Source organism: Neltuma alba, unplaced genomic scaffold (genome assembly GCF_004799145.2).
Source record: "Neltuma alba isolate B1F8T4 unplaced genomic scaffold, ASM479914v2 tig00012697_pilon, whole genome shotgun sequence".
NCBI classification, from domain to species: Eukaryota; Viridiplantae; Streptophyta; class Magnoliopsida; order Fabales; family Fabaceae; genus Neltuma; species Neltuma alba.
This window is the reverse complement of record NW_021637124.1, coordinates 117551-187247: the sequence shown is the minus strand read 5'-3', so window position 1 is coordinate 187247 and position 69697 is coordinate 117551. Positions and strand designations below refer to the sequence as shown.

Below are 69697 nucleotides of genomic sequence, written 5' to 3'. Positions count from 1 at the left end.
TTTTAATAAACAATAAATGACAAGTCCACAATAGCGCATGACAAATTAAGTATATAAAATGACAAGTTCCCATCACGTTTTCATACAAATGTAAATTTCTCTACTGAAATAACAATGTTCAGATTTCTGACAGCAACCACTTCTGATTAACATCTTTCATCATCAACTTCACCTCTCATTTCCTCCTAATGTATAAAACTATAGCACCAGAACTCTCATAAGCCCCTCACGAAGCATGCTCATATCAACACCAGTGGCAAATGCACTACGATGATCATATCCACTCACAAGTGCATCCTCAACCATGAAATCCCAAATATAAATTGCCATATCATATGAACAAGAAACCATCAAATTCTACATATAAAGCGAGAACTTTATTCGTTTAGCATTGTATTTAGGGCTCGTTTGTTCCTCACATGCCACACCTTGATCTATTTTTCCACCGAAATACAATCATCATACTTGATTTTCACAATTTAGAGCTTGTTTGCAATTATCAGAAGTGGGTGCTGTCAGACATGTGCAAATTGTAATTTTAGCAGAAAAAGTATTAAAATGTATGAAAACATTGTGGGAACTTGTCATTTGCTATACTTAACTTGTCATTTTTCATTCTGAACTTGTCATTTCGTATTTATCAGAAGTTGTTGCTGTCAGAAATGTGCAAATTGTAATTCCAGCAAAAAAAAGCATAAAGATCTTATGAAAACTTGTCATTTTCTATTATAAACCTGTCATTTGATAAATCAATGTGGAAATCCAGTCATTTTAACAGGAAAAAGTATGAAAACCTACTGGGAACCTGTCATTTTAACACAGAAACTCAAATTTCTATGAATTGCTTATCAGAAGTTGTCATTCGCCTTACTAAACTTGTCATTCGCCTTACTGAACTTGTCATGAATTGTGTATCAGAACTTGTCATCTGCTAAAGAAATCTGAAAATGCTGTCATTTTAACAGAGAAACTCGAATTTCTATGAATTGCTTATCAGAAGTTGTTATTTGCCTTGCTAAACTTGTTATTCGCATTACTGAACTTGTCGTGAACTGAGTATCAGAACTTGTCAATTTGTTATTTTCAACAACTTATCAAACTCGTTATTTTCAATTACGAACACAAGCTGAAAATCAAAATAGAAATGAAGAATAAAAATCCAGATTTATTGGGCATTGTCTCAGCACCAAGCAATCACCACACACATTGCAAACAAACATTACAAGCATTACAAATGACTGTCACTCTCCCTCAAACTCCCGACTCTCCTCTCCTTCCACAGCAACAGAGAGAATGATGGAAGAGGCTTCATTGTTGACGAAAGAGCAGGTAAGCAAGATAAAAAGAAGGTGACGGGGATGACAATGAGGAGAGGACCACCGAAAGACATTGGGAGTTCCATATACTCTGGGAAAAGAGTGAGGAGAGGGAAGGAAACTTGGAGAGGAAAGAGAGAACGAAGAGAGAGAGGAAAATGAGGAGCAAGGTCGGGAAGAAGATGATCTGGAGAGGAAGAAAGAGAGAAAAACAGAGGGCATTTTGGACATTCTACCATCATTTCATAATTGCAAATTGGGACCGGGTCCTTGTGAGCAATTTCTCAAATTCAGGGTCCCTGATTGCTATTTTATATATTGAGGGGTCTTTATTTGCAATTTTCCCTAATTTTTTTAAAAAACAAATAATTTCTCATATTTATTGTATTAAATTTTTCAATAATCATATATCTTATTTTTAAAATATTTCTATTTAATTATAAGATCATGTTAAAAAATACTCCTCTTGTCCTATTTATAAGGCATTTCCAGCATGTTTCACACAGACCAAGGAAAACCTTAAACTTTATTAACTCTCATTTAAAATTTAATAACTTTTCAAATTTATCCCTGTTTAATTTGCATTATACCTCATATAAACAAAGTCAACACAATAATAAAAATGAGAGGTAAAATTGTACATCCATACAAAAAATTTCTTTTAGTGTCCTATAAAGAAGACAAAAAAATATCTTCTCTCTCTACCCTATAAATAGGACCAGAGGAGTATAAGTTATATGTACAATCATTTATAATTGGAGAACTTGACATGATGGATATAAGAAATTTTATCTAAATAACATTAATGGAATTTAATATGGTAGCAGAAAACATTTAATACTGTAACAGAAAGCACTAGACCAATAAATGACCAATCCCCACAATATATAAGTTGAAATGTGCATACAACCAGCAAAGAAACTCATTGAGAGAAACAAGAATGAAGTTAATTGCTGTTGGCATTTCGCCCTCTAAGTTTCTTATTCATCTTGCTCATGGTGTTTGAATCCTCGAATGGTTCAAACATCATTAGAGACTCTTGTAAAAAAGCTCCAGAATCCGACCTTTCACCCGCCCCCTACGATTTCTGCGTCGAGAGCCTGGAAGCTGTGTGCAAGAAGCCACCGAGCAGCATGGAGGAACTTGTGCTCATTTCAATGAACTTGTGAAAAACCAACACAACCAACGTGATTTCTACCATTTCCAATCTCTTGATCGATCCCAATTTGGGTGAGGATATGAAGATTTCTTTGAAGAGTTGCTTTGATTTGTACTCAAAAGGTCTTTCATATGTGGATAAGGCTTTATTTGCTTTCAGTAAGTCCAAGGATAAATTGATAGCAGAAGAAAATATAGGGTGATCCTCAGATATCCCAGATTTCTGTGATGAGGAGTTTGAGAGCAATGTCAAGTCTCCTTTAACTGACATAAATGACCAAAGCACTTATCTCAACAACATGTGTTACTGTTTCCTCGTCGTGTTTCATTAACTGGAATGCTCTTCAAAATATAGGCTTCAATATCTAATCGGCTGAAGCTGTCTCAGTTAACTTTTAACTTTGGCTTTTGACTCACTTCTGACTAAATCTCTTATTTTTTTTCAATTTTTGTATTATATTATTGTTGTCAAGTATGACTCAACTCTTTTGTGGCAAAAATCTTTCAAAACTGGAGTGTGTGTGTATATATATATATACTCCTCTGATCTTGTTTATAATACACTTGCAGCATATTTTATATAGACTAAGAGTAATTTTAAACTGTATTAATTCTCTATTAAAATATCGTAACTTTCTAACTTTATCCCTCTTTAATATATACACATTTAAAAAAATAGGATAAATGGGTAAATTTACTCATTATAATATTAAAAAGGAGCACTAAGCACTATAATAAAATATTAGAAGCAAAAATACTCGCGAATTTTTTAAAACGGGACAAAAATATCAAGGCCCTGTTTGGATGACACTAGAAACCATGGTTTGGAAGGCCAAACCATGGTTTGCACAAAATGTCATCCAAACAGGCAGACATTTTGCATAAACTGTGGTCCTGCTTGAAGCCATGGTTTCCACCGGTGAAACCATGGTTTCATCAGAAGCAAGAAATTCTCGCTTCTGGCTGAATAATTGAAGGCAACGCATTTGACCCAAAAATACCACTACTAGAAAAAAGACTTTTAACGTCGCAAACTAACGGCGGTTCAGCAGAAAAACGAAGTGGAAAAAAACGCGGTGGCGTTTTTGTAAATAAGTTGAAAGGGTATGACTTTCCACGGCAGTTTTCAATAAAACCGTCGTGGAAAGTATTTTTAACGGCGGTTCTTTAAAGAACCGCCGTTAAAAACTCTTTCCACGGCGGTTTTATTGAAAACTGCCATGGAAAGTGTGTCTTCTAACCCCCTCCGCCGCTCGACTCTCCTCACTTTCTTTCTCATTTCTTCAGTGCGCCGTGGTCCCCCTCTGCCCCACCACCGTAAAACTGCCATTACCGGCCATTCCCGCCACTATCCCACCGTTTAAACTCCTCCATTGAGCTCTTGGAGCCTTGCCGCCGTGCGCCGCACTCTGCCGTGGTCGACCGCGCCTCCCATTTCCGTCGGTTCTTCCTCAGCCGTGGTCCACCACCGAAAACCGGTCCTACCCTCCACTATCTAACCGAAAACCGGTGCGTTGCCGCCGTCTGCCGCCGCCTCACTTCGCATTTGAAGCTTCTCTGCTCTGTGAGTATCCTCTTCTTTCATTTTTTTCAATTTTTCTTGGTTTGTTGAATGTTTTAGCCATGAAAATCTGTTATATATGAAATGGGGTTGTTAGTTTTACATTGTGGTTGGCTTCTATTGTTCATTTTGCATTTTTATGTGGTTGAACCGTTGATTGGTGTTAATTGGTAGGCATTAGATGTGAGAAAACCTTAATTTCTTTTTACATATTGTATTAGAAATATGTTTAAATGTTTGGAGTTGATTAGTTGTGAAGCTTTTAAATTTTTTTATAATTTTTTGATATTTATTTCGAATTTTTGATAATTTTTTGTAATAAATATAAGAATTTAGTGATAAATAATCTGTTAGTTATTTTATGTTTTTTCCTTCGTTATGAATTTTGATTGATAGTAAAGTATTGTTTAAATAATCTGTAGAACAATGGATCGTAGTTGGATGAAAGCTAGGAGAATTAGCAAGGAATATGAGGATGGGGTTGAAAAATTTCTCGAGTTTGCTCAAAGAAATGCCCCTAGTAAAGGAGATGGATTGTACTATTGTCCTTGTGTCAAATGTTTAAACAATAGTCGACGGAGTATTTCTGAGATAAAAGAGCATCTTATCTGTGATGGGATAAATTTGAGGTATACAAATTGGATATGGCATGGAGAAATTAGAAAGACTACACTGTCTGCAAATGAGAAGGTTGTGAATGAAGACTTTGGTGATAGAATTTCGGATATGTTTCGTGATATAAGGTCTGAATCCTCTACACAGTTTTCTTCCACCTTTGAAACTTTGTGTAGTGATGCAGAGACACCTTTATACCCGGGGTGCAAAGATGATTACACAAGATTGACAACCGTATTGAAACTGATGAATTTGAAGGCAAGAAATGGTTGGACCGATGCTAGTTTTACGGAATTGCTTGAATTGCTGAGTGATATTCTTCCCAAAGGGAATTCACTTCCGAAACGAATGTATGAGGCAAAAAAGATTTTGTGTCCGATGGGTTTGGAATATGAGAAGATACATGCGTGTCCTAATGACTGCATATTATTCAGAAATGATTATGAAGAGTTGAATAAGTGCCCTAATGTGGGACTTCAAGATACAAAATGAAGAAAGATGATGGTGATTATAATGAGATGACAAAGGTTCTCCTTTAAAGGTTCTGTGGTATCTTCCAATAATACCACAATTTAAGCGTCTATTTGCTAATGCCACAGATGCAAAGAACTTGAGATGGCATTTTGATGAGAAAATATGTGATGGAAAGCTTCGTCACCCAACAGATTCTCCTCAATGGAAAACAATAGATCAAAAATTTCCTCAATTTGGTGGCGAGCCAAGAAACCTTCGGCTAGGGCTTTGTACGGATGGAATTAACCCATATGGTAATCTTAGTAGCACACACAGTGCTTGGCCAGTGCTCCTCGTAATTTACAACTTGCCTCCTTGGTTATGTATGAAAAGAAAGTATATCATGCTATCTTTGATGATCTCAGGGCCAAAACAACCGGGAAACGATATTGATGTGTATTTGGCACCTTTGATTGAGGATCTGAAGAAATTATGGGAGGAAGGTGTTGATGTGTTTGATGCATATAAACAAGAGACCTTCAATTTACGTGCCATGATCTTCACCACGATAAATGACTTTCCAGCATATGGAAATTTGTCTGGATACAGTGTTAAGGGGCATAAAGCATGCCCGATATGTGAAGAAGGCACCCACTATATGCAACTTAAACATGGCAGGAAGACAGTATATCTTGGTCACAGAAGGTTTCTTAGTCGGTATCACCCTTACCGTAGATTGAAAAAGGCATTTAATGGCTCACAAGAATATGAAATGGCTCCAAGACCATTAACTGGAGAAGAAGTTTATCAGCGGGTGGAGGGAATTAATGTGGTCTTCGGTAAGAAGAAGAAGAAGAAGACTGCCAGTGAGAGAAATATATGGAAAAAAAGATCTGTCTTTTTTGATCTTCCATATTGGCGAAGTCTTGATGTGAGGCATAGTCTAGACGTGATGCATGTGGAGAAGAATGTATGTGAGAGTCTTGTTGGTACACTTTTGCATATAAGTGGAAAGACTAAAGATGGAATCAATACAAGACGAGACTTAGTCGAAATTGGAATAAGAAATGTCCTTCACCCACAAGAAAGAGATGGTAAGAGGGCTTATTTACATCCAGCTGCGCACACATTATCAAAAGAAGAGAAAAGAAGTTTCTGTGGTTTTGTCAATACTATTAAGGTGCCACAAGGTTATTCTTCTAATTTAAGCAAACTTGTTTCAATGCAAGATTTGAAGATAACGGGAATGAAGTCTCATGATTGTCATGTGTTGATGCAACAATTACTTCCACTTGCTATTGAGGCATTATGAAAACCGATGTGAGAAATACTATTACAAGACTTTGTATGTTTTTTAGTGCCATTTGCAGTAAAGTCATTGATCCTGCTGAGTTGGATGAATTAGAAAATGAAGGTTATGTGATCCTCTCTCAATTGGAAATGCATTTTCCTCCATCATTTTTTGATATTATGGTCCACTTGATAGCTCATCTTGTACGAGAGATAAGACTTTGTGGCCCTGTGTGTTTAAGATGGATGTACCCTTTTGAGAGATACATGAAAATCCTAAAAGGGTACTCTAAGAATCCTTATCGGCCTGAGGCATCAATTGTTGAGAGATATGTAGCTGAGGAGGCAGTTGAGTTTTGTAACGCATATCTTGACAGGGTAAAGGCAGTTGGTCTTCCTCAATCTCGACATGATCAAGGGAGAAGAAGCAAAGGAACACGGGGTGTCATAGTGAGGTCTATGTCAAGAGAAGTTGTAATGCAGGCACATCTATACATTTTAAACAACACGGATGAAGTTTTGCCGTACTTAAATGCTCACAAGAATATGCTGAGGAACTTGAATCCAAGAAAGAGTGACATGCAACTAGCTAATGAACATAATAAGTCATTTGCAGAGTGGTTCAAGCGAGAAGTGTTAAAAGATGGCAATCCTTCTGAGACAATACAGAGGCTAGCTGCAGGGCCTTCTTTTGAGGTTTTGTGTTGGGGTGGATATGATATAAATGGTTATTCTTTTTACACAAAAACCCAAGACGATAAGAGTACTATGCAGAATAGTGGGGTGATGGTAGTAGCGGAAGCCATGCATTTTGCTAGTTCTAAAGACAGAAACCCAATGTTGGCGGCAATGTCCTATTATGGAATAATAGAAGAGATATGGGAGGTTAGTTATACCAAGTTTAAAGTTCCCGTCTTCAAATGTAAGTGGGTTAATAGTAATGCTGTGCAAGTGGATGAAGAATTTGGATTTGTTTCGGTCGATCTTGAGAGGTTTGGATACGGAGACGAGCCATTTATTTTGGCAAGTCAAGCAAAACAAGTGTTCTTCGTTCCCGATCTAGCAAAAAAGAAATTGTCTATCGTGCTTCAAGGTAAAAGGCAAGGAGTTGGTGGAGATGATGGTGACTTAGAGCTTAATCTTGATGAAACCCCGCCTTTCACAGCTACTCGACCTAAAGCAGTTGAATTAGATTTGGTAGATGATGACTATGCTGTTAGAGATGATCATTGTGAAGGAATTTGGGAGGATAATCGTTGTAAGCCTCAAATGAATTTTTTGATAATATTTTTGCTAAATATACTTAATAATATAGTGTTTTATATTAACTTGATATTTTTTATTCTTACATTTATTAATTCCTTGTTCTTTAAACAGGAAATGGACGGATCCGGTCAACAGGGTTCTGGTGATGACAACTCTTTTACTAGTCGAGAGAAAGGGTAGAGGGCCAACCCATATGAGGCATTTAGCTTTACGTGATGAGAGCACACAGCCTATGAGGATTACAGTGGAGTTTGATGATGATCTGAAGCCTATAGGAAAGGATGGGGCTCAATTTACTAGTTATGTGGGTTATCTTGCACGCAGTGAAATTAGCATTGACATTCCTAACTGGAAGAAGGTGGACAAAGATTTGAAGAAAAACCTTTGGGAGGATATATTGGTATATTGTGCATTGTTTTCTCTACTTGTTTCAATTATAGTTGTTTATTTACTTTATAACTCTATGCTATTATTGTATTGCATGCAGCTGACATTTGATATTCCTGCCACTAAACAAATGAGAGACCGTCTGTTGAAGCAAATTGCTGAACGGTGGAGGGATTTTAAGTCCATGCTTACAACACATTATATTAATGGAAAAAGAAAGGGTGTGCATCCTAAGGAACGATACCAGTTTATTAGCGACGAGGCATGGGAGAATTTTGTGAAGCAACGTGAAGACCCCGCATTTCAGGTTTGGTTTCTTCAAACTTATTTTTAATCAGGTCATATTTATTTAACTAAACTAATTTTGTCGATTTGGTTTCATTGTCATAGGCATTGAGTCAGAAGAACAAACAAATATCTGAGCAGAATGTATACCCACATACCATGTCTCGTGCAGGGTATGGTGGGTTGGAAAGAAGTATGATGGAGGAACGACTGAAGAATGCACAGATGGCTGCTGCTTCAGATCCTACTGGCTACATGCCATCTATTGAGCGTCCTTCTCGCCAAGAAAAATGGAAGGCGGCGAGGATTAAAAAGGGTCAATACATTACTCCACAGTCTGCTGCTGTTGCTGAGAGGATTGTAAGTAATATTTAAGAATTATGCTTCATTAATTGTTTTTTTAATTATCTTAAATTGAATTTGTTGTTTTAATGATATAGGATACACTTGAGGAGCAACTATCTCAAGGTACATTCATCCCTCAAGGACGGATGGATATCTTGGCCACTGCTATTGGAAAGGCTGACCATCCCGGAAGAGTCCGAGGGGCCCCTAAAGGGATTGGTATTAAAGAATTTTTGGCTCTGCTTCACGAAGAAGCACCAGATCATCCTCCGCTAACATGGTATCTAAAGAGGAGCTCGACCAACGACTACAAGAAGAAACAGAGAGAGTTCGAGCTGAACTAAGTCAACAACACATGGCAGAGATGCAAAAGATACGTGATGAATTCGATGCCAAGTTTCAACAGACTTTGATGATGATGGGTACGAGCGGATTCCAGATGCCCCGAGTATCTGAACCTTCCCAGGTAATAATCACACATCTTTTTAAATCTTCTAAAGATTCATTTGATCCATTTAAACTTATTTAATGTTTCTTAACTAATTTCATATTATGTTTCAGGGTTCACCTGTGATAAAAGCGGAAAGGGCAGTAATAATCAGACACAGCCACTGACAGTGTCTGACCCTGACCCTAGCCCTGACCCTGTCGAAGACAATGGGATGCCGTGTTCTCTCTATGTGGATTATGAAAATTCACCTGTTCATGTTGCTAATGGTCGAGCATTCATGGGCACAACGATTCACGGCAACAAAATTCCGAGCAATCAAGCAAGGGTGACAGTGGAGAGGATTGTTCGTGGTCAGGGGGTACACCAGTGCCTAATCCTACTGATGAGGTTCGACTCTTGGCCCAAGCTAAAGGACATTTCATTTTGTGCCAAAGAGACTTATTACAAAGCCAATAGTGAAGAAGGCGGCAGCAAAGAAGGCCACAACGAGCGCATCATCTGATCCTGTACTCTTGCCTCTTCCTAGTGATGTTGCGCTTATGTATTCCAGTTTGGAGGTTCTTCATTCCATAGTGCCAAACATGGATAAGCCTGTGACTTTCAAGATGCCGTTGGGGGTTGTGGGTTCAGATATAACATACGACTTCACCATTGACAAGAGGGACCTCGTTCAGTTCCTCAACTTTGAGGAGCTTGATATAGCCTTCATGCAGCTTGCTATTTTGTAAGTTACAATATCATTTTCTTATTACATATTATACTTCATGCATGTCCTAATGTTTTTTACTTGAACAACAGGCATTTTAATCAAATCTGTCGAAACGGAGGACTTGAAAGAACATATGGCTTTATGTGTCCTCAAAGGGTGCAGAAAGAATTTAATACTGTGGAAGCAAGGTCAATCTACATTATGACCGCAATGAGTCAGACCAAAAAGCTAATATATTTTGCACCTTACGTGGAAGGGTAAGTGTATTATTGTATTTGAGATATACAAGTTGTATGTGTCGGGTTATAATTAACATGGTTTGCCTTTTGCAGTTATCATTGGACTCTAATTGTTTGTGCCCCTTTTGACAACAAAGTTTACTGGTTCGATTCACTCTGTGGAAGTCCATCCAAAGAAATCAAAGATGTCATCGACACGTTAGTTTTTATTTATATATTTATTACTTGTGATGTTTATACAAGCATGCTCTAATATCATTTTCTCTTATAATGTTGATAGGGCTTTTCATAGTTTTAATGTCGTGGCGATTAAACAAAATAGACAAGCACCAACATGGATTCTTCCACAGGTATATGTTGTTTTGAACTAACTTTTAAACATTTTTGATGAATTAAAGTTAATGTTTATAATCAATAATGTCTAATATTCAATTTTATATCTTATTTTTTTAGTACCGTTGTCAACAAGGACATGTTGAGTGTGGATATTATGTCATCCGCTACATGAATGACATAATTGAGACAGGAACGACTGAGAAATTAGACGAGGTAAAGATGAGTTATGTTGCATGAGGTTCTTCAATTTATTTCACATTTTTGACTAAGTTTACTATGTTATTTTTGATTAACAGATATTTCAAAATACTGCGCCATATCTCATGGATGACATCAACTTGATGAGGGACACTTTGTCAACAACATTGGTAGAAAAAATTGAAATTTAGCTTTCAAATAGATAGGTTATTTCTCAAAAAATTCATTGTTAGATGCTTTCTCTCGGTTCCCTCTTATATTGTTCATGATTTCCATTGTACAGAGAAGTAGTTACTTCTATTTAGAATTGTTGGACCTAGCCAATACGTGTTCTTTGGTAACCACTTAGTTCTATTATATTGGCCGGTTTCCCTATTTTCGAATTGTGTAAAAAAAAATTCATTGCTGTATATTAACTAGCTAATTGATCTTGTTCTGCGTGATCTGCACTGCCTACATTTGTTTGGAGCTATAAACTGCAGGGTGGTAAACACGAAAATAAAGCAGAATTAAAATAAAAACATTTTTAATGGCGTTTATACATATAACCGCCGTTAAACCCTTTTCCACGGCGGTTTATATATTAACCGCCGTGAAAAGTGGACTTTCCACGGCGGTTTAAATATAAAACCGTCGTGGAAGTCCACTTTACGGCGGTTAAATATAAAACTGCGTGTGGAAGTCCACTTTTCACGGCGGTTTAAAAACCGCCGTGTTTTCTTAAATTTCAACGTCGCCTTTAAAAAACTACCTTCAAAACCGCCGTTAAAAGCCACTTTAACCGCCGTTAAAAGCCTTTTTTCTGGTAGTGTACCCTTGAAATCTGTAGATGGCCGACACCCAATAATTGAAGGCAACGGCGTTTCACTACTCTGCTCGAGCATTCTCTTCGCTCTGCTGTGCTCGCGATTCTCTCGCTCTGCTCTACTCACGTCGCGATCACTCTTCTGCTCTCTTTGCTCTGCTCTGCTCGCTTTCCGCTGTCTTCGCTCTTTGCTCTACTCGGGCATTCACTCTTAGGAAGCTCGCCTTCTCTGCTCACCGCTTCGCTCTTCAGGTCTGAAATTCTTCCCATCGAAGTATGTGCTTCTTTCGAGTTTCTTGTGAAACCCCACTTGTCGCACGTTCTTTTCTTTCGAGTTTTTGTAGCCGGGAGCTGATTTGTGACTGGTCGGGATCTGGGTTGAGTTCTTGAGTCTTTGACTTTCTTTGTGTTTCCTGGCTTCCCTTTTGTTTCGAGGATTGGGTATTGTTGATCAGGAGAACTTTTGGTCTGTTTTTGCCTGAAACTTGTTCTCTTTTTGTCAGAGTGTCAAGATTTCTTGTTAGAGGTCTTGCATTTGTTAAAATCTGTGATGTTTGGGTTTGATCCGTGCGTAAACCGAAAGCACAAGTCTTTACGATTGGCTTCCATATTGCCCTTTTTTCTGTTTCAGGAGTCAAGGTCGCTCTTCACTTCGCCGTTGATGCTCGCCTCGTAGTTCTGCTCGCCTCTTCGCTCTTGACTTCGCCGTCGCTGCTCTGAATTGCGCCGTGTAGAGCTTGGTTGGTCAGATTTTCGAGTCAAGTAAGATAAAAATTTTGTTTTGGCTTCAGTATTTTCACTGTCATACGTTGATTTTGGAATGATTTGGTTGTAGTATCCTGAAAATTATTGCTTGCTTTGGTTTCCTAAAACGAAATTGAAAAACGATCTGTTGATATTGTAGTAGTCTGATTTTATGAAAAGAAATGTGGTTTTGAAAGCAGAGGATATATCTGGTGATATTATTTTGGAGACGAGAAAGCTTGCAAATTGAATTCTACTGGGTATATAAAATGCAAATTCTTTTTGCTCTGGTTGCTTGGCGTGGGATCCCTTTTTCCTGTCCAGATTCCCCCCGAGAAGAAGCCTGTGAAGTCGAACGTATATTGGGACTTTGTATTTTTTTTGGATAGTATTTTAGGTTTGTGATTTATTAAATTAATTAATATTATTTGTTAAGAGTCGATCTGATTTGGAATGTGTTGTCCTGTATTGTTGTATTAAGAACTTTGATAAATTTATGGCCAACTTTTGAGAGTGAGGACAAATGGAATCACAACTCAAATCCATGTATATATTGAAAGAAGTGATTTGTATTTTGATCAGAAGTTTATATTGCTAGTTTTTTCTATTTTATTTGACAAATTTGATAACTCTATATAATATTATTGCGTTCATCATGAACATTTGTATTAATTACACACATGAACGAATTTTTTTCAAATATATTCATAATACACAGTTATTCAAAGGTTAAGTACAATATGATTTATAGTGCATGATAGTTCAAATATGGTTATTGTTATTATTTTGGCCTCCAATCGTCTTTCTACAATAGTTAAGAAAAAAAAGTACATATAATTATTTAGTTATTTTGGACGTTTTAAAAGTTTTAGTATTTTGAAGCAAAAACAGATAATGAAGTATACAAAGGAGGGGGTGTATTTTTTCCGGCCATGTAAAATTAGAATTTTCTTGTGTTTATTAATTTTTGTCGCGCTTGGTTTGGTAGGAAGGAATTGAGATTTAAGATGTGGTTAACTTTTTCACCTATTGTAGTAGACAATATGATTTTGTTATTTCATATGATTTTGGGTTGATTAGCTTGGTTTATCTGATTTCGGTTTACTTCCTCTTCTAGTCATGAAAGGAATGGGAACATTGTTTCATTTATGTTGGATTACAAAAATTAATTACATGTTATAAAAACATAGAATGAATTTCTTTTTGTTTTAAATAAAAATGAAGGAAAGAAAAATGTTAATATGGTATTCATAATTGATTTGGGTAACAATGACACTAGTTATTTCAATTGATTTTGAGTTGATTAACCTGTGATGATTGAAGAGCTGTAATTGTGTTATAGCATAATGGGTAAGAATACGGTGTGAAAGCTTCCTGGGACCAACGAACCACAAAAGTGTTTTTGACCTGTGCATTGAACTTGTGCAACAAGGGGAAAGAAAAGGTACTAGCTTTACAAAGAAAGCTTGGGATATTCTTAGTGATAAATTTACCGCTAAAACTGGGAGAGTTATGAAAAATCTCAATTTAAGAATAAATATGATTCCCTATGAAAGGAGTGGCAGACATGGGATAGGCTGCTTCGTGAGACAGGATTGGGATGGGATACTGAAAGGAATACTGTCAGTGCAATAGATGATTGGTGGGAGAGGAAAATAATGGTAATTATTGTACCTTTTGATCTTACATTTTCTCTGCTTGTTAATGTTTTTGGTATATTTACTGTTTTTTGAATATTTTATGACATTATTGGTGTCTAATGTGCAGGAAGTTCCGAACTATGAAAAATTCAGAGAAAGAGGACTTCAATTTAGGGATCAATTAACTCAACTGTTCGGGAGTGTGGCTGCAACTAGACCACAAGCCTGGGCACCTTCTTCCATGACACTTCCAACTGAAGGAACACCCAATGAAGATTTGGAAGAAGGGTCTGGAGATAGTGATGAAATTTTAGGTGTACCAACTAGTATAAGTGGGGAATTTAACTCAGTGAACTTCAATGACAATAGTGGAGGTAGTGGGGGCAACACTTAATTGAGGCAGGATAACAGTGGTGGGGGGTACAAGCAGAGGTGGGAGTCGACCTAGTAGCTCACTAGGGGTCAGAAGGAAGAGTGAAATAATGAAGAAACGCACATCTCCTTCTATGAAAATAGCAGATGTACTTAGCCTGATTGCTCAAACAAATATTTCTGAGGCTAAGTGTGGAAATGAGGTCATTTCACGAGTAGAAGCTAGAAGGTTGGAAGAAGAAGCGTGTGCTTATGAGATTTCAATTAGGGGAGTCCTGTCTCACCTGAAAACAGTTCCTGAAGTTGTCAGTGATCCTGATTTCTTTAAACGGTGCACACGACTCCTTATGGAATGGCCGGAAGCACGAGAAATGTATGCAGCTCTGAAGAATCAGAAGGAACAACTTCTGCCTATTTTGGAGTATTACACTAGGGATTTATGACTTGTTTATTATATTAGACAGTTCCATATGTGTATCGTTTTTATGTGACTTGGGGGTTGTTATATGAATCAGACAAGTATTCTAAACTTTTATAAACATTTTGTAATTTCTACGTAAATATTCTAAACTTTATGTGTATGTGCACAGGATAAAACGAATATGGATGATGAAATTAAACGTGTGGAAGAGCATGCTAAGGGACGAAAAAAACGGGTTAACAAAGTTGCAGCATTGGTCGGTGCATACGCTACTTTGAACTTGTGTAAAGAGCCTCGACATACAAGTGCTTATACATGCAGCTTATGGGTAAGGACGTTTTAGATGGCAACCCCAGTCGTTGTTATAATATGTTTAGGATGGAACGGGGTGTGTTCTTAAGTCTGGTGGAACAATTGCAACAACATGGTCTAAAAGAAACTAAAAATATAGGGATACATGAATCAGTTGCAATGTTTTTACATACCATTGGCCATGCATTGAGTAGCAGAATGCAACAAGAAAGATTTCAACATTCAGGGGAGACAATTAGCAGACATTTTCATAATGTCTTAATGGCATGCTGTAGACTTGCAATGTCTAATATCAAACCGAAAGATCCAACATTCCGGCATTTTCATACAAAAATTCAGTTTGGTAAATACTGGCCTTTTTTTAAACATGCTATTGGAGCAATTGATGGCACACATGTTTCCTGCATTGTCAGTGCAACAGATCAAACTAAATTTATTTCTAGAAAAGGAACAGTGTCGCAAAATGTCATGGCAGTTTGTGATTGGGACATGTGTTTTACTTTTGTCTTGGCCGATGGGAAGGTAGTGCACATGATGCTCGGATATTTGATCATGCCCTCACAACTCCTTCAATGAACTTTCCCCATCCACCTGAAGGTAATTTTTTATTTCTTACATTTTATTTATATTTACCTTAACAATAGAAACATAATTTACAATAATTTCATTTTTGATAGGAAAATATTATTGGTGGATGCTGGATACCACACACCAAATGGATATCTTGGCCCATACAGACGGGAGCGTTACCATCTGCCCGATTTTCGAAGGACATCTGCGTTTCAAAATGACAATGAGGTCTTTAATTATTTCCATTCAAGTTTAAGGAGTACAGTAGAAAGAACTTTCGGAGTTTGGAAAAATAAGTTCGCAATCTTAGGAAACATGCCATCCTATGACTATGAAACACAAGTTAAACTCGTTTGTGCAACGATGGCTATACATAATTTTATTAGAATGACATCTATTACTGATCCTGGATTCGTTTAGTTGGAAGAAGAAGGTACTTATGCAGAAGAAGATGATGATGGGATTGGATTTTCACATATACATTCATCAATTCAATCTTCATCTTACATGGCTCAGGTTCGTGACAGCATAAGAGACGAACTTGTTAATTCATTACAAAGACAAAGATCGTAGTCATGTCTTATTTATTTTCTTTTATCATAGATTGTAATATGTAGTTAAAAAAAACCTATTACAAATGCTCTATATCGATACATCATCTTAATTATTATGACACTTCTTTATTTATATTCCTTTTATTAACATTAAACCTTATATTCTCACGCCAATTATTTTTTACTTTAATAATTCATCTTCTCCAAAAATATTGTTACTATTATGTTTTATGAATATATATACATGTGGTGACAATTAATTAATTAATTATATTAAACATCGGAGGTACTTGTTATTACAAAAATTAGTTGTGAAAAAATGTTATGGGATTTCATGTTTAAAATCTTAAAAAAAATTTATTATTTTTTTTAGCAAAAAAAAAATTATTTTTCTATAAATATATTTAATATTATGTTTTATAAATATATATACACATATTAATTATTTATTAATTATATTATCTTATAAATTATTAATTATGTGAGTAAAAATTATTTCATTAACAATTTTACTTCTTCAAATCAAAATATTATAAAAATATCCCTATATAATTATTATATTAACTTATACCCTTTTTGGTAATTTTCATATATAAAAAGTGTTTCTGGTAAAATGTCATCCAAACACTCTCACTTCTCAGAATCACTTTTTCACAAAATCTATTCTTCACAAAATCTATTTTTTCCAGAGGCTGTGTTTGGGTGACACCCCAAACCATGGTTTGGGGAATAAATCACCCAAACACCCACCCAAAAACCAAAACCATGGTTTTGGAAAAAGCAAAAAATTTTTGCTTTTGGAGAAAAAAGGGAGAGTGTGAGAACCTATAGGATATGTATCTTTTTTTTTTTTATAAACATATTTTTTTATAAACATATTTAATCTTATTTTTATAAATATATATACATATTAATTATTTATTAATTATATTATCTTATGTATTATTAATTATGTAATAAAAATATATTATTAACAATTTTATTCCTTCAAATTAAAATATATCATAAAATCTATTTTTTCTGTAATTATCATATTAACTTATGTCTTTTTTTTTAGCAATTTGTATATATAAAAGTGCTTCTGATAACAACTATCCAAACACTTTCACTTCTCAAAATCACTTTTTCATAAAATCTATTCTTTCCAGAATCTATTCTTCTCCAAAATTATTCTCTAGAATCACTTTTCCAAACCATGGTTTGGTTTCATCCAAACACACCCAAAATCTATTTCCAGAAACTATTCTCCAAACCACGGTTTGGTTTCATCCAAACACCCCCAAGTCCATTAAATCCAACAAATATTAGTTACTTTTTCTGTCAGTTGGGTCTATTATGCCACATGTTAGCTATGGTCACTCCTCATGATCAACTCTTTCATCCTCCCTTTCTCTTTTTCTTCTATCTTCCCCATTTTACCCTTTGTTTCTTCTTCTGTTCTTTTTTTTTAAAATTTTTTTACTTTTTAAAAAATATTTATTTAAAAAGTATTTGGATAAAATATTAATTTTTATAACTAAATTTTTTAAAATTTAATGTGAAAGGCAGTCAAAATAAAAATACATTCTTTTCTATTTACAAAGTTTGAACGATCAATTTCAAATAAAAAATTAAGATGTATCTATCAATAATATCTGCAAGTCTAAGATGAGAATATATATATATTTTAATTTGAATAGATCTTATTTGTATATTTTAAATAGTGAATAAATTATGTAAAAGACTTAATTTTTATTTAAAATAGAGAGTTTGAGCTTGTAAATAGAAAAAGTATTTTTATTACCCTCCACGTTAAATTTTTAAAAAATTAATTATAAAAATTATTATTTTATTCAAATATTTTTTTAAGTAAATAATTTTAAAAAAATTAAAAGCATTTTAAAACAAAGAAGAACAAACAAAGGGTAAAAAGGGAAAGAGAGAAGAGAAAGAGAGAACGAGGAAGAGAGAGTTGATTACAAGGAGAGACCAGAAGTTGACGCATGTCAAAGTGGGCTCCACTTATAGAAAAAGTAACAGATGTTTGTTAGATTTAACAAACTTAATATTTTTGCTTCATTTTGAAAAGTTTATGAGTATTTTTATAGCCAATATTTTATGAGGGTGCCTATTATTCATTTTTGATATTACAATAAATAAATTGTCACTTTACCAAAAACAAATAACTATACACATTATAATATATAAATAATAAAATAGTATATTCATATTAAAAATTAATAAAATAGCTTATAAATAGGACTACGAAAACCTTTCTCCTTCTATTTTATAAATATGATCATCAGAGTGCATGTGTGTATAAATAATGGGAAACCAATTTTAGTACTCATCATTATAGTGTAATCTAAACTATTCAAATACAGTTTTAATGGTCTATATTTAAAATTTTTAACTAATGATTTTTAAATAAAAAATTTATTTTTTTAAAAAATTACATTTATTTTGGATTATATACCTATTAAAAAATATTAAATATTAAATCAAGGCCGTTAAAATTAAATTTGAATAGTTAAGATTTGATAAGTATTATAACGCTTATCACTGTAATGAAACTGATTTCACCTGGACATGAAGAGATCATGGCCTCAAAATTCGCTCCAAGCTTCTACCCCTGCCTTTTCCATTAAGGGGGTGTTTGGATTCTCCCATAAGTGCTTTTTAAAAGCACTTTTCTGCAAATCGAGACAAACTCCTTCACATATTTACCTCGCATACTGTAAAAACACTTTTAAAACCATGGTTTGGTTTTCATCCAAACACCTTATAAATGCAAAAAATCTCTCTCTCTCTCTCTGTGCGTGCGTGCGTGCGTGCGACTTGTCTCCTCGCCTTTTTCATTCATTGCCTTCTAATGAAGCTCTAAGAACCAAACTTTGAAGTCATGACAATTTCACCCACATATCCACATGTATGGACCGCAAAATCCAACTTCGCAGGGGATATAACTTGAGCAGCAACGTAGTTGTAACTTACAAGGCACAACAAGGATTCCTTTTTCTCTCTCTTTTGGAACAAAGGGAAACTAAAACGAGTCAAATTAACTAACACGTCAGATTTCTGTTAAATTCGGTACCATTTTTCTTGCGATTTCCGACTAATCTTACGTGCATGCGTATCTAATCAACCAAACCACAACTGCAAAAGCCCGCAGATAATAATCTTCTCAAATCCCACCAGAAAAAGCTCAAATTTTCAACCCATATATATAGACACAGCCCCGTTTGAGAGCCACATAGTCCGAAACAACACACAAGAAGATCAAGAAGAAGAATGAAGTTTATGACTCTTTATCCTTCAAGTTTCGTCGTATTATTGATTCTGTTTCAAGCTTCAAATGGCTGCGATTTCATTCGAGAATCTTGCACGAAGGCCTCGGAGAATGATCCAATCGTTCACTATGATTTCTGCGTCGCCAGCCTTGAGGCCGTGATCTCTCAGAGCAATCCACCAACCAGCCTTGGAGATCTTGTGGCCATGTCGATTCAGATAACAAAGTCCAACGCAACAGACATAGTTTCCACCATTTCCGATCTTTTGAAGGAGCCCAACCAGTTCAGTGAATACGCCAAGGAATGCTTGAAAGATTGTTCTGATCTTTACTCAGATTCCCTTGCTGATTTGGATGACGCCATGGGAGCTTTTGAGTCTCAAGATTTTAACACAGCGAGTATGAAGGTAAGCGCGGCCATGGAAGCTTCTGTGACCTGTGAAAACCAATTCACTGACGGGAACGAAGAGTCTCCTTTAACAGAGCATGATAAGACGTATTTTGAGCTTAACGCAATGTCTCTGGCTTTCATCAAGATTCATCAGTAGTGATTTTATATATCTTTAATTTCTCTGTGCTATTATGCCGTCTAGGGTATTGTACATATAGCTACACATATAATCAAATCATATAGAATGATTAAATTGTACAGTTTTAGAATTAGTTTATGTGGAAATGATCTATTGTCTTCATTTGTTATGTTGAAATTTGTGCATGTGTGTGTACTTTTGAAGTTTTTGTTTAGGCTTGATGAATGCAAACATGCTTTTGGGTTCTCATATATAAGATTATTTCTTTTCTTTTGGCCAAACTAATATGTAAGACTAGCTCAAAAACTTCAGATTTTGATTTTAATCCGACAATTTAATTAAGCAGCTGAGAGTTTAGACGGAAACCTACGAATATAAGTTTTATTTTTCCCAGCCCCTTTTTATAAATCACTTTGACTTTATTAATAATTCAGGTGTATATTAAGCACTTAAGCTATTCAATCAATGAAGCTGTGTATTCCATAAGGTAAAGGTGCACCCTGCGTTTTAATTTCATTTATCATGTGCACCCAACACCATAATCTTCTTATATTATAATGTTATTTATTTTTTTTTGATAGTACAAAGCAGCAGACATAACTAGCGACTTATAGACACACTAACATTTGGGTTCCTACTGAAGCATTCTTTTCCAAACACATGTCGCAGCCAATCAGGTACCTCCGCGAATATGACGAGTTCAGTTTCCATGCACGTAGCGAATTTAGCTAGAGCGTCCGCGATGCCATTTACGTCCCTGTGGCACCACTTGATCTCCACCTCCCAATCTCTGTTTATCATACATTGAATCTCGGAAACAGTGACCACATCCGGATGTTCCTCGTCCACCCCATAAAGGATAGCAGTAATTGCTTCAATGCAATCACTTTCCACTTCCACCATTCTGAACCCATGCTCCCAAGCTACCTTCAGAGCCCACAAGATTCCGAATATCTCAGACGAGAGACTCGAACCTTCCATCATGCGGTGAAGAAAACCACAAACCACTTCGCCCCTGTGATTCCTAGCCACGCCCCCACAGCCTCTGGTATATCTCTGTGTATCAAAGGAACCGTCTACATTAAATTTGATGCATCCTTCATAGGGAGGGGTCCATTTAAGCACACCTTCTGATTGCTGGGAAGAAAGGGACGGCTTATTCCAGTTGAGACAAGCTCTGGTCCGAGCGAGGATGTCAAAGGGATGTTGAGAAGTTCCATTGAAAATTTTATCATTACGAGCAAGCCAGAGAGCCCGGCACACTATTGCGAACCATTGCTTCCACTCAAAATTATCCACAGAGTCATTGTTAGCAATATTCCATCTGATCCAATCAGTGACATCGCTGTCCCGAAAGAATTTGCTTTGCCTCCTCACTGGTACAATTAGCTTCCAAACTTGTCGTGCGTTAATGCAGTCGCGAAGCACATGAATCGTTGTTTCCGTAGTAAGGCCACATATCTCGCATAGGCCTGAGTCATGCAGCCCCTTCTTCATCCGAGCCTCATTAGTAGTAAGTCTGTTCCTAGCACTAAGCCAAAGAAACGTTCGGCACCGTTGTGGAACTCGAAGTTTCCATAAGTGCCGCCAAAAGTTCTGTTGCACATGCCCAAGTACAGGCCATAGAGATTGATACGTAGACTTCAAAGAGAATCTACCATCTGCCGTCCACATCCAAACAGGGATATCAGCAGACTCACTACAAGGAACGCTAACCTGATGAAGATCAGCGATAGCATTAGCTGGGAGGAATTGTTCAAGCTTCGAATACTCCCAACAGCCGGAAGCCGATATAACATCAGCAACCTTCCAACGAATGACGTCATCGGGAATATCCCGAACAGCAGCATCCTTCAACAGGGTACCTCGTGGGACCCACCTATCAGTCCAAAAATTAGCTTCTTGGCCTGAACCCAGTTGCCATCTCACACTCTGTTTAGTGTGCTCCCACATAGAGCAGATGCCCGACCACATCCTTGAGCATTTACACCTTTTCTCGACTTTAGGAATAAGATCCACCCCACATTTATATTTCTCCTGCAAAAACCTCACCCACAGTGCATCACGGCGTTTCACTAAACCCCAACCCAACTTGACCATATAACAGGCATTTTGATCCGACGCACGCCTTAAACCGAGCCCTCCGTCAGATTTGCTACGACAAACAGTGTCCCAAGAGACAAGATGTGGTTTCCGACTTGTGGCCGTGTCGCCCCATAGAAAACGTCTACATCTTTTATCGATTTCATCACATACAGCAATAGGAAGTGGTGTAGTTTGCATCGCATAATTGGGTAAAGCAGATACCACAGACGACACCAAAGTATGACGGGCTGCAAATGACAGAGCATTCGCCTTCCAACCTGAAAGTCTTGACTCCATCTTGCGCAGAATATATTGAAAGGTATCTTTTGACACACGTTCATGATACAGCGGCATGCCGAGGTATTTGCCCAAATTAGCCGTGGACTGGAAACCTAAGAACTCGCTCATCTCCTTGCTTCTCATGTGATTAACATTCTCCGAGAAGTAGATTCTGGTCTTGGATGCATTTACTTTTTGACCAGAGATCATACAGAAATCATCCAAGATAGCTTTAATGAGCCCTGCTTGTTCCATATCAGCTTCTGCAAATAGAAGAAGATCATCTGCAAAAAACAAGTGAGAAATAGCTGTTCCTTTCTGATGAAGCCTAAAAGGCCTCCATTCACCCCGATCAACTTCCCCCTGTATGATGTGACCAAGTTTCTCCATAGCAATGACAAAAAGGTATGGGGACAGGAGATCCCCTTGCCGGACACCTCGAGAAGGTTGGAACTGATTGGCTTTCTCACCATTCCAGAGAAGCTGCATAGTGGGAGAAGACACACAAGCTTCTATTACCCTGCGAATGTAAGGGGGGATACACAACTCTTTCAAACAGTCAAAAATAAAGTTCCAGCGAACCCTATCGTATGCTTTCTCTAGATCAATCTTAATAGCCATAAAGCCTCTCGTCTTCCGCCTCTTCTTCATTGAGTGAATAATCTCCTGAGCTAGAATAATATTGTCCGTGCTCTGTCTCCCCTTCACAAAGCTACATTGATTAGGGGCAATAATCTTGGGCATAATTTCCTTGAGTCTGTTAGTTATGATCTTGGTCACCATCTTGTATATAACATTGCACAAACTTATCGGTCGAAAGTCCCGAATGGTTTGCGGCGTCTCCGTCTTTGGGATTAGCACTATCTGTGTATCATTAATATCTCTCACGCGTGTCGGATCCTGAAAAATCTCTTCCACCTTTCTACTAACACTGGCACCTACCACATCCCATTGACTTTGGAAAAAGAGGGGATTCAAGCCATTCGGCCCTGGTGCTTTGAGAGGACTCATGTCAAACAAAGCTCGTTTAATCTCAATATTATTAATTTGTCTGCCCAAGTTGTTTAGTTGAACGTTGTCAATCACGGGGTATCCCACATCAAAAATAATTGAGTTTCCTGTGTCAGGTTCCTCAGAGTAGAGGGACTAAAAAAACTTTGTACCCATTTCCATAATCACTTTGGAATCATAAGACCATTCTCCTGAATCAAGCTTGAGGGCCTCGATTCTATTTCTCCGGCGTCTACTATTAGCCACACTATGGAAGTAGCGTGTATTTCGATCACCATGTTGGTACCAGTTGCACCGTGATTTTTGCAACCACATAACTTCCTCCTGAGCAAGTACTTCCTCTAACTGCACCCATAACTCCCTTCGAGTCTGTTCTAGGCGGATAGTAGACCCCGTGTAAGTGGTCCTCCTGTCAAGATGTTCTAGGCGTCGATGTAGCTGTTCCTTTCTCTTGTTAATATTCCCAAATACGTCTCTATTCCATCGAACGAGCTCCTTGGTAAACTTGGGAATATTTTCCGCCCAATCCCCTTGTTGAGGCCACGTTGTTCTAACGAAAGGGGAGAACTGTTCATGCATGACCCAAGGAGCAAGAAACCGAAAGGGCCGATTGCGTGCTGCAGACCTAGCTGAGGATACCATTTTGACTAGAAGAGGGCAGTGGTCCGATTTATACATGGGGAGGTGAATCACAGAGGCATTCATGAAAGTGTCGTGCCATTGATAGTTCACTAGAACCCGATCAATACGGCTAGCACTAGCTCCCCTACGCCAAGTAAACTTGGGTCCGCTAAACCCAATATCTCGCATATCACTAGCCATTACCCATCTACAAAAGGCTGTCTCAGGAGGCACATATCTACCTGTCAGTGTTTGACGATCCTCCTGGAGAAGAGTAGCATTGAAATCACCGGCCACAACCCAACAACCTGAAATGACGCGAGTTAAATCTTGGAGTCCTTGCCAAAGGAAACGACGTTTGCAGTATCTCGGGTCCCCATATACTATGGTAAGAGCCCACTCATCATTTTTACCTCTATTTACTGTACCATGCATGAAGTAGTCCGTTTTATAGTCCACTGAGAACTCAAAAGAATCACTCCAGAACACCCAGATCCCACCACCAAAACCTCGGGTGTCTACAAGTTCCTTATTCTTCCAACCCAAACGTTGTGAAAGGTGTAAGGCTTTATCATTCTTTTGTCATGGTTCAAGAAGAGCTAGAAGCCCAATATGATGCCGATTTCGAATATCACACAGCAGACGACTAAATATTTTACCTCCAACTCCTCGTGAGTTCCAAATGAGTAGGTTGCTATCCATAGGAAACACAAAGGTTTTGAATGGGCGTCCACAAGAAGAGACTCAACAATTTACGGCCTCGCTTGTTGCCGCATCGAGCACGACAGTATCCTCAGTTCCACCTTCTAACAACAGATTTGAACGAATAATGCACCCCTCCCCTGCTTCTGCACCTGGGTCAATGGGATTACTTGCCACCGGATTAACCGATGACGAGGCAATTTCTTGGTAGGGAATAATTGCGTGGGACTTGGTCTCCATGTGCGTAGCGTGGACCTTTGAAATATCGGACATGACAGGTACTAAGGCTGAAGACGATGAAGCCATACTCCTGATATTTTCCTTAGACAAGTCCACTTGTGCTCTGACCCGTGTGTGCTCCTCCATTGGGCTAACTTTTGCTTTATTATGGCCCGTATCTTTTTCTTTAGGGGTAATCCCACTTATAGCCCTTGATTTGGGTCCCACTGGTATTCCACGTGATTTGCTCCCCTTATTTTTAGCTTTCAAATCATTAGTAGTATCATGCATCTGATTGCCCAACATCCTTACGTGATTCTCATTCTGTGATACATTATCTTCTTCCGTCGATAAGGCTGAGAATCGGGATCCCATTCCTCCTTGATTACTATTCCCCTGATTTTCAGCACCTTGAACCTCTTGATTATCGGGGCTTCTGCGATTTGGAAACCGAAACTGGCGCCGCTGATTGCGGCGAGACGCCTGCACCATCCAACCACCATACGGTGTGCCTTTCTCTCGTTCTGGGTATGACGGCGCCGTCGTGGGTTTAGCTCCTGTATTACGACTATCTTTGCCTTGACCACAGCTCTCATCGGGACGACTAGGACAATGGTCTTGGTCATGACCGTACTTGCCACAACCAAAGCATATAAGGTGCAACCCTTCATACACGATTTTCTTCTCTTTTCCATTGATCAAAATAGCTAGTAGTAATGGCTTTTGAAGGTCTAGCTCAACGCAAAGTCTTGCAAAGCGTGCCTTTGACCGATGTTCAGTATTCCTGTCTACACGCAGAACTCGACCGATTTGATTACCAACTACATAGAGAACACCCAGATCATAATAATCCAAAGGGAACTGCGGAATCCTCACCCAAGCTGCAATCTTCGAAACTTCCTCCTCAACAGGATCAAAGTCTGGCTTCCATGGTTGCACTGCTAGGTAGTGGTCCAGTATGAGCCATGGTCCACCAGTTAATGCGAACTCATAGTCATCTTGGTGTTTGAAATTAACAATGAAGTATCCTGCACCAAACTCCAACATCTCGACATCACCATTATGCCCCCAAATCTGCTGTAGTTTCATTCCCAGATAGTCTTCACGAACCATCCGTCCTAACAATCTAACGAACAGCGTGAGTCTCCACTTCCTCGCAAGCTTCTTTTTGAACTCAGGTAACACAATTACATTGGGTCCCCTGTCCGTGTTCTCGACTTTCAGTCTTCTTCGCCACCCCTCATCGAACCACCATCCCTCTTCCTCCTCATCTTCACTGCTCAGCCCATCAGTATTCGCACACGCTTCACGGTACGATTTCCTTGGAGTCTCTGACTCCATAGGCCCCGTATCATCAGTCATCCACTCCTCCTCACGTGGGACCACCGGACGTCCGTACACCACTACCGCATCGCCTGTTCTCACTTTTTTCCGACTCCTCGCCAGCGCGTCAGCCTCTTCTAACGACTGTGCCGTCTCACCCTCCCCTTGCGCACTCTTGTTCATCTCCCTCGGAGTTCAGATTATAATGTTATTTATGATCTATTAAATTTGGAGTAATCTCACCCATTTTCCAGTTTTTTGATGTGATTATAACTTGGTTACTTGATATGAAAGTTGCTAATAATCTGATAAAGGAGCCAACATTATTTATTTGAATGTTAAAATGAATATAAATTAAGGAGAGGGTGATTTGAGTTTTAAATAAATATATAGGGGTAAGATTGCACCAAATTTAAGGATTATGGGTAAAATTGCGCTACTAAAAAAATTATGATGTTAGGTATACCTAAAAAATAATATCAGGATGTGAGGTGCACTTTTCCTTTATTTTATATTTAGGTCTTTATTTTTTTTATGCTAATTGCCAGGATGTTGAAAATCATATACCAAACTATCCACTTTTCGCCCATCCACTTCTCTAAATTTTTTGGTAAGAACTTCTTCTCCGATTTTCGTTTGAACTGCTAGATTAACTTTTAACTTCAAATTTCATATTTTATAGTTTGCTAAAAAAATTAGTATTTTTTAAAAATTATTAGTACATTATAAAAATACATAAAAAAAAGTAAAAAAAAATCTAAATGGCTAAAAAAGTTTATAATAAAAATAGAAGGAATTCATTTTGCCAAATATTAGATCTAAACTGTTTAAATTTAATCTAATTAATAAATAAAGTGAAAATTAAGAAGAAAGTAAAGTTCAAAAAGGAAAGTAAATTCGAGATCAACTCCTCTTTAAATTTGGTCATCATTTTGAAAGAGCAGCCTTTTTCATTATTTTAAATAATACAAAGAATTAATGCTATTTTCAAAAGCCAATGGTCCATCAATAAATAGTTCTGATATTCCAACACACATTAATGGCATTGGATATTCCAAGTCCTCATTTTCTCATCTATATATTCCAATTTCCAAGTTCAATTCTGACACCCACATATAAAATCACTGAGAAGAGAGAATTAAAACTAGATCAAAAAACAGAATAATATAATGAAGTTGGCCTTTTATCTCCTACTGATTTTGGCTGCGTTCAAAGTCTCAAGTAGTGGCTCCGATCTCATCACTGAATCTTGCAAAGAAGCCTCAAAAGAAGACCCAAACATCAGCTATGCTTTCTGCGTGGCGAGTTTTGTGGCCATGATTCCGAGTCCACCCAGTAGTGTGGAAGAGCTTGTGGCCATGACAATTCAGATGACTAAGTCCAAAGCAACTAACGTAGTTTACACCATTTCCATTCTCTTGAAGGACCACTTGTTCAGTGATTATGCAAAGAAATGCTTAAAAGATTGTTCTGATCATTACTTAGACTCTCTTTCTGATTTGGGTGACGCTTTGGGTGCCTTCAGGTCCAAAGATTTCAACTCTGCAACTGCTAAGATAAGTGCAGCAATGGGTGTCTCGGTTACCTGTGAAGATCAGTTCAAGGAAGGGAAAGAAAAGTCTCCTTTAACAGACGACAACAAAGTGTACTTTGAGCTCAATGCAATGTCACAGGCCTTTCTCAAGATGCATAAATAATTCTCTTGAGAGGACACTACTTCCCCTTCTGTCATTTTTTGTCAAAAACAACTCTCATCTTTATCTTGTCCCTATTATAAGAAATATTTGTAAGATAGATGTCTCAAGTTTTCTTGTTTCTTATTTTGTCCCATTAATTACTTATTTTAATAAATAAAAATTAAAAAAAATTCAAAAAGATAAATTGCTTATGCTAAGTACTTTTGTAATGGTTTTGACGTTTTAAAATATGTCAAAATCACATATTTATCATTTTGAAATTCAACATTTGTTTTTATGTCATTTTTTCTTTTAATAGTCTGAGGTTTGTAATTATAGTTAATAACTTAATAAATATTATTTTCAAAAAATGAATTGACTTAAATGCTAATAAAGTTGTGTCAAAGTTAAAGTTTGTTTTCCTATTACCTTATGCTTCATTGGTGTTATCTGTGTAAAGGGGGTTTTTTAGTCACGTATCTTTTGACTTGTTTTTTTTTTTTACAAAATAAAATTTTTCTTTTTATTAAAAAAAAAGTTTGTGCACTTCATTTCAAGAAAATATTTTTTCAACTTAATTGAAAATCATAAACCAGATTGCTCATTTTCAACATTTTAATATTCATATATCAAAAAATTATGTAATAGAATTCAATTGAGGTTAGCTAATTCTTTTGTCTTTTTCCTTTTTAATATCTCACCATTTAACAAAGGAGCACTAAAGTTTCAAAATATCTCTACATCGCCGGGAAAAATAACCCAGGAAGGGGAACGGGCTCCAAAGTGATGAAAAACAAAAGTACTGCTAGGAAGTTAAAAATTGATTGGCTGGTCCTGCTTTTTTATTTCTTTCATCTGCTCTTTTTTTTTTTTTTTTCATTTTTCATTCTAATTACTTCTGCTGTCCTTAATGTCGGATTTCATTATTTCATTGTTTCAAATACTCTGTAACATAAATCATTAATGCTAAATAAGGAGGGATAAAATTAATGCTATGATCAAAACCCAATGATATATGTATCAATTACTAATATTTAATTTGCAACATTAATGGCATAGGATATGGCCATTTAATACTAATTTTCCTCTCCCCATATACACCAAGCTCATATCTTTAAAAAAAAGAAAACTAATATCACAGTCCTTATAGTTTTATCAGGTTTTGAATTAGGTCCTTCTAGTTTTTTTTCTTTTTATTGAATCCTTAATGTTGCAACCGTTAATAATACTAGTCCTTACTATTAATAAAGCTGTTAGCTTAATTGAGAATGGATGATGTGGCAATCTGAACCCATCCTCTCCTTTGGTCAACCTCCTTTAGCTTCTCTCTCTCTCTTCCTCCTCCTCTCAATCTACCTCCATTCTCACACCACTATCTGCATGCAATTATTCCTTCCACCCTCACCGCTCTTTCTTCCTCCTTATAACCTCTCCACCCCCCTTCTCACTTTCACTTGCTCTCAAAATAAAAAATTGGAACAAGAGAGGTGCAATGAATTTCCTCTTCCCTTCTTCTTCTTCCTCCCTCTACTGCTTTTGCTGATACTTATGCAACGTTGCAGAAGAAGAAGATGCCCAAAAGTCATGGCATCGTCATTCTTCTCATTTGCTTGGCCATCACTTTTATGGGCTTATTTTTAAACATCAAAAGCGTCATGTTATTCAAACATTCTAGAAGGCATCATGTTCTAAATAGAACACCTAATTTTAAGAGAAATGAAAGAATCACCATGATAATAACATCTTAATAGTTGTGCGAGAGCAGAGGTAGACTGAGAGGAAGAGGGAGGGAGAGAAGCGAAGAGAGGTTGACTGAAAAAGACGATGGGTTTAGATGCCACGTAATCCATTCTCAAGTAAACTAACGGTTTTATTAACAATGAGGATAGGCATCATTAACGGTGTAAAGATTAAGGATTCAATAAAAAGAAAAAAAAAAACTACAAGGACTCAATTCAAAACATGATGAAACTATAAGGACTGCAAGATTAATTTTCTCTTTAAAAAAATGGATCAAATAAACAGAATGAAGTTTGGCTTCCATCTCCTACTGTTTTTGACTGTGTTGGAAGTCTCAATTGGCTCCGATTTCATTAATGAATCTTGCAGAGTCGCCTCAAAAGCAGACCCAAACATCAACTATGATTTCTGCGCTGAGCCTTAAAGCCAAGTCCCCAAGTCCACCCACTAGTCTCGAAGAGCTTGTAGCCAAGTCCATTCAGATAACCAAGGCCAATGGAACTACCATAATCTCCACCATTTCCAATCTCTTGAAGGATCCCGAGTTCAGTGACTACGCCAAGAAATGCTTAAAAGATTGTTCTGATAATTACTCAGACTCTCTTTCAGATTTGGACGACGCCTTGGGTGCTTTCAGGTCCAGAGATTTCAGCTCTGCTAATATCAAGATAAGTGCAGCAATGAATGCCTCTGCTACGTGTGAAGACCGGTTCAAGGAAGGGAAAGAGAAGTCTCCTTTAACAGGAGGCAAAAAAGTTTACTTTGAACTCAACGCAATGTCTCTGGCTTTTATCAAGATGCACAAATAGTACTCCTCCGGTCCCTAATATAAGACCTAATTAATTGTTGAGTTGATTTTGATCCTAAATATAAGACCTATTTATCAATTTTTTCTAAATTACCTATGTGAATATTCCTTCAACCATAATCAAGTAGAAGAGGAAATGAGGGTATTAAAAAGATGATTATGGTATTTTAAAAAAACATGTCATATTTTTTATAATTAACTAACTTATCTAACTTTTTTAATCTCATTAAATTAATTAAATAGGTTTTATATTAAGGATCGAAAGAGTACAGTTTTTGAAATGGGCGGCAACGTGCGATATCTTTCTCTGTACTTGTCTTGTACTATGATGTCTACTGATGTTGCATTTGACTTTCACATTGGAATTCGACTTGTGGTTGTTTTTTGTTTCTCTCTTTTGTTATAACTTTCAAGATTAAATCTTGCCATCCTATATATATAAGAAAAGTAGTTACACCAATCCTCCACCATGAACTCCAAAACAAGCTTATTGTGATTGAACTTGGATAAGTGGATGCGTTGAGAATGAATTTGACCCTTCTGTGATTCTGAATTCTGGGACTGCTTCACGTGGAACCTTTTAGAACAGTAAGAATGAAGGTTATGAGAAGTGGAGGAACAACTTGTTTGTGACTTTGTGGTGCTTTGTTGGTTTGTTTGGACAAGCTAAGAAGAAATTAACCCGATTTTGAGAAATCATTCCTCAATCTGAATTAGTCTAGGCCTGCTAAATCCTCAAGTATGAATTACTGTGCATTAAATTCATGGTTTTACTCAAGTGGGACGTCTGAGAATTAGTGGGACATATCAATTAATATTCCAATCTGTCAATCAGTGAATGGACCTGGCCAATCTATCATTTCTCATATTTCTGTACATTCCAAGTTCCGATTCTGAAGCCAACAGAAAATCAGAGAGAAAAACAAACAACAGAATGAAGCTGGCCTTTGATCTGATCCTACTCCTACTGATTTTATTTGTATTTCAAGTCTCAAGTTCTGGCTCTGATCTTATTCCTGAGTCATGCAGAAACGCATCAAAAGATGACCCAAACATCAACTATGGTTTCTGCGTTTCAAGCCTTGAAGCCATCTCCCAGAACCCACCAAGCAGACTTGAGGAACTCGTGGACATGTCAGTTCAGATAACTAAGTCCAATGCAACCAACATAGTTTCCACCATTTCCAGTCTGTTGAAGGATCCCGAGTTCAGTGATTATGCCAAGAAATGCTTACAAGATTGTTCTGAACTTTACTCAGACTCTGTTTTAGATTTGGATGACGCCATTGGAGCTTTAAAGTCCAAAGATTTCAACTCAGCAAGTACCAAGATAAGCGCAGAAATGAGTTCTTCTAGTACCTGTGAAGACCAATTCAAGGATGGGAATGAAACGTCTCCTTTAACAGAAGACAACAATACATACTTTGAGCTCAACGCAATGTCTTTGGCTTTCATCCAGATGCAGAAACAGCGCTCTTGATAGTGACTCTCTGCCATAGCAAATTACCGATATCTCTGCTCTTAGCATTGTGGAATCATATAAAATGATGAATTTGTAAAGTTCAAAGTTATGTGTCTATGGAAATTATCGATGGCCTTTTAAAGTTATTTGTTGAAATGTGTGTACACTAGATCGATCATCTACCGTTAACTTCAAGAAGTGATAAGTTCACCCACTTTGTCAAAAGCCAAATGATCCCAAAATGCTAAAATGTATTTTGATTTGACAATTATTTAATCAATTGAGGAGTTTAAGTGGAGAGGTTCCGCGCCTATGGAAAGTATCGATGGTCTTTTAAGGTCCCCGCTCTTTAATTCCCGTTCTTTTCAACACTTGCTTTTTTTGGTAGCAATCATCATCATCATTACTAGTGTTGCTCAATTTGTTTTCCGCTTTTTGTGTGTATGAGGAGCTTGGGGTCTAAAATGTGCCTTTCTTTAATGCTTTCTAATATCTTTTTGTAGTATTTCAACTTTTAAATTTTTTTTGCTTTTCACCATTAGATTGTACTTAAAATTAGTGGCATTCTTATATCTTATAGGCATGAAATGTTGTGGTTTCAAATATTTTTTATGATTTTTTTTAAAAAATAAATCATAATAGATCAATTTTAGGGTGTTTTTTCTCTGAAAAATCATAGTAAACAATAAATCTGTATTACTCACTCCGTTCCTTATTATAAGAAACAAATAACCAAATTATGTTGATCAAAAAAACAGTTAAAATTAGTCGAGGACAATTAATGTGTAAAAAGTATAATGTTTTTTCCAACAATACCCCTATTAATAAGGAGAGAGAGTATGAGAGAAAACAATTAAATTATTAAAAAAAGAGAAGTGGGAGGGGGAGAGAGTATGAGTAGGAGACAAAATAAATAGGGGTAAAATAGGAAATCAATACAAAAAACTAGAGACAACTTTTAAGTGTCTCTTATATATGGGAACATGCCATAAGCATCAAATGTCTCTTATAATAAGGAACGGAGGGAGTATTTCATATCCATAACATATCAAAATATAATCATTTTACATAGAATTTAATAATTAAGAGAAAATATTTTAAAGGTTAAGAAATTACAAAACACATTAGAGTGTGGTATACTAGAGACTCCAAACTGGTGCATGAATGTCCATTCTCATAATATATTTTAAGCGCAAAGAGTTGTTAATCATTTGGGTCATTTTACGGGGAAAAAAAAAAGACTCCTGTTGAAGGAAAGAAAGAAAGAAAAAGAAGACTTGTTACATGCTTAAAGAATACTTCATCCTGTGGTTATTATAAATTTCAAATAAATAATTTATAGATAACAAATAATTAGTTAAAAATAATAAATAGATTAAAAATATACTTAAGGAGCATCTAGCATATTATTTTCGTAGCAAAAACACCCTAGCAGTTATTTGCTATTAAGTTTGATTGTTAAATTATGTAGTTTGACCAGTGTTTTTAATGGTCAAACTTAATAGCAGATAACAATTTAAGACAGAAATGCTACAAAATAACTTCCGGAGCATATAAGAGCAAAAATTTTTTTTTAAAATACTGGGTGCTCTTTCATGAATACTTCTGGAATATTCAAACACTTTATCCTATTTATATATATATTTTAAATATGCCCCTATAATAAATGATAAAAAAATAAAAAAGAATGTATGGGGAAATGTGGTAAGAGAGAGTATGACAAAAGAAAAAGAATAAATAATTAAGAACAAAATTAAAAAAATGTATTAAATGTTAAGACAAATCAAAATTGAATCTTATAAAACGGATAACATTTTCTCTAAATTTAAAGCTTATATATAGAACCGCACAGAGTATAAACATGAAAAAACTGGACGTTTTGTGAATGAAACCTTCCTAGGAAGCTTCTAGCTTAAAACCCTTCCCATGAAAGCGCCATTTAACAGTACTATCTTCATAACAAGACGTAAAAAGCAAGACACTACTCTCTGCTTCCTCCACTGGATCATCCATAAAATTTAAAAATCTACTCAGCAAGTAGGAAATTTCCTTCCCACTTAGCCAAATCCCTCACACGTATATATATATGAACCGTATATATTCCCTCTTTAACTAGCTCTGCATCAGCTAGTGTAAACCATATATTTAACTAATAATGTCTCAGTCTTCTCTTCTCTTCCTTTTCTTCTTTGTCACTACAATTTCTGCAGTAGCTGCAACTCCCTGTAATGACCTGATCGACCAAACCTGCAAAAAATGTGAGAACCAATCCATCATCTTGAACTACGGCTTATGTTCGTCGGCTCTTGGGGTGATTCCAGTTAGCCATGCTGCGAATCTTCAAGGGCTGGCCTTGATCGCCATGGAGCTGGCTCTGGAGAACGCAACCACCACACGTTCCACCATTGAAAAGCTCATGGATGATGAAAACCTTGCGACGTCGTCGTCGAGGGCTTGCCTGAGAGACTGCTTGGAGCTGTATTCTGATGCGGCGTGGAGGATCATGAGCTCCATCGGAGCTTTCTTGTCTGAGAATTATGAGTCGACCAAGACTGGGATGAGCTCCGTCATGGAAGCCGCCTCGACGTGCCAGAGAGGGTTTGCAGAGACAGGCGAAGTGTCTCCGCTGACGAAGGAGAATTACAATCTCTTCCAGTTATGCGGGATTTCTCTTTGTATCATCCAAATGTCTACCCCAGTAACGCCTTCTTAATATATTCTCCATCAATCTTCAGCTCTGCTTCCGTCTTCTTGTTCCTCAGATGATAGCAGGAGTTGAGGGACGACGGAGAGATATATTCATCATGCGAATATGGAAAGGAGGAAAAAGATGGGATTTGAAGACCTTTAATATATATGTTTCAACTATTTCGTTTAGTTCAGACTTTAGAATGTCGTGTGTCCTTAATTTATAAGATTAGGTTAACATGGAATGCCTGGTGGATTTCTTGATGCTGAAGCTATTTTGAGGCAAACATGGCATTAGCTATATAGTTCATCCTCATATGATATATCAAGCATTATGCAAAGACAAATATTGAGTTTTACACTACCTTCTGTTCTTAATATAAGATTTAATTAGCTAATTTAAAGAACTTAAGAAAGTTACTAAATACTTAATTATAATAAATATTACATGATTTCTTTAAGATATTTATTTATATGATTAGATTATATATAACTTATAAGTGAGTCAAATTAGTTTGGAGAAAAGCGATAAATATGAATATTTTAAAATAATTTAATAACTTTTTAATTTTTTTAAAATTAATTAACTAGATCTTATGTTCAGTAGCAAATATAGTTTTATAATATTGCTCACCCAATCCTCTAAACTCATAACCCTCGCCAAAAAGAATAAAAGAAAAAAAATAAATAGTTGCTAGTAACAAAAAGATAAATAAAGAAAAATAAAAAAATTTGAATTTTAAAATTCCAAATTAGTGTTATTCACTATACTTTAAGAACAATTGACACAACATTTGAAAAATAAATAACAACACATTTTTATTTTTTGTTTGAGATTTTGAAATTTTAAAAATATATTTTTGGAATTTTTCCAAAAATAAATAGTTCAGTCCCATTAAAAAGGAAAAGGAAAATAAAAGAAATATAATCCATTTTAACCTTATCATTGTACTAGTATATAATAATTTAGCTTTTTTTTTTCATGCAACTCAGAATATCCTCAAATCATTCTGGTTTGGGGCTAATTTCTACCGAGCCGGAAATATCAATGTTATTTCAACTAACCGCTTATTAGTAATAATTTAACTTTTTTATTTGTAACGTTACTCATTTCACTTCGGACATTGGTAGATCCGCACCCCATTTTTTAAAATTGGTATTTTAAAAAAAATTTCCACCATCAAATAGAAATCGGAAGGTGACGACTGACAACTCAGATCACAGGGACATAAATGATAAATCACATAACTATTTCGTGATTTAAATTTTAAAGAACTTATTAAAAAGTTGCACAGTGAAATGGTTTTTTTTTTTTTTTTTGGGCTCTCCAATTCCACTAAACCAATCCTAGTTTTGTAGCGTTTTTGGTTTTTCGATTTTACGCTCAGATCATTCGGATTGTAGCAAATCTCGGCGTTCTCGCTTACCGGGATCAGACCAAACCGAACAAACAATTCGGAATCGGCGTTCGTGCCCGGCTGATACACACCACTGTGTTGTTACACTCTTAATTTTCTCTCTGTATCAGTAAAATGGCGCCAGTGTCAGCTCTAGCAAAGTACAAGCTGGTATTCTTGGGAGATCAGTCCGTGGGGAAAACCAGTATCATCACCCGTTTTATGTATGATAAATTTGATACCACATATCAGGTATTTGTCCTAACACACAGATCCAGTTTTTTCTATGCAAAAAATACAGTTGCTTGTTGCTTTTTTTCTTTAGCTGTGATTGGAATCTGAAGAGCTTATGAATTTGGGAGTTCGGATGGGACTTTGTAAATCCATGTTTGTTTGATAGTCAGACGTAGCTGCGTGATTGAACTGAGAACATTGTGAATATGCATTATTACGCTAGTAATTTATCCCCCGGAGATCGTGCCTTCCGGAGGAAATATGAAATGTAAAGACAGCCAACTGAGTATCATCGATGTTGTGTGTTCTGCTTAATGCCGACAACGATTATAGCTGATCATGTGTAAGATTCATTTTCAGGACAGCTTAAAGCGATCACGATTATCCTCTGTGACATTTCATTCAGTTCTGCGATGGTTAATGACCTTTTGAAAAACTAACATTGTAACTTTTAGGCTGTGGGTCCTGCTAATTTCGATCAATGTTTCTGTTAACAGAACTATAGAAGACATCTCTGTGACTTGAGATATTCTTCTTTAGGTACATTAACCCACTAGTTATCCGATCCAAGTCATTCTTTCTCAGGAAGATCAACCAAGTGAAATATTTGACGGTCACAAGGCAACTCAAGGAGAGCTTTGGTGGAGGGATAGAACAGAGGAAAAATATACTATTCTTATGTGTTTGCTACAATATTTATTGCTAAAAATATGAGAAATTTACGAATTTTAAAGCTCAGCATGACATGACTGGGTGAATCAAAATTTTTTACATGTAATATTTTTATAAGAGATAAGGCGTCTTGCAATTCATGTAACCTACCCCACCTAATAAGATAATACTTGTTTCTGTTTTTGTTAATACTTTTATTACAGAACTTGGTATTAAAGATAAATAAGAAATAGTACCTAAGTTCAGTCCTATTATAGTGGATAGGTGCTCCAGAAATCCTGAATTACTGATGGTCGAGTTCTCATTAGAAGCAAAGTTCCTGTGCACATTGCTCATTTGATTGCCTTCTAATTTTAGTTTGTCCTCCAAATTTCGTCATTTTATCCCCTCATGTTTGGCTTTCGCTCTCTTAAGTTGCCTCCCGGTAAATCTGCAATGTAGCCATTGATTGTGGTTTGCATATTCACCAAAACAATCCATTCTTTCAATTAAAATGTATTCCACATATTTTCAGCTTAGTCTGTTCATATATAAATAAGGTTTAATTAACCATTTCCATATTGCTTCCCTCCTAATGTGAATACATGTAGGTATTATACTATTTGCATTTCCCTCTTTTAAAATTGAGTTTACAATTTTATCTTTCTCTAGTACTAAAGCTTATTTTTCTTTTTGTGATGTAGGCTACAATTGGCATTGATTTTCTATCCAAAACTATGTATCTTGAAGACCGAACTGTTCGGCTGCAGTTGTGGTAAGTTGTAGGATCGTCATTCTGGAATCTACCAATAAATAATCAACAATAAAATGATATTTTTGAATTGCATTACATTCTTAGATATTGAAGCCCCACTTCCCTTTTAATAAGAGGTGAAGGATGATGTGACGCTTCAACTTCTCTTTGTCAATTTGATGTTTATCTTGTTTCTTCTCTAGGACATATATTTAACTTCAAAGATTTGTTCTGTGCACCAGTGGTGGAGTTTGATGATATGATGTTTTCCGATGGTTTTACATATTTTTTCTCTTCTTCATTCGTTCTTGCTATTCTACCAATTTATAGGTTTTTCGAATTTATCTTATATTTGTGATTCTTGTTTAAAATCTTCTATGTGCTCTCCTGTTTAAATCTGGATTTTTGATTGAAGCAAATGGGTTTTAACTCTGATTGACTGATTGAATTCTGGAATGATGGTAATATTTATAAGGCATCTTGGAATATGCATCCTGTGGTGCAAATATTTTGCTGTCTGTATTTTGCTTTGATTGTCTGGCCTTGCTTCAAGTGCTAGAATAACACATATTGGTAAATCGGTCTGAGGTCCATGACATTGGTGGTATTGGCATATATTAGGTTTCAGGTTTTTGAATTATTCTATTTCATCGATGTATATATCAATTTGTGTTCAAATGCGCCATTCCTTTTGATGTTTGTTGACAGGGATACAGCTGGACAGGAGAGATTTAGAAGCCTTATTCCAAGCTACATTAGGGACTCATCTGTTGCTGTCATCGTTTATGATGTTGCAAGTATGCCATTTTATATATATTCTGTATCCTATTCCTTTCTTAATTCATTTTCATTTGACAGCATTTGCATCTTAGTAATGGTTAGCCATAGTTTCCAATATAGGTTTTGGTCTTTCATTTAGACTTCGGCAGGTTTGCAAGTATTTTCCACCCTAGAATTTATAAAGATAGACGAGCGATTTCTGATAGGTATATGTGTGTGGCACATATAAAATTTTGTATCTTTTTCATCCTGTACTAGCAGTTCATTCTGTTCCCTTTCTTTCCAGATATTTGTGGAATATTCTAGACAATATCGATTTTGGGAAGCATAACAAGCTCACTTTCCTTCCTTTTTTCCCCCTCTAATGAAAGACAGAATTATAATGAGCGACTGGTTTCTTTATTTATTTTTTAAAAGTGTATGAACATTACAACCATAAAGCTGGGGCAATAAACAGGGGACCTCCCTAGACCCTATAAATCTTCTCTTACAGGTGCAGCCTTTGATTCTTAGTCACCATGGATCTCTCTGCATGGCTTGAATCACATGTGCATCATTTTTTGGGCAATTTCATTACACTTTGAATGGTTCTTTCTAATAATTCATTATTGTGATAATATAGGCCGGCAGACTTTCCTAAATACAGTGAAGTGGATTGAAGAAGTCCGAAGTGAGAGGGGCAGTGATGTCATCATTGTTCTTGTTGGGAACAAAACTGACCTTGTTGAGAAGAGGTAATGACTAATGAAAAAAAGTCCTACTTTGGTGATGGCTTATGCTGGCCTGTTTTCATTGTGCTTCTATTTTGTCTTGTGACCGACCTCTACCTTTTACAAGTTCATTAGGTAGTTACTTGGTATATAGATGAAGCTTGTGAATAGTAGAAAAATAATTGTCGGGTTGCATGGGAGTAGGCCTTCCGCCCCCTCACTTTTGCTATAATAGCATATAAAACTGTCCATACACAGGGACGGAGGGACGTTGAGGATGGGGTGGGGCCATTGCTTGCCCCTCTCCATATATATGTGTTTGTGTGTGTAGTACTGAGATGGAGTTGGAGACAGAAGGCAGCAATGGCGGTATCGGTGAGAGTATGAGATTTTTGGGATGTGTCTATGTGGGTTCTGAATGAATGTTCTCAATTCCTTCAAACAAGATCTCTCTCTTCCCAACATCACCAATCCCATTTTCAAATATATACGCACCTATTCTCCCACTGTCCAATATACTTCATGGAAGTCCTTTCAAAATGAGGCCTGGATTGTTGTGACACTTTAGTAGCTTGAAGGGGTTTGACTGTTGAGATATTCCATGTGTGTACACTCTAGTTCTCACGTCTTGTATGTACGTTCTTCTGCACTCCTTGCGTTGGCCAGACCCTAGCCTTCTGTTTATGAGAAATATTTTTTGCCAGGCAAGTCTCCACAGAGGAAGGGGAAGCAAAAGCCCGTGATCTTAATGTTATGTTCATTGAAGCTAGTGCCAAAGCTGGCTTTAATATCAAGGTAACCTTCACCTCCCCTGGCCCCACCTTATTATTTTCAGTGACTTTCTTTTTTACAGTGACCAATGAAATAGTCATGCTTGTGGGACTCTGGTTGAATGCATTTTCCTTCTTGATTAACATGGAAGAGCAAGTAAATAAAAGTTTTTTGTTGACTAGTCTTGTTCATATGCATAATCGTGGAGAGTTTTTCCCTGATGAAATTCATGTCTCAGACCAATGTCCACTAGTCAATTACTCTATATTTCCAACAAATTAACAAAGTTTTATCCATCTACTTATTATACATATGAGGGTTTTCATAAGTCCAATACCCTATAGTGTCAATTACTGGATTACCTGGCATGCTTTTTTTTTTGTCTTCAATTTGGAAATTTTCTGTAGTTTTTAAGTTTTTATGAATACTTGGTGCTCACACTATTGCTTTATCAAACCGATATCCAGGCTCTCTTTCGGAAAATTGCTGCTGCGTTACCTGGGATGGAAACATTATCTTCCACAAAACAAGAAGATTTGGTTGATGTGAACCTCAAGTCTTCTGGTGGAACTGAGTCTCAGCCTCAGTCTGGTGGATGTGCTTGCTGAATGTGCATTGTGTGGGAGTTTCGTATCGTTTTGCTTCTTTATTTTTGTTTGGCGACGCCCTAAGATCTGTAAAGGTTTTGATTATAGTCTTCTAGACTTAAACAGCATAATGTGGAAAAAAAGAGTTCAGAATACAAGTTGAGAGAGGTAGCAACAGTGAACAGATTGGTGATGGTTAAGACTGTTGTTGGTTAGGTTGTTTTAAATTATTGTTTCCATAACACTCTTAAGATTGGCCAACTTGATATTTAGTTTCTCATTGATATCTTTGAAAAACATTGTCGTTCCCATATTTATTTCCATCATTTTAGTTGTTTTGTTAGTCTACAAAACACAGGCTCACTGTTTCAAACTACTACCTCCTCTTCTCATTATAAAACGTCGTTTACAGGCCCTTCTCAACCAAAGCTCAGCCAATTGGTTGCTAAGGGACAATTGAGTTATAGAGTAATATGTACCTAGGAAGAAAAGATATTTAATTCTGTAACTTTTACCTCAAGTTTTACTTTACCTTTTTTAATTTCTTTTAGCTCCATAAAGTGTTTTTTAACTTACTTTAATTTTGATTTTTATATCATAATTTTATTTAACTTTTTTCCTTCCTTAATTTTAGTTTGTATTGTATTTTTAATTCTTTAATTTATTTGGTTTTAATTTTTTTAACTTTATTCTAAGCTGTTTTTGTCGCACATTTCGTTTTATTCTAGTCGGACTCAATTTAGAAAAGATTATTATTATTATTATTTTTTCTTGTGTCCATTGAGATGAAAAAAATATTTAAGTATTTTTTTAATTTTAAAATACATTCGAATACGATAAAATAATAAATGAAAGTAAAATTCAACATGCACAGGGAGAAGATAATTTTGACTTTCAAAATATTCTTGGGAGTAAAATAAGAATGATTTACTTTTCATGAATTCTTAGAAACAATTATGGCACAGCTTTCACAGAGAAGTCTTCATTTATTTGTTAAAAATAATAAAAAAAATTACGTTCAATTCTTTATTTTTTTTTCCAAAGCAAAAATCTTTATGTTTTTATTATTATTTTCTCCCATCAAAAAACATGCAAATATATACATATATGGACTCAATAATAAAATAACACACATAGTATTTTTGTAAATAACTATAAACATTTTTTTGCGATCTATATGTAATCCTTTTTTTTGTGTGACGATCTACATGTAATCCTTTGGTTATTGAATTGTATGCCTGTCATATTTTTAATTGAAAATATGACGGTAAAGATAAGAAAAAAAAAAATCATCGTATAGTTCTCAAAGAAATTTGAAACAAGGTCAGCCATTGTCAATAGATAAATCAATTAACATAACTATTAAATTGCATTACATTCCAAATAAATTAGATACAATTAATGTTTAATGGGAAAAATAAATGAAAAATCTCTCAGAATTTGAAAGAAGTCGAACTTATTCTTTATATATAAATTGCCTAAGCACTAAAATTAAAAAAAAAAAAAGAAAAGAAAAAGATGCCATCAGTACTAATTATAGGAGCTACAATGACAATTGGAAAAATATATATTATTAATAATTATGATAACTTATTTCCTTGAGTAAACAGAGATGGCAAATGAACAAATCATATTGTGATTGTGGTGTATGTTCTCTGATTCTCTCTACTGGCTCACTTGAACTCCAGAATCATAGGTTTCTCCAGCCTTCCAGTCTTGAGGAATGTTATTCACAGGAACAACCCACGTGTCTTCATCATCATCACTAAACAACATCCTCACTGATAAAGGCCCACTTGGAGGAGAGTTCACAGTCCACACAGCTCCAAAACTCCTACTCAGCAACTTGCAAGCAAAGTTCTTGGTCTACACACATTAAGCAAGTAGCATATTATAAATATTATGACTTGTTCCTTAAATTTTGTTTTAAGCCTGCGAGCTTAATCTCAAAAGAATAGCCTGTAAGAAAACAAGGGTGCCAAATTGTAATCTTTCTGAAATCATCGGATGCTCTCACCTAAAGATTAGCATGTTGGATGCAAGAGCCTCTTAAATTTATAAATCTCACTTTTTTTTTATAAGGCTTGCTTTTTGACGTGGGACTCATAACAAAATTGTGCAAAATTCTGTCCATGACTGAGATGAAAAGGAAGCAGAAAAAATACCTCACAGAGCTGCACAGCAGTGATATCTCTTTTGCCTTGTTGGTACTCTATGACGAAGGCCAAGTAATTGGGGTTGCTGCTACCCTCATGGATCTTAAAAGTGATATTTTTGGCTGGGTAGCTGCATGAAACTCTGGACACACAAAGAAATGGCGTCAGTTTATACCTATGAACCAAACATCTTACTTTAATCATTAAAAAAGACGAAGATCTTAAAAATTAGAATGACCTTCTGTATTCAATATCAGCGACTCCGGAAGCCAACAAAGTCGCAGCAGCATCACTGGTCTGAGCCATATGAGTGAAAGCTCGTTTGCTCAGAATGAAATCAGTGCCAGGACCTGAACCTTGGTCCGTTATCACTATCGTCACGCCATTGTCTGAGCAATAACCACTGTTCTTACACCTCACCTAAACAAAACCACCTCATGAAATCAGTCGCTGCTATTACTGCTTTGCTTTAATTTGCTCATAAAGCTTACATGCAAGCTAAATTCACGGCATATAGAACCATAATCATGAAGCCATAAAATCTAATGAACACGAGTCCTTGGAAAAATCACACCCCAAAAGCTAGCTGTTGAAGTTGGATAGCCCAAGATTTTATAAGGTCCCCCTTTCGAGATAACCCTCCCAATATGGTACTCATGACATATAGATAGCTTAGAAAATGAAGAAGGGATTAAGAATTTAGACGATGACTATATGTGTGTGTGTGTGTGTGTTTAGTGACCTGGTAACAGGCACCACAGCCGAGACCATCACGATAAAGAGCAGAAGCTGCGGATACGTCCCCGCCATTGACTGTAGCACCAAAGGAGCCAAACCCACATGCACCAACTGCGATATTTAATATAAAAAATGTATCAGAAAACATGTTTTATTGTTAGAAATTAAATCTCAATGCATGTTTGTTTCTGGGTTGTCTTAAGAATTACATATGATCTTACCAGCTGTTCCTTGTTCGTCAGAGTTCGGGTAATAAGTAGCTCGAGAAGATATAAAACAATCGGAACACGCAGCTTCGGCTGCCAGATTTTGCATGAAAAGCAAGGTGGTGGTGAGAAGAAGAGAAGACAAAGCAGAGAGAGACATATTTGGATGTATAAGACAGAACACAAAGCAGAAAGAAGTATGGAGAAAACAATGAGTTGCTGATGCATGGAACCAACCAGAGATGGTCCTATTTATAGAGACTTTGGTGAACCTTACCGACTTCATAGTTTTGACATTCCAAAAGTAAATATTAAAAAAAATAAAATAAAGATTCAACCTTTGCTTGCTTCCCAGCTACCCTCGGTTTCATAGATGTTGAATGCCTTTGACCTTTCAAATTGTGTTATGAGCCCTACATTGGGAGCCTCATCACAAGTGGTGTGAGATTTATAAGTTTAAGAGGCTCTCTAGGCTAATTTTTTGAGATTGGACTCTTTCCTTGAGCTTATACTCATTATATTAGTGCTTTCATGAAACCGATGTGCAATTATGAGTTATACATTGAGGAGCTTTACAAGTGTTGCAGGGTTTATAAATTCAAGGGGTTTTCCCTCCTAATAGGTTAGTCTTTTGGGATTAGGTTTTTTCTTTAGGTTTATGCACATCATATTGGTGTTTTCATGAAGCCGCTAGGATGTCGGCTCTTGAGGAGGATGCATTGTTATGAGTCTCACATTGCGAGCCTCATAAGTGTTGTAAGGTTTATAAGTTCAAGGGGTTTTTTTCTCCTAATAGGCTAGTCTATTTTAGATATTATTAATCAATAGTTAATTCATTTCTTGTAATTAGTCCAATAACGTTTATCTGTTGTAAAGCTACCTACTTAGCCATTGTGGCTTCGGTGGTCCTCTCTTTCATATGCTTTCAATTGAATTTCCTTTGTTTTGGTCAGTTTAATATTTCTCACAGAAACCACATGAATAATATTACGAAATTACCAGAGCCAACACGAAGAAAAACCAAATGCGGCTATTGACCAGTTGTACACCTAACTAGGTCAAAACCAAAGATGGAATTGAATTTGAATGCAAGTAGATGAAGAGAAATGTGGCGTGAACTCAAGGAATCAAACGGTTAGGCCCTTTGGCACCTTGTCTAAACTTGAGAGTTATGGGAATATCTTAGTTTTCCCACTTGGAAACTCAAGGAACTTGTTATATATCTCAGCGTCAACACTTGGAAGCTACAGTGGAAATATTAATCTCTTTGATTTATTTCTCATGGAGGGCAAGGAAGTGATAATTCTCAAATTTGATGGAACTAGCACTTCCATGGAACTAGCTTGCATCGAACCAAACAAGCCAAAATCCCAGTTCCGTCCTCAATTCCAGCTATATCTCCTCAATTCAATGGTGCCAAACGGGTTAGAGAATGGGTGGTTCCAGTTACAAGACTTGAGCACAAATTGCAGAATGGAAAATGGCATACATCGTGGGGGTGGGCCTTGGTGTCATTATAGCGAACCTAAGATGCTATGAATATCTACTAGCAGCCACCCCATTGGGTAGATAAATTAAAGCTTATCAGTTTTGAAATTTGAAAGTCCTGCGAAGGGTCTGTGCCTGGATTTTTAATTTTATATTGTATGTGCAGGAGGCTGCACATTTTCCATGGTCGATTTCAAAAGATGCTGATGAGAGAGATTGCCAAGAACCAAGTTCTGTGAACCACGTCAGCTATGACATGGAATCCATTTGGGAGTTCTCTGGACCCAACGTGGCAATAATAATGATCCATTGGTACAATATGCATGTAATACAGCTATCTTTTTTCATACCCCAAGTTCTGCAGAAGGGAATGGTGCGTATAATACTGGTATACTACCTTTTAATATAAGACTTTGTTTAACTTTTATTTTAGTCTAAATATAATATCTCAATCCATTTTGTTTCCTATATTTATATATTTTTTTAATGTAGTTCTTCTAATAATAGTAGTTCTAGTCAATACACTTGATTAGTAAGGATATTTTAGGAAAAATAACACCTATTTATCACAAATAACTAACTTAACTTATTTCTTTAATCTTCTTAAATTAGTCAACTGGTTTTTATAATTAAGATCGGAGGTAGTAACACATAAGTTTGAGTAATAAGTAGGTTCTAGTGTTTTTTTCTTTTTCAAATATTATCCAACCAATACAGAGGTTTTTTTTTTTTTAGCATGGCACATTTTTATTTATAAAATTTGAGTTCTTGACCTTATTAAAAAAAAAAAAATCAGAGTCTCATCATCTTCTTAACCCAACCATATATTGAATTGAATATATTGTTTTCCATCCCTCGTCCTTGGGTTCATCGGATGAAGGGGTTGGACGCACTCATTGAGGGAGTGGATTCAACCTAGAGCATGTCGTGGCATTGAAAGAGACATCTTCAAAGCCAAAACCTCAGCTCGTACCATGTGGTAATCCCTCCCGTGGAGCTCTCCCAGTCCTAGTTGTTGTAGCATTGGGTAGGATTGGGGTTAAGGGTTAATTGGATTATAGGTAAGCCCAACCCTTTTCTTAAAATTTAGTCACAAAAAAAAAAAGAAATATATTGTTTTGCTAACAAACAAAAGTAGAGGTATTCGACCAACGGGGGTTGGGTCTAGCGGAAGGGGCTAGTCTCCCACAACGTGGTGGACCAAGGTTCGAATCCCCGCTGGGAGAGGTGCCCACATTTAGTGCCCGACAGTATCTCAAATAGGATTGCCTCTAATAGGAGGATACCTATGCTTTAGCAAAAAAAAAAAAAAAAGTAGAGGTATTCGAAGTTAGCAAGCAAGCAATATATTGAAAACAACTAGACTAATGTGTGTGGGATGGCTCTTCATGATGGTATTGCCCATACGCCCCACTTCCCAGCCATAGTGCTTAGCGCAAATCAGTTTGGAACTTGTGACTTTCTCTTTGGGCCACCTAGCACTAGTGAGTTGGGACACTATAGAATTATTGCGTCATATATTCAAGATATTAATTGAAGACATGAATCACAACACTTATATAATTTTTAAGGGGTGGATACATATTACTTATAAAAAGCAAATCAAATTATTTCTGACAATAGTAAATAACTCTCTTGGCTTATTCTATTGCTGTTGGTGTACTTTTATTTGAAGTTAGTTTACATTTTTTTTTATCAGAATTTTACAATCTTTTTTTTTTCAATTTTTTTCAAATCGAAGTTTTTAAAATTTTTCGTCTCCTTCTTTTCATTTCCCTCATATAAAAAGAGAAAATTTAAAGGGAATTGGCTCACTTAGCTTTTCCTTCTCAAAAAGTTTAGGAAGTGTAATAGATTAATTAAGTGTACGTTTGTTTTGGTGTTTTTATACATTCTAACTTACGTAAACGTTTTTAGCCCCAAAAAAACAAAAAAAAAGCACATGTAAACGCTAAAGATCTTGGTCAGTTTTGTCAACCTTCAACGCAGACACAATCTAACAAAATTTGTTAACATTTCATAGATATCCTATAAAGCTTGACGTGAAGCATCAATGTGATGTTAATTAGGCGGAAAAACTACTAATATTATGACGTACGCCTTCCATCAACGTTTATTATAAACAACAATTATCAAAATTATGCGGTTCAAAATGTTAATTAAATTTAGTTAAAAATAATATTACTTTCGGTTTTAATTATAAGACCTCATTACACCGGAGGTAGTAAATGTGTAAGACATATATTTTTTTCCCCTAATTTTACCATTTAATTGTAAAAAGAGTATATGAAAGATAATAAGTAAAAATTTATTACAGAAAGATAACATGGCATACATTTAATATGGGTAAAAGTGAAAAGACAAATTTAAAATTTTAGGGGGGAAAAAAGAATTTGTTTCTTATATTTAAAGACACCACTATGAAAAATACTGTTTCTCACAAAAAGAGATGGAGGGCATCCTAACAGGTTGATTGATTTAATTTACAAAATAATTGACACCTAAACTTTTTAAGAATATGAAATCTTTTATATAAATTTATGAAACAAGGTTTCATGAAAAATTAAAAGAGATTGTTTTACCCATTAATTTAATGTTTGGAAGATTATACTCCTCTATTTCTTAATGTAAGATTTAATTAACTAATTTGAGTAGATTAAAAATATTAACTAAATTAGTTAATATGATATGTTTTTTCTAAAACACTCTAAGTAGTATCTTTCTTAATTCTCTCTCTTCTTTTCATATTTGAATATTATTGAGAGAATATCAATAGGGTTCATTTGAGAAAAATTGATAAAAATGTAAAATAGATCTTACAAATAGGATCAACTTCAACTTCCTAATTAAATTCTATATTAAAAACCGGACGAGTATTAAACTAGCCAGTTCATTGATAACTCAATTGAATTGGTTAGATGACAATTTGATTTGCGTAATTCTATTAAAAAAAAAAATTTCATGCCCAAGTGAAATTGAAACTTACTCATATTGTTTGAATTAGCAAAATTAACAATGATACCAGAAGGACACATTAGTCCATGCTAACATGTATGTTCCTGCTCCTATCTTATAATACTAACAACTTTATATGAATTAATAATTAGTAAAATTAATTAAACTTGGTTTTTTCAGATATTAAAATTATTATTATAAAAATTATCAATAATATAGGAGTTTAGTTAATTAATTAGAAAGTTTTATAATTAATTAGGAATACCAAATGGAAAAGAAAAGGATTAGTATTGTAGAATTAATAAAATATATAACGGGTGATCTTCTACGCGCGACAAGCCATTAAATTGGTAAGCTTGAGAGTCAAGAGGCACATAAAATATCGTAAGAATGGAGTTCTTCGACGAGGACGCTAGGCCAAGGTTCCTCTTCCAATCTCAAGCTAAAGCTTCTTCTGCTTCAGATTCACAAGATTACCACAAACCCAGCAAGCCATTCCTCTTCTTTACCATTTCACTTTCTTGCCTTTTCTTCGCTCTCTCAATTTTCTACCTCCAATCCGAACCCTTTCGATCCATCCTAATCTGGTTCTCTCTTTCTCTCCTCATCGGTCCCTTTGCTCCCATTTCCCTCACCGGCGGCGACGTCCGCGTCGGCCATGGTTCAATTGTTGAGTTCCCCAATGAAGAAGTCGCAGTCGATGAAGACACAAGCAAGAGGTCTTCTCAGAAGAGATCGAAGGCTCGTAGATCTGAGGATACAGCGATCGGTCCCATCGTCTCGATTGATAGCGTCAACACGTCTGAGCGGGCGGAGAAGAAGAATCAAGGAGTTGGTGGAAATGGTGTGGTATTGAATGAAGAGAAGGAGTGGACTGAAGAAGACGTTGAGATTTTGAAGAAACAGATGTCGAAGCATCCGGTGGGAAAACCTAGACGATGGGAGGTAATTGCAGAGGCATTCAGCGGGCGGCATAGGATGGAGAGTGTCATCAAGAAGGCAAAGGAATTAGGAGAGAAGAAGCTTGATGACTCTGACTCGTATACACAGTTTTTGAAGAAGAGAAAACCGGTGGATAAGAGACTTGATAATGGGAATGGAGATTTGGGAGGTGAACCGGAGGGGAAAGCTGACGATGGTACTGGTGAAGGAGCTGGAAGTGGTTGGAGTGCAGGGGAGGATATTGCACTGCTTAACGCTTTGAAGGCATTTCCAAAGGATGCTGCTATGAGATGGGAGAAGATTGCGGCTGCTGTACCGGGAAAATCCAAAGCGGCTTGCATGAAAAGAGTCACTGATCTGAAAAAGGAGTTTAGGAGTGCAAAAGCTGCCGCAGATGGGTAGATACAAAGAGGAAAATCCCTTGAGATCTTGTCAGTTTAATCTGCGAGAGTGTGAAATTAGTTGAGAGGTAACTGATACCTATTTTGTTTCAATTTATACTTCATTGTTAACAACTTCAGTTAAAGCTGAATAAGTGATGCAATTTATTCAAATGAGGTCTCTTTTTCCTGTTTTCATAGTCATGGGTTAAGAGTAGCATTCATGCTGGTTTCACTATCATTATATAGCTGGCAAAATTTGTTTGTGACATTATTGAAAGTATTGCTTCACCAAAACTAGTTATTTATACAAATTTTGCTATGTGAAATTATATATCCATATGCGTTTGTTTTAGCACATAGAGCGACATAAAATGTACTAAATATAGCAACCTGAAGCATCGCATTGATTTGTTGAGGTGAGTTGCTGATATCCCCACCGAAGCCCTTAGGCATAGAACGCATAGGAGGGAGGAACAAAAGGAAAACCGTTGCCATATTGCCTTGATACGCACAACACCTTTCTGTGGATGAACATAAGCAGTTTTAGATTAAAATAAGAGTGACGAGGCAGTTAATGAAATGAGAAAAAAAGTAGCATCGAGGGGACAAAAAATGACAAGTTATATCTGCTTGCAGAGAGTCACAGCATGGATCTATATTTTTCTTTTTCCTAGTACAGATGTCTTCTGATTGGAAGTGGTACTATTTAAGACATTGTCGGATACTAAATGTGAGTATTTCTCTCTTACTGTGGATTCCAACTTTAATTCGTCACGTTATGATATTAAGATCCGCTAGACCTAACTTGTTAGTAGCATAGATCTATTTAAAACATAGCAGAAAAAGCGTTTCTTTTTCAGGCTATGGAAATGAAACTGAGCACCAGGCCCTTAACAATTTCATTCCTTGCATGCTATTAAAAAACACCTTTGCCATATTCTCCCCAGGCAGAGTTTTGCAACTACATTTTGTTCTGTTAATGACTAACGATATACGTTACGAACACAGAAACCCAAGAATCCGTGAGGCATGATGAAGTTTCTTGAACTACGAAAAGCAGCGTGCTAATGTCTTCTAATATCTACATTCTGTCATTGGTAATTTGGTATGCTTCAAAACCCAAAGCTCTAGTGTTGCTTTGGCCTTTGGGAAGAGTTGTCCTCTATATTGAAGAATGACAAGAGTTTCACTCTTTTAATTATAAGCTGCTTCGATTTCGCCCTGTGACTCATACTTTCAGACTTGTATAGTCTGTGTCTAAGGAGTAGCTTTCCTCAAGTTGAGCATCTTCTGAATGAAGCTTCTCCCTACTAAACAAGTACAGAACTATGTCATAACAGACATCCGCAATGTCCAATCTGACAACGATTTCAGTGAGATCATGGGTATATCGAGCTGCAGAACGGGGTGAGCCTTCAGAAACAGAGGATATGTAGTCATGTGCTCCTCCTGGTACCAGAGGATCGAGGAGTACGATGCAACCTAATCAATCAATGTCTATTCAATAAAATTCGCGTCACGTTAATCTAAGCTATACTTCCATGTAGGCTTTTTTACCAATATTTTATGTACGGTAACAAACAAACAAAAAAAGACCAAAATGCTTGAGAAGTATTTATCAGACACTTGCATTGAATCTCATTCTTAGCAAGAATCATTTCAACTTTCATGATCTCACGTAAAACAAAATTATTCTTGGCATGATTTCAGTTTTGTCCTGTAGCATCACATTTTCCTATATAATATTTTGATACTCCCTCCATTCCTTATTATAAGAGATAAATAACCGAAATACGTTGATCAAAAAAACAGTTAAAATTAGTTAAGAATAATTAATGTGTAAAAAGTATTTTTTTTTCCAAAAATGCCCTCATTAATAAGGAGAGAGAGCATGAAAAAGAACAATTAAATTATTAAAAGAAAGAGAAGTGGAAGGGAAAGAGAGTGTGAGTTGGAGATAATAAATATGGGTAAAATAATAAATCAACACAAAAAAGTAGAGACAACTTGTAAGTGTCTCTTATATATAGAACATGCCATAAGCATCAAATGTCTCTTATAATAAGGAACGGAGGGAGTATTACTTATAATTTATTTTTAACATGTTTCACAGAACTAACAAAAAAAAAAAATTTAAACCTTCTTAGTTATGTCTTAAATTTAATAATTTTCTAACTTGATTTCCACTTAACATATATACCTCTTTCTGTTCTTAATATAAAATCTAGTAAAAGTGTTGAATTGGGTCATAAATATAAGTTTTGAATTTATTTTATTTTTTAAATTTATAACTTCTTCTACAAAATATCCCCATAAATTGTTAGGGGTTTTCACCAAAAAGTAATTCCAATGTATAAGATTGAAGATGGTACAACTAATACCAAAACATTATATAGGAAAGTGTGATATTCCTGGACAAAACTAAAATTATTCTTGCCAAGAATGATTTAACTTTATGTATGTTAGGTTATGAAAGTTGAGATCGTTCTTGCCCAGTAGCATTTTGGTAAATATTTCCCACCAGTAGCATTTTGGTAAATATTTCCCACCGTGTAGCATTTTGGTATTTTTTGTACCGCACGAAGCAGGAAGGTAAAAAAGCCCTTCCATGTAGTATACCAAAAAACATAAATAAATTCACTCAAAATAAGTAAGCAAGTAAATAAATAAAGCACCTAGTTTTGCATGTGTGTACCTATGCGGTAGAAGCCAGGAGAGCCCGGAGCAAAAGCCTTCGGCCTCATATTATGAGAGGAATAGAATGAAAGCAAAATGATAAAAAAAAAAAAAGATTATGCTGGATACTTATATAATGATTTTAACTACTCCTATAATAGTTTTGACTATTTAAAATATGTCAAAATCACTAATTTGTCATTTTAAAATCTGTCAAAATCACCTTATGAGGTGTTTGGTAACATGAAAAAGTGCGTTTAAAAAGTACTTTTCTACAAGACGAGGCAAACTCTTCTATATATTTATTTTTTTGTATATTTTAAAGAGAAAATTCTAGAAAAAGCCTTTGGAATATAGAAAATTTCATATTGGATTCTAGAATTTTGAAAATGACAGAAAGAGTCATTGACCCAATCTGTCATTTGTGAAATTAAGATGAATTGACAATTTTGCCCCTAGTTAAGCAAAAGTGAGTAGTTATTCTCTAAACAAATCTAGGTAACGCTTACACTGTTCTAGTGATTACAAGATTAGTTGTAGTTAATAATAAGGTATCTGACTATGAAAAAGTGAGTAGTTATTCTCTACATGAATCTAGGTAATGCTTACATTGTTTTAGTGATTACAAAATTAGTTGTAGTTAATAACAAGACACCTGACTATAAAAAAATGAGTAGTTATTCGCTATACGAATCTAGGTAACACCTAAACTCTTATAGTGATTCCTTAAATCATTGTAGTAAATGAATACAAATGAGGACAAAGTTGTCAATTCCTCTTAATTTGACAAATGACACATTGGATCACTGGCCCTTTCTGTCATTTTCGAAATTCCAGGACCCAATATGAAATTTCCTATATTTCAAGGACTTTTTTTAGAATTTTTCCTATTTTACAAGTGATTTTAAAATCATGTTTTGATTTCCGTCAAAACACTTCTAAATCTATCAATATTAATATTAACATAGAATACAATATTCCAATCCTCGAGGATACATATGTGCTTATTAAAAAAATATTAATAATATTATTAATATGGAATATAAAATCTACCGTAATATATTTATAATACTACCTTCGGTCCTTAATATGATATCTAATTGGTCATTCAATTTAGTTCTAAATATAAAACTCTAATATATTTATCCCTCATATTTATCTATTTTTCTAAGATAGTCCTTACAGTAGTTGCATGCTCATGTTAAATATTTTATCAAATGGTAATTTTAACTAATACATATTATTAATAAAGTTATTTTAGAAAAAATAATGTATATTTATTACACATTAAGTACCAGAGGTAACATGTAAAATAGCCTCTGTTTTGAATAGCTCAGCGAATATTCACTTAGTTTTGAATCAGAAAAATGTTCACTTAGATATTAATAATATTAAAATATAAAACTCTCGTTTTTTGAATATAAAATAGGGAAAATGACAATAAAATACCACCTGAATTCCAAAAAGACAAATAAGGGACCTGAATAAGCAAAATGACATATAGGGGACTGGGTACCAATCTGGAATTCAGATTTTTGGCCAAAAGACCAAAATGCCCTGTCTGAAAGTGAGAGAAAGGAGAGAGGAAGAAAGCGACGCAGTGAGAGAAAGGAGAGAGGAAGACCGACGGTGATGAAATGCGGGAAGAAGGAAAGAAGAATGTTGGAAATGCTATTATCTTACTCCTTCGCATCACCATTCTGTAGAGATTGTTGATTTGGTGGGTTTTGGTTGTGGGAAAGAGGATTTGTAGTGAGAGAGGGAGTGAACCTGCGGGGAAGATGAAGTGGAAATCAGAAAACAATGACAAGCAATTACGTTACGTAACTGCTGTCATATGCCTGCTGGTTTTTGGTAAATCCCACTACGTGAATGGTAAATCCCACTATGTGAATGGTAAATTTTACTATACATGTAGTTAATTATGAATTTTACAAAATACATATTGTGATTTACAACTTTTGTAGTGAAAGTGACTACTTTGTTAATGGGTTTTGCAACCTGTTTTCAGGAGATAAATAACTTGTTTGTAAAAACTAATAAAATTTCACGCTAAATTTGACAAAACGTATAGTGGGATTTACAACTTCCGTAGTAAAAATGACCACTTATTCAATGGGTTTTGTAACTTGTTTTCAGGAGATGGGCAGCTTGTTTCTAAAAACTAATAAAATTTCATACTAAATTTGACAAAACACATAGTGAGATTTACAACTTTCGTAGTGAAAATGATCACTTCTTCAATGGGTTTTGTAACATGTTTTCAAGGGATTGGCAACTTGTTTCTAAAAACCAATAAAATTCTATGCTGAATTTTACAAAACATAGAGTAATATTTACAACTTTTGTAGTGAAAATTACCACTTCTTAAATGAATTTTGCAACTTCTTTTCAGGGGATGAGCAACTTGTTTCTAAAAATCAATAAAATTTCACGCTGAATTTGACAAAACACATAGTGAGATTTACAACTTTCATAATGAAAATGATCACTTCTTCAATGGGTTTTGCAACATGTTTTCAAGGGATTGGCAACTTGTTTATAAAAACCAATAAAATTATATGTTGAATTTTACAAAACATGTAGTGAGATTTACAACTTTCTTAGTGAAAATGATCACTTCTTAAATGGGTTTTGCAACCTCTTTTTAGGGGATGAGCAACTTGTTTCTAAAAACCAATAAAATTTCACATTGAATTTTACAAAACACACAGTGAGATTTACAACTTTTATAGTGAAAATGACTACTTCTTAAATGGCTTTTGTAACCTGTTTTCAGGGGATAGGTAACTTGTTTCTAAAAACCAATAAAATTTCACGTTGAATTTTATAAAACATATGCTGGGATTTACAACTTTTGTGATAAAAGTGACCGCTTTGTTAATAGATTTTGCAATATATTTTCGGGGGATGAGTAACTTACTTTTCACCACCAATAAAATTTCACGCTGAATTTTACAAAACACATAATGGGATTTACAACTTTTATAGTGAAAGTGACCACTTCTTCAATGGGTTTTGTAAACCTGTTTTCACCGGAAGAGCAACTTGTAAGCATAAATAAATCATTCAGTGAACGTGCACCTGAAGTACATCACAATAAACATTGAACTATTAAGTTTCATAATTAACTACATGTATATTATACCATTAAATGGGATTTACCATTCACGGAATGGGATTTACCAAAAACCAGCAAACATATGACAGCAATTACATTACGTAATTGCTTGCGACTATTTTCTGATTTCTGCTTCATCATTCACCAAATACTGAATATGAACCCTCAAATGCAATAATCCTGTTCCTATTTCACCATGAAACAGCCACAAAAATGAATAATCCAAATCCTGCCATCAACTTCTACTCACTCATGAATAATTCAAATACTTCAGCGACCTCTTCGACGACGACAATTTCAGGGGGTACAAGTTATTTCAGACAGGGCAATGTATTTCAGCGATGGTAACCAAATTCAGCGATGGCAATCTACTCCTACGACGACGGCAACGTGATTTCGAAAAATCCTTTTTGGTGACTGCAGGAACTTGGATTTAGTTTCGTAGAAGGAAATCAGTTTCTCCCTTTCTCTATCGCATGAATACACTGCTCAATGTTCAGAGACAATCAGGGCAATTCGGTCTTTTGGCCGAAAATCTATATTCCAAATTGGTACCCAGTGCCCTATTTGTCATTTTGCTTATTCAGGTCTCTTATTTGTCTTTTTGGAATTCAGGTGGTATTTTATTGTCATTTTCCCTATAAAATAATCACAAAAAGCAAAAAAGTTTAATATAAAAATTTACTCCCTCCATCCCTTATTAAAATAAAGTGTTTGTTAGTTAAATTTGGTTGAAAGCAATAAATATATAATATACACATATTTTTCAATTATACTCTTATTTATGAAGAGATATATTTAATAGAGATAAAATGAAGCGATTGGTTTAAATTTTGAAGATTAGTTCCTTATATGTAAGATACCATTGTTTCTCATAAAAAGGTACTACCTCCGGTCCTTAATATAAGGCCCTATTTGACTTTTATTTTGGTCCTAAATATAAGACCTCAATCCACTTTGTCTCTCATATTTATATATTTTTTTCCAAAGTAGCCCTTCTAACAATAATAGTTCTAGTCAATACACTTGCTTAGTAAGGATATTTTAGGAAAGACAATATCTATTTAGGACAAATAACTAATTCAATTTATTTTCTTAATCTCCTCAAATTAGTCAACTAGCTCTTATAATTAGGACCGGAGGTAGTACATAGGAAGTAAAAATTGTTCTCTAGGATTTCTCTCTCGTTTCTATTTATTACTCCTCCAGTCCTTAATATAAGACCTATTTAACTAATTTGATTAGATTAAGGAAGTTAGGTAAGTTAGTTAATTATAAAAAATGTGACACGTTTTTTCTAAAACACTATAATCATCTTTCTTAATACCCCATCTTCCTCTTCTACACTTGATTATGATTGAGGGAGTATCTATAGGGGTAATTTAGAGAAAATTGATAAATATAAGAAATGAGTCTTATATTTAGGACCAAAACCAACTCACCAATTGGGTCCTATATTAAGGACCGGAGGAGTATTATTCAAACATTCTTTATCACAGTTAAATCATAATTGTTTTGCCCCAAGTGAAGTCTTTTACAATCAATATTTATTTTCGACGCCTTTTTTTAAAAATAAAAAATTCTGACTTTTAAATCACTCCCATTCTCTGACCAAAAGATGAAAGGATCGCTTACACTCCACTTGAATGATTGTTTTTCTACCTGTACTCCCCTAAATGGATATTTCATATTTCTAGGGCCTTTTTTCCCAATACGGTAATCTTCGCCTGTTGGGCGATTACGCTGTACTGAGAGTAAACCCAGACGTCAAGGAAGTCCCAATCCCTAGCTTCCCATCAGCGACAATCATGGGTTTACTCTCATGGTGGAAGGGCAAGAAATCTAATCCTCAACCCAAGCCTATTGACAATTCCAACACCGCAACGACCACGAAGCCCACTGAGGCCCCCGGCATGAACGGAGCAATGGAGGTTCCCCGACCACCTAACTTCAACGTCTCCGTTTTCGAGTTCGGCTCCGTTGCCGCTTCCGCCGACAAGGTCACCCTCGCTGGTTATTGCCCTGTCTCTGAAGAACTCGAACCCTGCCGCTGGGAAATCCTGCCCGCCAGTGCCTCAGACGCTCCGCAGTTTCGCGTCGTCTTCGGTTAGAACTAAAGTGTAAGCACTGTGACTTCCATTCTCTCTCTGGTTTGTTGGGCGAATTATTATTTTTTTTTCCCGGCCCATGTCGAATTGTAAAGTGCTGTGAAGAGAGAGAATTGATGTCATTAAGGTATAATGGGATTCACTCGAATAAAGTGTGGGCTTGCTCTTTATAATTTAGTAATGCATTGTGCTGCCAAGTCTCTGTACTGGCTTGTTTAATCTGGTTAAGCAGTGACATTGATTCTTTAGGGAATATATGATTGTGGGTGTAAATAAGGTGTGGTCTGTTGCAATTATGCTTGACTACTTCAAAGTTATCAACTTTAATTGCAATTTTGTTCCTTGAGTGGTTTCTCCCAAGCATAATTGCTGTCTTGTGAGTGAGAGTATCTCTGAGTTTGTTCTTCCGTGTAAAGTTTAACCTGTTCTCAATTTTCATGAATCTAGCATGTTTCTGAGAGAGTATTTGGGTAGACTGAAATCTGTTCGGGTAACAACGATGTTGGTTGCTTAACTTTGCCTTAAAATGGAGTGGATCTCTACTTCAATACTCGTTCAACATTGGGTTCAATCATAAGAGGCAGCCTGTATAAAGAAAAGAAACCCAATGATGTGCAGTGGGGAACAATAATAATTAGAGCTTGAATGTGATTGAGATTGTTGATCAGGGATCATTATTTAGTAGCTTACTGAACATATATGCGTTTCTTTTTTCACATATTTCTGGTTGGTTGAATAACTGAGCTTGGAAATGCCCACTAGATTTGGTCATTGTGCATTTGTCTTTCTGAATTATGTAATTAAGTGGTTTCTTTTCTCCTCTACTCAGGTTTCGAAAAACTAAATATCTTGAAAACGTTTTGCAGATCTCGGTTTGGAAGAGTTGAAGAAACAGATCTTTCATTTAAATTGTAATTTCAACCGTCAGTACAGGCTCTTCTTGTCTCTTGGATGCTTAGTATGTTATAATGCGAGCACATGACACATGACATCTGTTGTCATCAACTCTTAACCTGCTTAGACAAGTGTGCTTTCAAATTGGCTGACAATTCAATTGAGTCTCCAATTTACTGATATTTACAGCCATGGTTAAATGAACTGCTTGTCCTATAGTATACACGCAAAGAATAAGGATAAAAGTTTTTGCGCTCGCATTCTACATCAAGCTCATCAATGGCCAACCCTTGCTGGCTGCTAAGGAATCTAAGTGCGTGTTTGGAAACTTGTTTGTCAAAGCCAAATTTGTTTCCAAACACGTCCTAATTATTACAACGCATAAGATTTATAGGAATAACTGAACTAATGTAAGCACTAATTTGTTGGCCAAAATGTAGACACCCCCATCTTGGCTCGTGATCGAGATATGGAATGGATCAATGAGTTTGAAAGTGCATGAAACAGCAACAAGAGCAATTTTTGACCCCGCAATTCTGTTGACGTTTCATAAATGTAGAGTTGATCATACTCTAACAACCTTTGTTACTCTCCTCTTACGTAAATGAGGACACTGTTAAGAGTCGCTTTAATTTTAGTGCAGATATTGCTGATGACTCGGGCAGGATTCACATATTTTCACTGTCCCATCTCTTTTTAGTAGGAGGCAATAATGGGTTGATATTCCCCCAGAAAAAGCAAATGAAAATCCCACAACCATGAGCTAGAGCGGGGAATTGTGCCATTTTAGTTTTTACGCCCATCATTGTTGGGGAAATTTGCTAAAAGGGGCCAAGTAGTAAAGATGCTTGGTAAAACAGATCGGGAATTTTTCCATTTCTGCAAAGTGCAATCGGCCCTAGTTTTTTGCATGTAATCTTCCCATTTCTGCAAATTTTCTTCACTGTTTTGGATGGGAGTCAAAGATGCTTGCAAAGTTTAGACAAAGTCTTCCGTGTAAAACACTCTAACTTGCTGTTCCTGCGCCCTTTTTTTTTCCCGTGTTTTTGCTTGGTCTTCAATGGAGATTTGGCAAATTCCCCTTTATTGTTGCTTGATAATAGTTTGCCGATTTGATATTCAATCATGTCTCTACCTGAATGCAGTCTCAGGGAATGGATTGGTTCAAAACTGGAAATGTGGACTGTTTCATTTGTCCGCACAAAAGAAAAGTAAAGTTTATTTAAAATAACATCAACCTTAATTTCCCATGAATATCAGCCTTAAATTCCCTGTAAAATGTTTCAGTGTCTCCAATAAAGCGACTTCAAAAGGCATATCCAATTAGGTCGAAAAAACACAGGCATTTCCAAATTCTAATTTAATGGGGAACAAGAGATGGCAATGAATCTGAAACACAGAAAATAAAAAAAAGCAAGCGAGAAAAAGAAACGCGCTTTTGCTGAAACCAAGTTTGCAGTAATTACATTTCTCACAACCGAAAGAGAATCCCAGAGCATTGTCATAAACCATCATTTAATTATCATCGTTAGTCATGCACATAAAACACATAATGGCAAATACAAGCACGAAGAAGGAGCCAAGTTCCATTGTCATTGCTCCCCAACCAATAAGCCCTCCATGCTTCAATATGGCTGGTATGGCTATGCTTCCAATAGCTGAGGCTCCAGTCAAAAATTTGGTCACATTCGCCCAACTATTTCATCCACCAAGCAAGGAGCGGGGGGAAAAATAAAAGGAAGAGTTAATTTTCCCAGCTTGTGCATAGTCAGATCTAATTTGTGAATTACTCTAAAGATAATAGTTTACCTGCCATCAGATTCAGAAAGCAGAGAATAATCATCCGATCCACCAGAGCAAAGCAAAGGTAGGGGAAGAAGAAAATACATTATCACTGCAACAACAACAATTGAATGCAAGTTAGCACCTAAAATTTTACTCAAATCATGGGGAAGCATTTGTGATCTCTAGGATGTCCTAAAATTTAGTTTTTAATACCACATAGCACCTATTGGGAGTTGAATACACATATGAAGGCCCATGGTAGGCACTCCCAGTTTTGTCTAAAGGAGAGACTATTTAATTTAGAAGAGAGTGACCTTTTGAAGACTACATTGAGATATCTTTACAATCAGAAGAAAGTAATGTATGAACGACTAAGGACTAGCTTGTTTAAGATTAAAAAAAAAAAAAACAGAGATTTTAGTTAGCCTAAACGTAAGAGGGAGATGTTGGGAGAATTTAAGCTAAACACACAAGGGATTTGTTGGATACAGCTTATTTTTCTCATGATTAGCTTCATGTTCTCCTAACAACTCAAGAGTTAAATTTAACTAAAATCATCTTTTTCTTCACATCAATCCAACAAAAATGGATTATCTCTCATGTAGAACAGCTATTGTGTGGAGAAAAAGAGAGGTAGTGGAAGCCACCCATCTCCCTTCTCTCCATGCAAAACTTGTATTGTGTGGGAGATAATCCTTCAACAAATTCCACACTGGACACATTTGAAATGGAATAAAACTATATAGCATTTTTCTGAACTCAGTGTGGTAACTCACCTGATAACATCGGCCACCAGTTATCATACAATGCACATGCCTGTCACATAAAACAGATGCATACAATGATGATTTGGGCAGTACGGCCTTACATTTTTATACATATGAATCATAAATAATGAATATGGGGATTGAGGAAAATATCACAGACCAAAATTTGCAAGACAATCCCACCCGCAACCAAGAGCGCTAATAAGGCAAGTTTCCCAGTGTTCAAGCAGGAAGCAATATGACCTGGTAAGTCTGACATCTCCAACTCACTTCATGCCATATGAAGTAACAACTGAAACAAAATCTCAAAAAACAAAAAGCTGTGAGATCCAGAATACATAAGAAAAGTCAAATGACAGGTATAGTCAAATCCATCACTCAGTTAATCATTATTGAAGACTGTAATAAATCTCACTTAACATGCAGTTTCCAGTCAGTCCAGAGAAAAACTAATGCTTTAGTATATTGCTTTAAGATCAACAGCAAGCAAGCCAAATTCCATAATAGACAACAACAACAACCAATATCAATAAGAAGGGGGAAAAGCCATGCTTGCTAGCCAACACCAACTCTAAGATGGCACAGATACTTATGATAGGTCTGATCAGAAGAACTCAAGTAAAAGCTTACTACAATTTGACCATTGAAAGCAATATACGGAGAGCAACATTACATTGAATATTGCGTATCCGATCATATATGAAATAAATGAAATTATCATTCAATAGTGAGAATGACATTTCCAGTCCTTTCAGGTCAATCTCACCGGACAATCCCTCAAAACATGTAGGGGGAAAAAGGAACCGAAGAATTCACATCTTAAGACTACGTTTTCCAAGAGAATTGCCTCATTACCTGCTGACCACACACCTAATGTCATTAACATAAATAATCTGTTTTCTTGTTCGCAGCGGAAAATTCAATCTAACTCAGAATATGCGAGAGTAAAATTCAAATTAAATCTAGAATTAGAACTTTAGAAGAACACATTTTTCCTGGAGAACTTAAATCTTCAGTTATTAAGAGCAAGAACATCGAGCACAGGGTTGAAACTCGAAACCTAAACAGAATAACTTGTCTTGCTTGGGGACTCAAGCAGTAACTTCGCATTGATGAATAGTGTCAGCATTAAAATTTGAAAGCAGAAGGCTCATCAGACCGTACCTTAAACCCAGAAGGATGAAGAAGCCATAAAAGTTTCGTGAGAGATTTATAAAGGCTGATTTAGTATAATCTATACAATAAAATAGGTGTAACTACTAAACAATGGACATGCATCTGTGATCGCGTGAACTGTGAAGCATCTGCCAGTCGTACAAAAGCCAGGCGCCGCTGACCGAACGATTTCCTGCGGCACAGGGCAGGACAGAGTTGCTACTCCATCATCTATTCTTAGAGTTAAATTTTCTTTTTCGGGCAATGGATTTTCTAGAGTAAGTTTTCTGGAAGTTTTCCGACATTAATTATATTGTAAGTGTGGCATTTATGAAACCCAAAAGAAAGTGTTCAAAAATAATTTTACAGTTTTATTCATATAATTAATATTTAAATATAACTTCTTATGTTTTCTTTTTTCCCCCCATAATTTCACTTAATATAGATAAAGTAAAAAAAAATTTAATTTAAAACAGATTCAATAAAATTTGTCCATTGTGTTACATTGCATAGGCAATGAAATTAATTTTTTTCAAATAATATTCTGAATTATTCCATATTCTTAAGCAGTTGAAGAAGATGTTGAATTAATAGAAGAATACAGTAGAATTTTACACGAAAAAGAAGGAGAAGAAGAACACAGTAGAATAATGGGGAAAAAATCGAGAAATCATCAACATGTTCTGGAAAGTGAAATGAAAGTGACAAAAGAAATATTACCAATAAATATACTAGACACGTATATAAATTTTAGGGAAAATCTTAAAAAAATAATCATTGAATTTTAAAATTCCAAATCAATATTTGTTACTCCCTTCGTTCCTTATTATAAGAGACAAATAACCAAATTACGTTGATCAAAAAATAGTTAAAATTAGTTAAAGACAATTAATGTGTAAAAAGTATAATGTTTTTTCCAACAATGCTCCTATTAATAAGGAGAGAGAGTATGAGAGAGAACAATTAAATTATTAAAAGAAAGAGAAGTGGGAGAGAGAGAGAGTATGAGTCGGAGACAAAATAAATAAGGGTAAAATAAGAAATCAATACAAAAAAATAGAGACAACTTTTAAGTGTCTCTTATATATGGGAACATGCCATAAGCATCAAATATTTCTTATAATAAGGAACGAAGGGAGTACTATACTCATAAAAAAATTGACTACATTTAGAAAACAAATGATAACACAGTTTTTATAGTAAGCAAATGATAACACATTTTTGTAGTAATTTCTGATTTAGAATTTTGAAATTCAATAATCATTTTTTTGGGTTTTTTCTAATTTTATTCACTTCTGCTGTCATGTTTGAAAATTAAAAATAACTCTTAACTTTTGATCATCATTCCATGGGGCTCGAATTTTTAATTTTACTTTTTTAATTTGACAATTAATATTTTAAGATATTGGCTAAAGCATATATTTAGTCTTTTAATTTTGTACAAGGTTTTAATTTGGTCTCTTAACTTTAAAAAACATACATTTGGTCTTTAACCATAAAACTAATACGCTTCACTGATGATTTTTTATAACAATCATGAATTTTTTGAAAATTAAACTTAATATGTTAGTATTTGAGAATGTTTTATCAATATTTAAGATCTTAATGTTATCATTTTTTTAAAAAAAAAATTTAGGGTTAAAGAACTAAAAGTATACTTTTTAAATTAAGGGACCAAATTGAAACCTTGTACAAAGTTAAAGGACCAAATGTATACTTTAGCCTAAGATATTTTATACTTTTATGACATCAATTAAGATACTTTAAAATAGATTATCTGAATTACAAATAATAACACGTTGAATTTAAAAACTGGATTGTGGGGTGAATTTATATTATATTATTTATTCTTAATATAAGAGTTAATTATAAATTTAATTTGATTTTAAATATAAGATTTCCATCTTTTTATGTCCAATATTTATCATTTTACTTCTAACTAATTTTTATAGTGATTACACTTATTAAAAAACTTTTATCAAGTAGTAATTTTAATACACATGATTAATACATGTACTTTAGTAGATGCAATATTTATTTATTATAAATAAATAGTTTAACTAATTCTTTTAATGAAGAATTCCAAACAAAATACTTTTGAATTTTAAAATTCTAAACCTGTTTTGTTTAGGGAAAATGACACATAAAGAAACCTGAAATTATAAAATACCAAAATGGGAAGCTAAGCAAATGTATTACCAGATAGGGAAGTATTGCTTGATTTGGGATTATGCAAATGTTGGGCAATTACCAAACAACCCCTCATGATCCAAACAGAGAAAATGACCAGTGGAAGTGTGCAAGTTGTGGCAGGAGCTGGAGGAAAAACTTCGGAGGGACCATGAACGTGGGAGCATAAACGCGCAAAGCAACAACTGAACGACGAAAGCAAGTGAGGTTAGTATTCAGTGACTATACTGTTCGCCTCTCTCTTTGGTCTGTCTCCTTTATGCCTTGGTTGATTTTCCTCTTCCCGTTGGATGGCAATGTTGTCGATGTGGGGATGGTTTTGAGATGGAGAGGGTGGCGAAGCAGGGAGATGGTGTGGGTATATAGAAACTGTGGGGAAGGACGGTGATCAAAAGGTGAATGCATGGGGAAGGAAAAACACTGAGGGAGAGGGGTTTGATGGTGTCAAAAATGGGTTAGAGTGATTAGTGTCAAATAAAGGCACAATGTTGAAGGGAGATTCGAATAATAGAGTGGATTGATTCTGAGAAAATGAAGCATTAGTGTGGACAGGAAAGAAATGAGTGTTTTGTTGCAAATTATAAGCATGAATATGTCAAACCCTAAGTTGGTTGTGTAAGTTGATGATGATGGTATTAAGTCATATAATCATTCGACTTCTGTTATCAGTGCAGGTAATGAAGGAAAATGAATTTCGAAGCTGGGTTATCTTGTAGGAAGGAGCTGTTCTGTTATTTTCATGTGGGAGGGAAATTTGTGACAAATGGTGAAGGTGAAGTGAGATATAATGGAGGTGGCGTGAGGTTAAGAAGCATTAAGGATGGGCTAACACTTGAAGAATTGAGGCTAATGATATGTGAGTGGATTGGTGTTGATGGAAGAAATTATGACATTAAGTACACAGTGGCCTTTGATGAGAAGACACTGATTGGCCTTCATGACAATGCTGAAATGTATAACCTCTTTCAATACAATAGGAAGAGCGGTCATGTGTATGTGGCCGAAAAAAGGCAGGTGGGTCCCCAACCAAGAGACAATATAGAAATGTAAGTGGAAGTTTGTCCTAACTAGTTGTTGTTATTTATGAATTTCATCTTGTTATTTGTGTTAAAGAGTCTTGTCATTCTGAATGTAGAATATAGAGATTCATGGACATGTCACAGCAAACAGAACTGGATGCGTCTCCCATTAGTTTATGTTGTGATTATGGCTGGCTCAGTGAAGAAAAATGCTCGTGAATGTGACAATGATGAAATAAGTGGGCCCCCTAATGTGGATACATCTATCGGAGTTGAAGATACGGATGGTAGTGAGATGGTTCATGTCGAATGGAGGGGACTTTTTACAGGAGTGGGCCAACGTTTTCTTAGTGCAGATGTATTTCGGGTGTCTACATACAAGTTTGCACTTGCAAACAAGTTTGTAGCCAAGTATGTGAGGAATAGCAAGGAATTCATGTCGATGAGGTGTAAAGTTATCGATTGTCCATGGAAGCTATGTGCAAATAATGTGGGGAAGAGTTGTGATGTGCTACGAGTGACGACATTTATAAATTGGTATGTTCATTCTACCCAAGATAGCTTGGACGTGATGCATAGTGGAAGAGCTAGTTTGAACTTATCAATAATAATTGATGAGATGAGGGATCATGCAGACAAGCGCACTTCTGAGATAAGGAAGAAGTAGAAACGAGAGTATGTGATTGATCTAACATATAAACAGGCTTATAGAACAAGAGAGAAGTCATTGGAAGACATATATGACAGGCTGAACAATCATACATGCTCATACCTGGGTGTGCAAAAGGCTAAAGGAAACAGATGAAAAATCCGTGGCTGAATGGACTGCTATTGGGAACCGTTTGAGCGCATTTTCATTGCCTACGGGTCATGCATTGAGGGTTTCTTGGGTGGCGCGACGCATATTATGTATGTTGATGGAACTCACTTAAGCGGACCATACAAAGGGACAATATTGTCATCTTCAGCTTATGATGCAGATAACAAGCTGCTGCTGTTTGCAATTGCAATTGTCAAGGGAGAAACACTAGATGACTGGACGTGGTTTTTCTATATGATAAAAAAAATCCTGGGTTCTGTAGAAGTAACGATTGTATCAGATCGACACAATGTTATCATCGGAGGAGTGGCATCAATCTTTGGGAGTCAAATGCATGCCTTTTGTTATAGACACATCAAGGAGAATTTTAGTTCAGAAGTTATGAAAATGAATAAGGGGCAAACAAGGACAAATGACCGATCAAAGGAGGATGCACTGCATTTATTGGATAAAATTGCATATGCAAGGACGGATGAGAAATTTGAAGCGGCAATAGATGACATGAGATCCTTTTCTTTAAGGCTATTTGATTGGCTTATTCGTCATGGGGATGTAGATAGGTGGGCTAAAAGCAGGTTCCCATATAAAAGATGGGACAATATTACAAGTAATATAGCAGAATCATTCAATGCATGGATGGTCAATGAAAGAAAGCATACTATACTCCAATTGATCTATGGGCACTGAGATAAAGTTGCAAGAAAGCTACATGCCTCCTATGTGGCTATGACCAAATGGAAGAATTGCATTGGTCCAAATATAGAGAGTAAGGTATTGGATATGGTGGCTGGGTCTGACCATATGTATGCTGAAAATTATGGTAGGAGAAGAGTGAAGGTGACAACATCACGTGGAGACCATCGGGTTGATCTTGGACTACACCAATGCCGTTGCAGATCTTGGCAAAATGATGGGGATCCCTTGTTCCCATGATTGTGCTGCCATCAAGATTGTGCACGGTAATGTTTATGATTATGTTGATAATTGCTATAAAAAGTCATCACAAGAAAAGATTTATGCTCGCAGTATGATTCCTGTGGTAACAACGGACATGCCTCACCCAAATGACTACTATAGAATAGAAAATGTCAGTGAGCAAGTTTTCTTGCTACCTCCCATTACATCTCGACCACCAGGAAGGCCAAAAGTAAACAGGGATGAATCACAGTTCCAGAACAAACGGATATATCAATGTGGAAGATGCCACCAACTTAGACACACAAGGAGGAATTGCAGAAATCCTAACCCATCATGAAGTTTCGAGTACAGTGGGGAGAGGTCATTTTTTGGTGTACATAGTTGTATGCTCCACCCTTGTCAACTTTTTTAGGACTGGGGTTGTAGTTAGGAGCTAGGTGGAGACATTTTTTTATAAGTAAGGTGATAGAAATTTCAGTGATAAGGGAGCATTAAGTGTGGCTAGTATCTTAATATCCACTTTTCGTTGAATACATTGAGTGTGGCTAGTATCTTAATATCCACTTCTAGTCATTGGCAGTGATGCTATCAGCATAAGCTGACAGTTGATGTTAAACTGATGTTATATAATCAAATCAGGTTATCCTTATCATTATCGTTGTCATATTCGGATCACTTGTTGTCATTTTTAAATTTGTTCTGGTCATTGGCAGTGATGCTATCAGCATAAACTGACAGTTGATCTTAAACTGATGTTATATAATCAGATCAGGTTATCCTTATCATTATCGTTGTCATATTGGATCACTTGTTGTAATTTTTAAATTTGTTCTGGTCATTAGCAGTGATGCTATCAGCATAAGCTGACAGTTGATCTTAAACTGATGTTTATAATCCGATCATATTATCCTTATCATTATCGTAGTTATATTCACTTCACTTGGTGTCATTTTTTGTTGGATACCAACAGGATATATTAAAGTAAAATTGAGTCACTTGAACAAAAAATGGAAACCAATAGCACATGTTTGATGGGGATTGTTGTCATCATTTATTTTGGTGTGGTTAAACTCAAATTCATTCATGCCACTGGGGAATAAATTAGCATCATGGATCTCAACAATCATAAATTTATGGACACCAATCTCTGTTAACCATAAGAATACACAGTAAATTTTTGGTCAGCCTACAATGCACATTACATACAGCAATCTAACAGAGGACAAGTGAATTATGAGCCTAACATCAAGACACCTAAGAACGACACCTTTTCTTGGACTTTGTGCTCTTGGTTGGTTGTGGTTGTTGAATAAGAGCCAATGCCTCGTCACGTTTTTCATTCAGTTCATGATTCACCAACCACCATGTCAGGTCACGACGAAAGCCAGTAATTTCTTCCTCTGTGTAGGTAAGGGTCACACCAGGTTCCCATCTTCTCAACCACATCATGTAGTGCACCCCACAATCCCTCCTGTGGACACAACAATATCAACACAGTTAGTTAACACATTTGACATGTGCATTTACCACACAGAATTCGAATTTGACAAAACTGACAAGTTATTCTGCTGGGAAACTTTTGCAAATATCATGGGAGACATTGGCTTTTTCCCAACCAATCCTGGCTTGACCAAGTCCAGTATAATATTGAACCTCATCCTCTGTAAAAAGATTCAGGACCAACATAGAAAGTTTAATGATTTACAAGTTCAAAAACTAGGGTAAAGATAATGAGTTTTTCTTACACAGTTATCCACAGCCATTTCCACTGGGTCTTTGATGACAACCTTCTTCTTCTTCTTTCTGTCTTTAGTTCTGAAATGGTCACTCATAGAGTCTAATATGTGGAAATCCAATGTGCTAGGCTAAATGGCAACGCAAAATCAGTGTTGGCCAACAAGAGCCGGACTAATTATGAAATCACATTCAGCTAAGTTGTAGCCAAAGAACTTAGGAAGAAAGAGCTTCTTATATTTTTGGGCTTTCCAAGTTGGATCATGTGCCATCATGTTCTGCATGACATGAAATTGTTAATCCATTAACAGAGAACAAGTCATTTCCAATTCAATTGCTGTCATTGGTATTTGCACTCGAAATTATGCAACCTCACCATGAAATCCACATTGAAAATGTGCCTCTTTCCTGGCCCCAACTCTGCCTTCATGTCCTCCATCTCTGCCTTGCACACCAAATTAAGCACCTACAGAAGACAAGTGAAAACGTCATTATGATACAATGATGTCAAGAAACATTATCAAACATAATCATGGGTGCAGGGACAGAGCATTCTAAAATACCTTGTTATTTACTCTGTTCACTCCACCCAGGGAAAACAGCTGTTGTCGGTCTATATCTTCATCAAACATTTTGATGACAGTCCTGAAAACATTGTTAGATGTCAGTGACAGAAAGTATGGTGTTGGGGACATCATCACTTGTCATTCCCATGTATTTTATTGTCATTTTCAATTCTATTGCTGTCATTGTCAGGGCACACTGTGTCATTTAAAAACAAAAGACTAGCCAGGATATACTTATATCTTCCCCTCTTCCTCTCCCTTGGGTCTACGAGATATTAAAGTGAAAAAAATGTCCCTTTTCTCCTTTGGCGTCTTTGTCCTCGGAGCTGCCTTGAATTCCATCCACGGAGATTTAATTGTGGAACTCTTTGCCCTTGTTGACCTCCTAAGCTTAGTCGATTTTTCAGGCCCTCCTTCCTCCCCACTGTCACTACTCACCCATTCACGATCCAATAACAAAGGAAAATTGGTAGGGGTCATTGTTAGTACAGGTGTATCTTCCTCACCCTCATCATCTGAATCCCGAACCTCCTTATCATCATCTTCCTCCTCTTCAACCACATAATCATGACTGACTTCCATGTCATCATGGTCATCTTCCTCCTCATCAACCACATGACCTCCTTCCCTGTCATCATGGTCATCTTCCTCCTCATCCTCATCGTCGTCGTCATCACCTCCATGACCATGACGGTTACCCTTATCTTCCACCTCCTCAACCATGTAATCATCACTGACTTCCCTGTCATGAAG

At 35.9% G+C, this 69697-nt stretch overlaps 12 protein-coding genes across 16 annotated transcripts; 9 read left to right on the top strand and 3 right to left on the bottom strand.

Moving 5' to 3' along the window:
• Window positions 1-23335: 23335 nt before the first annotated feature.
• On the bottom strand, window positions 23336-26248 carry LOC114729989 (uncharacterized). Its single transcript, XM_028917008.1, has 2 exons — window positions 24578-26248; window positions 23336-24355 (listed from the first exon to the last, which is right to left on the bottom strand). The coding sequence occupies exons 1-2, from the start codon at window positions 26246-26248 to the stop codon at window positions 23336-23338; spliced, it is 2691 nt and encodes an 896-aa protein (XP_028772841.1).
• A 986-nt stretch (window positions 26249-27234) lies between these two features.
• Window positions 27235-27762, top strand: LOC114729988 (putative invertase inhibitor). Its single transcript, XM_028917007.1, has one exon. The coding sequence runs from the start codon at window positions 27235-27237 to the stop codon at window positions 27760-27762; it is 528 nt and encodes a 175-aa protein (XP_028772840.1).
• A 2075-nt stretch (window positions 27763-29837) lies between these two features.
• On the top strand, window positions 29838-30290 carry LOC114729987 (putative invertase inhibitor). Its single transcript, XM_028917006.1, has one exon. The coding sequence runs from the start codon at window positions 29838-29840 to the stop codon at window positions 30288-30290; it is 453 nt and encodes a 150-aa protein (XP_028772839.1).
• Window positions 30291-31127: 837 nt separating this feature from the next.
• On the top strand, window positions 31128-31769 carry LOC114729986 (putative invertase inhibitor). Its single transcript, XM_028917005.1, has one exon. The coding sequence runs from the start codon at window positions 31128-31130 to the stop codon at window positions 31767-31769; it is 642 nt and encodes a 213-aa protein (XP_028772838.1).
• Window positions 31770-33862: 2093 nt separating this feature from the next.
• Window positions 33863-34803, top strand: LOC114730010 (putative invertase inhibitor). Its single transcript, XM_028917031.1, has one exon. The coding sequence runs from the start codon at window positions 33907-33909 to the stop codon at window positions 34462-34464; it is 558 nt and encodes a 185-aa protein (XP_028772864.1). The 5' UTR covers window positions 33863-33906; the 3' UTR covers window positions 34465-34803.
• A 1064-nt stretch (window positions 34804-35867) lies between these two features.
• LOC114730000 (ras-related protein RABH1b-like) lies at window positions 35868-40649 on the top strand. Its single transcript, XM_028917017.1, has 6 exons — window positions 35868-36088; window positions 37426-37496; window positions 38184-38272; window positions 38878-38989; window positions 39670-39760; window positions 40204-40649. Exons 1-6 carry the CDS (start codon window positions 35972-35974, stop codon window positions 40342-40344), a joined length of 621 nt encoding a protein of 206 aa, XP_028772850.1. The 5' UTR covers window positions 35868-35971; the 3' UTR covers window positions 40345-40649.
• A 1005-nt stretch (window positions 40650-41654) lies between these two features.
• LOC114729999 (expansin-like B1) lies at window positions 41655-43632 on the bottom strand. Its single transcript, XM_028917016.1, has 5 exons — window positions 43439-43632; window positions 43222-43328; window positions 42718-42899; window positions 42489-42621; window positions 41655-42189 (listed from the first exon to the last, which is right to left on the bottom strand). The coding sequence occupies exons 1-5, from the start codon at window positions 43581-43583 to the stop codon at window positions 41989-41991; spliced, it is 768 nt and encodes a 255-aa protein (XP_028772849.1). The 5' UTR covers window positions 43584-43632; the 3' UTR covers window positions 41655-41988.
• Window positions 43633-48238: 4606 nt separating this feature from the next.
• Window positions 48239-50845, top strand: LOC114729998 (transcription factor MAMYB). 2 transcript variants are annotated; one of them, XR_003738799.1, is made up of 2 exons: window positions 48239-49277; window positions 50200-50845. XR_003738799.1 is itself a non-coding variant. In XM_028917015.1 (1 exon), the coding sequence occupies exon 1, from the start codon at window positions 48257-48259 to the stop codon at window positions 49208-49210; it is 954 nt and encodes a 317-aa protein (XP_028772848.1). In that variant the 5' UTR covers window positions 48239-48256; the 3' UTR covers window positions 49211-49517. The 2 variants fall into 2 exon arrangements, 1 of the variants encoding a protein (XP_028772848.1); XM_028917015.1 differs by lacking the exon at window positions 50200-50845 and having other exon boundaries at window positions 48239-49517.
• Window positions 50846-56715: 5870 nt separating this feature from the next.
• LOC114730001 (uncharacterized) lies at window positions 56716-58255 on the top strand. The gene is made up of 2 exons (XM_028917018.1): window positions 56716-57108; window positions 57963-58255. Exon 1 carries the CDS (start codon window positions 56797-56799, stop codon window positions 57097-57099), a length of 303 nt encoding a protein of 100 aa, XP_028772851.1. The 5' UTR covers window positions 56716-56796; the 3' UTR covers window positions 57100-57108; window positions 57963-58255.
• A 1141-nt stretch (window positions 58256-59396) lies between these two features.
• LOC114729981 (vacuolar protein sorting-associated protein 55 homolog) lies at window positions 59397-61953 on the bottom strand. 4 transcript variants are annotated; one of them, XM_028916999.1, is made up of 5 exons: window positions 61707-61953; window positions 60703-61397; window positions 60552-60591; window positions 59800-59884; window positions 59397-59686 (listed from the first exon to the last, which is right to left on the bottom strand). In XM_028916999.1, the coding sequence occupies exons 2-5, from the start codon at window positions 60799-60801 to the stop codon at window positions 59506-59508; spliced, it is 405 nt and encodes a 134-aa protein (XP_028772832.1). In that variant the 5' UTR covers window positions 60802-61397; window positions 61707-61953; the 3' UTR covers window positions 59397-59505. The 4 variants fall into 4 exon arrangements, with proteins under 4 accessions (XP_028772832.1, XP_028772831.1, XP_028772834.1 ...); XM_028916998.1 differs by having other exon boundaries at window positions 60703-60834; XM_028917001.1 differs by lacking the exon at window positions 61707-61953 and having other exon boundaries at window positions 60703-60834; window positions 61309-61699.
• Window positions 61954-65726: 3773 nt separating this feature from the next.
• LOC114729984 (uncharacterized) lies at window positions 65727-66413 on the top strand. Its single transcript, XM_028917004.1, has one exon. The coding sequence runs from the start codon at window positions 65727-65729 to the stop codon at window positions 66411-66413; it is 687 nt and encodes a 228-aa protein (XP_028772837.1).
• A 223-nt stretch (window positions 66414-66636) lies between these two features.
• Window positions 66637-66981, top strand: LOC114729983 (uncharacterized). Its single transcript, XM_028917003.1, has one exon. The coding sequence runs from the start codon at window positions 66637-66639 to the stop codon at window positions 66979-66981; it is 345 nt and encodes a 114-aa protein (XP_028772836.1).
• Window positions 66982-69697: the final 2716 nt, after the last annotated feature.

Bases quoted from the DNA above. Each gene is read 5' to 3' on its own strand.
- LOC114729989 (XM_028917008.1), bottom strand. From the start codon at position 26,248: ATGAACAAGAGTGCGCAAGGGGAGGGTGAGACGGCACAGTCGTTAGAA. The intron at 24,356-24,577 runs GTAAATTGTTGA...TTGGGTTGGAAG, and splicing joins ATGCGGCAACAAGCGAGGCC to AATAAGGAACTTGTAGACAC.
- LOC114729988 (XM_028917007.1), top strand. From the start codon at position 27,235: ATGAAGTTGGCCTTTTATCTCCTACTGATTTTGGCTGCGTTCAAAGTC.
- LOC114729987 (XM_028917006.1), top strand. From the start codon at position 29,838: ATGAATCTTGCAGAGTCGCCTCAAAAGCAGACCCAAACATCAACTATG.
- LOC114729986 (XM_028917005.1), top strand. From the start codon at position 31,128: ATGGACCTGGCCAATCTATCATTTCTCATATTTCTGTACATTCCAAGT.
- LOC114730010 (XM_028917031.1), top strand. From the start codon at position 33,907: ATGTCTCAGTCTTCTCTTCTCTTCCTTTTCTTCTTTGTCACTACAATT.
- LOC114730000 (XM_028917017.1), top strand. From the start codon at position 35,972: ATGGCGCCAGTGTCAGCTCTAGCAAAGTACAAGCTGGTATTCTTGGGA. The intron at 36,089-37,425 runs GTATTTGTCCTA...TTTGTGATGTAG, and splicing joins AATTTGATACCACATATCAG to GCTACAATTGGCATTGATTT. The intron at 39,761-40,203 runs GTAACCTTCACC...ACCGATATCCAG, and splicing joins AAGCTGGCTTTAATATCAAG to GCTCTCTTTCGGAAAATTGC.
- LOC114729999 (XM_028917016.1), bottom strand. From the start codon at position 43,583: ATGTCTCTCTCTGCTTTGTCTTCTCTTCTTCTCACCACCACCTTGCTT. The intron at 43,329-43,438 runs GTAAGATCATAT...TAAATATCGCAG, and splicing joins TGACGAACAAGGAACAGCTG to TTGGTGCATGTGGGTTTGGC. The intron at 42,190-42,488 runs GTATTTTTTCTG...TAATGTGTGTAG, and splicing joins CTGCTGTGCAGCTCTGTGAG to ACCAAGAACTTTGCTTGCAA.
- LOC114729998 (XM_028917015.1), top strand. From the start codon at position 48,257: ATGGAGTTCTTCGACGAGGACGCTAGGCCAAGGTTCCTCTTCCAATCT.
- LOC114730001 (XM_028917018.1), top strand. From the start codon at position 56,797: ATGGGTTTACTCTCATGGTGGAAGGGCAAGAAATCTAATCCTCAACCC.
- LOC114729981 (XM_028916999.1), bottom strand. From the start codon at position 60,801: ATGTCAGACTTACCAGGTCATATTGCTTCCTGCTTGAACACTGGGAAA. The intron at 60,592-60,702 runs GTCTGTGATATT...TTTATGTGACAG, and splicing joins GGATTGTCTTGCAAATTTTG to GCATGTGCATTGTATGATAA. The intron at 59,687-59,799 runs GTAAACTATTAT...TGGATGAAATAG, and splicing joins CTTTCTGAATCTGATGGCAG to TTGGGCGAATGTGACCAAAT.
- LOC114729984 (XM_028917004.1), top strand. From the start codon at position 65,727: ATGGACTGCTATTGGGAACCGTTTGAGCGCATTTTCATTGCCTACGGG.
- LOC114729983 (XM_028917003.1), top strand. From the start codon at position 66,637: ATGGGGATCCCTTGTTCCCATGATTGTGCTGCCATCAAGATTGTGCAC.